This window comes from Archocentrus centrarchus, chromosome 17 (assembly GCF_007364275.1).
Source record: "Archocentrus centrarchus isolate MPI-CPG fArcCen1 chromosome 17, fArcCen1, whole genome shotgun sequence".
Taxonomy (NCBI): Eukaryota; Metazoa; Chordata; class Actinopteri; order Cichliformes; family Cichlidae; genus Archocentrus; species Archocentrus centrarchus.
In genome coordinates, this window is record NC_044362.1 from 12311270 (window position 1) to 12383358 (window position 72089).

The 72089-nt window shown below is 41.4% G+C and overlaps 1 protein-coding gene across 2 annotated transcripts; it reads right to left on the reverse strand.

Moving 5' to 3' along the window:
- Positions 1 to 1145: 1145 nt before the first annotated feature.
- On the reverse strand, positions 1146 to 58850 carry kcnn1a (potassium intermediate/small conductance calcium-activated channel, subfamily N, member 1a). Of its 2 annotated transcripts, none has more exons than XM_030752929.1 (9): positions 57558 to 58850; positions 32911 to 33384; positions 29560 to 29655; positions 22344 to 22762; positions 11515 to 11656; positions 10919 to 11029; positions 9336 to 9463; positions 6487 to 6556; positions 1146 to 3282 (listed from the first exon to the last, which is right to left on the reverse strand). In XM_030752929.1, exons 1-9 carry the CDS (start codon positions 58848 to 58850, stop codon positions 2977 to 2979), a joined length of 3039 nt encoding a protein of 1012 aa, XP_030608789.1. In that variant the 3' UTR covers positions 1146 to 2976. The 2 variants fall into 2 exon arrangements, with proteins under 2 accessions (XP_030608789.1, XP_030608790.1); XM_030752930.1 differs by lacking the exon at positions 57558 to 58850 and adding an exon at positions 52033 to 52122 and having other exon boundaries at positions 1152 to 3282.
- Between the last annotated feature and the right edge of the window lie 13239 nt (positions 58851 to 72089).

Consider the following 72089-nt stretch of genomic DNA (forward strand, 5'->3'; position numbering starts at 1 on the left):
AACAGCTAGCGGAAACATTCAAGTGGCTTTGGGCTGAACCAGAGTAGGTGCTGGGGCCACAGTCTAAAGGCTCAGTTACACTAAAATACAAACAGGATGGCAACCTCCTTGCCCAGTATTTGCATTGATTTTTTTTTTTTTGTTTTTTTGCTCTAGGAGACTGATTGTAAGTAGTTGCAACAACCAGTTGGTCAAAGATGTTGAGCATGCAATACCTTACAACCTCTTAGTCACCACTTTCAATTGCACAGGATTGGACAGGTTGCACAGGTTGCTTAGTGGGAGGCAACTTGTCTCCAAACAATTGCAGTCTGACTTGGACTGACAGCAATCCCTAGCATACAGATTGGCAAAGGCTTGCAGATAATGTCCATTTAATTTATAAAGTTGGCCAGCATTTTATAAATTATTGACAAACACTATAAATTATCCACACAGACTGAGTCCGTCTGCATCAACGAGTGCAACTCGTCTGTGATGCTTCTCCTTACAATAGGGGACTCGACTCAGCTGGTTGTATTCTTGTTATATCACTATGTAAATGCAAGGTTGCTGAGCATCTATGTCATTTTGGAATTAGATTGCCGTCCTGCAGCAACTATGTCGCTCTTTGTGGAGGAATTTCTGAACTTCTGTTCTAAATCTATGAGATTCAAGTTGGACTCTGAATGTAAGTAGTTAATGTGAATTTCTGTTTATTACATGAATTATTATGTATGGAGATAGCATCAGACTTGGGATTTTTTCCAATTTATCATAGTCAATTGCGGTATCATCATGTAAGTACCAACTTGATAAGCTGTAGTTTGACCAAGTGCAGTTCGTTCTCAGTTTGCACTTTTCAACTGCAAACTATTTTCAGCTGAAAGCCAATAGACTGTCTCCATTTAACTGCAATTTTATCACCATCCTAATGCATCAAAGTGGCTTTGAAGGTGTCATCCGGCTACGAATGGTCGCAGACCTCGATCCCTGTCTTCAAAGCCACTATTTCAAAGGCAACGAGATCACAAGTTCACTGAACAGTCGCAATGTTGGTTATGCTGCAGTCTCCCACCACTGTTCTCCATAGTGTCACTATAGTATAACCAGACTGTTAAGCCAGTCTAAAGCTAATTTCATATTTAAAGTACAGACATGAGGGGTAGCAATAACATACTTCACAAGATAGCAAATAAGTAAATGTTTTTTTTTTTATTATAAAACTATGTTTTATTTACTTGGAGATCAATTCACTGTTCTGTGACCATCAGTTTCTTCAGCATTTTTATTTGTATTGTTGAGGATTTTTTGTGTAATAATGATTTCTTCCTCACCTCATATTTTAAACAGGGAATCCATTACAGAATCAACTTACTGCAATTCCCTCGGCTCTGCAACTCTAAAAAACAAAAGAAAAAACCCCAAAGACTAGGTGTCCTAGCAAAAAATGATATTAGAAAAAAAAAAAACAAATACGGAAGAAAAGCAACCAACAAACCAAAGTTAATCTAATGAAATCAAGTGTGTAAATAATCAGGCCATCCGAGGAAGATTGTGATCGTAACTACTTTCGGACAGAACCATGCAAAAGATCTGGGTTAGTTTTCAGTTCAACCAGTGGTGTGTTTGTGCCCGTATCCCAGCAGACCTCAAGCCGTGCCATTTTCTGAAGACCACAGGAGGCTCTAATTAGTGGTAGTGAACAAGGTAGACCACTACATATTTCATTGTTGTGTGTATGAGTGTGCAGCATTGAGCTAAAAGTGAACTTGTTCTTTGAAGCACACAAATATTCTCTCACTATCAGTTTCCCTCTGTACCTTTTCATTTGTCACTGTGTTAGAAATAGAAAAAAAGGTTTTCAAAACATTTAGAGTTGCGCTGTAATGGAGGCAATGTTATGCATTACATTAAGACATTTTCTTTAAAGTTTTGGAGAGGAATGTATCTGAAAAAGGAATGCAATGCTGTATTCAGACTGTTAACATCGTAAAAAAGCTCTGAAATTAGTAATTAAATAACCCTCTACTATTTATACATTCAGGCACTGAAAAATCACATGTCAATATGTAACTAAAAAAGATAGTCGCTCTCATTTTTTTCCTTGATAAGAACAAGGAAGCTGATACCTTGAAGTTGGCAATTGTGTTAATTTTTCCTACCCAGTAGTAATGCCATTTGCATCCCCTTTGCTATTTCTCCGTGTAACAGTTTCTCCTCCCCCTTAAGTGCATTTTCAATCACTGACCTGAAGTCAGAGCTTTCGTAGCCTCTCCTAAAGCTTTCACCCTGAACTATGGGAAAGAATCCATGACACTAGTCGTTTGAAAGGGAAGTCCAATGGTTTGTCTCGCTCTCCTCACCGGACAAACAGGTAGACAGACAGATGGGTGGACAGATGTCCTCCATGGCCTCAGAGGGCCAGCAGGTGAGCCAAGGCCCTCAGCTCCACAGACCAACTTCCCCCCTCGTTGTTAAGGACTCTCCGGTGTGATAGCCAGCTCTCACCTCAGCGACCCTGATCTCAGTCATTTTTTTAACTATACAAGGGCTTTTACAAAAAAAGCTAACTTGGACAGCCATACAATGGCTAAAACATAAACCATATCTCTACTTTATCTCAGTTTTTAATTATTTTTTTTTCTATTTTTCTTTTTTGGATGCATTTGTTTTTTTCTTGATTTAAGTCTTCGCTTGCCTTTCTTTGTTCTTTTCGAGTAGCTCTAATCAGGCCTGTGCTGAGAGGCTCAGTCACAGAGAAACTGGTTTTTTGGATTTTTTTTTTTTTTTTTAGTTGGGTGGAGAGGAAGGAAAGAGGGAATGAGTAGGAGGGAAAGGACAAGGATCAGGTCACGGACCAAGATATGGGTTCATTATTAGTCCAGACATGGACTTGCCAGCAGATATAGGACAAAATTGGATGGGACAAAATGAGGTGACACGTTGGTTTGGGAAAGGTGGGGCTCAAAGGTGATTACAGAAGATTTGTCAAGGTTATCCACTATCAGAGGAGGTGTGTGGTGCTGTGGAGGGAGAGCGCCGCCTACGGGCGGTGGAAGTCCAGGATCGCTCGGAGCGTTCAGAACGCTCAGAGGCTAGCGAAGCGGGTCGAAAGCGGTGAACAAAGCCGTCCAGGAAGTCCTGCTGCTGCTGGGTTATGGCTTGCGAGATGAGGCAGGGCAGTGCCTGCAGGCTGCCCGTCACTGAGTCAAGCTTGTCCTCCAATGTGCCGATGCGCTTATCCAGCTCTTCGCTGCGTTCCTGCAGCTCTGACACCAGGTCATACATCACATTCTGGGTCTAATGAAGGAGAGAAAGTAAATGTGTTTCAGAACAAGAAAAAACAGCAGGACAGAGAGAGGAGGAACAAGGGAGGAAGAGGTAAGATGGAAACATTAAAAAGTTGTTTTTAGTTGCAATAACTAAAATTAGAAGAAGATATACAATAGTGTGCATATAGTAGGAAAAAAAAAACTTGAATGTAACAGTAATAATAAATTTCCATGAGTGGACTATCTACAGTAAATATATTTCAGTAGAGAAGGAAATAATTTAAGGGGGAGTTGTAAAGTTTCAGCAAGTCAGCATAGATTTTATCTTCCCATAGATTTAACAACCAGCTTCTCCAATGCATTTATAGCTCCTGAAGGTCCTTAATGCGTTTATGTGTTTGCTTGACACAACTCATTTATATAATGAAAAGCATCTCTAGTATTTAGGTACTTATGGTTCAGCAGCGATGTAGTAGCGGCTGGCTCAGCATGTGGCTTCTACAAGTAAAACTAAGCAATTTTCCATATTGCAAAGTGAGTTATATTCAGCATACTGCATTCTTTACTACAACAGGATATAGTAAAGAATAGTCATCTGCAGAGTTCATAAAATACTCAGGTAGGGTCTCCAGGCATATGCGCACCTCAGAAATCAAATATAAAATTCAGATGTGAAAGGTTTATATCTGTATGGGGCTTAAAAAGGGAGCTGAACCACAGCAGGGTGTATGCAGATTGATCTGACCACTGAGCACAGTAAGGTGCAAGTAAACACACATTAAAGGGATTGGCCTTGGAACCTTTTAAACTACACACTAGAGTGCAAATGCCATCCACATCAAATGAAGTCAATGCAGTCATGAACCTCCCTTTGAACCCCCTCTCTGCTCTGGTGGCTCAGCTGACATCTGTACAGCAGGACAGAAGCTACTGAAGCATTTCTGTATTCAGCCTCTTATGGACAGATACTGTTTACAGTGTGTCATCAGGTTCAGGTCCTTCAAACTGAGCAGGCAGTCTCACATTAGGGTTCATTCTCCGTAGCGTTAGCTTAGATGCTACCAAAGCAGTCTTTTAGGCAATGCAGGCTCTGTTTGATTCGATGTGATGCACAGACTACATTATTATATTATCATTACATTAAATTTAAAGTGCCATGATAACTTTATTGACAATAACCACGATATTTAAAAAGGAAATAGATAGTGTCAATAATGTGGATATGATTATTAAATAATTATATGTTAGTTATTGTATAGTGTAGGTTATTTTGTACAGTAGTGGGTACAGAACTTCATCACTTCAATGCATTTTTAGTTTGAGTTTAATTTGCCAAAAAAAAGCCATTTTTTTCTCAAACCTTCTATAGAAAATATAATGAATTTTAAGCAGTCCTGAAAAGTTTTGTTCAAGAATGAAACTGATGATCTGCACTGAACGTTATAATGACCTAATATAGTTGTTTAATGCCCAAAACAGATCCAAGGTCTGAAATTATTTCAGTTACCTAAAATACCAAAGCAACGTACTTTGCATTGATTGACTCAGTTCGGATCATTTCTTGAAAAAGTACCTTGTGGAGTTTCGCTTAGTGGCCAAAACTTTGTTTGACAATGTTTTTGAGCGTCTCAGTTTTGTGACTATTTTTTACATGCACACAATAAATGGTCATGTTAACTGTTCCGGTGGAAACTCACTGTCAAGAGATGTACCCACAAAGGCAAAAGAAAAAAAAAAAAAAAAAAAAAGAGAGAAGAGATTAATACTGTTTGCAAAAAACACTCAGTAAGGAAAAAAATCTTTTTGACATTTTTTATTAGGCCTCAAGAACACAATCTAGTGAAGGTAAACATTAAAACAAAGTAAACATTTTACGAACTACAAGCTCATAGCTTGAAAGCAGCATTTATAAGTGTTAAAAAAAAGGGCATTTTCTGTGCTTCTTTTCAATGAGCCTCTTTTCCAATGAGTGTGGCATTGATGACACGCTGCTTAATTTGAAGTGTGAACCTACTGAAACAAGGTGCCAGGAGTAGCATTACAGTGCAATAGTAGTGACACAGCATTATATCCAGTGACACAGCATAAGTCAAATATAAGTGCTAAAGTAGCCTTGGTAGTGTTTTCAAGGTAAATTTTAAGTATAATATAACTTTAGTTTAACAATAACTAAAGGAACTCTTTGGCAGTTGCACATTATTGTCATCTTAGGCCGAGCGATTTAACCAGTTGCTTAAAACCCTGCCTTTCCACCATGTGACCGCATCAGCAATTTCTGTCATATGGAGTGTAAATTGGCGAGTGCTCCAGCAAAGCTTGCTAAACTTATTTGTTTACATTTGGGTCTGACATCAACAGCTGCTAGGATCTCCCCCTTTGTAGGTCCTTTGTACTCAACACCCTGTTTTTGCTTTAACAACAACTTTGTTTTTTTCACCTTTAGTGAGAACAGTTTTTATGCGTATTTTGCTAAGCATTTTGTTTTGTTGGAGGTTGTTGAAGTAGCTCCTTTTTTAGGTACTAAATCGGAGTTGGAGGCTGATACGCAACCCTTGCCATCAGACATGCCTGGGATTCTCTCGTTGTACGTGCTAAGGAGCATAAACACACACATACTGTAAAAGTTTATACCGGTATTATTGCGGACAATATGATATGACTAATATGGTTTTTAATTTTGATGACTTTTCAACAAGAATGTCCTGGATCTCTAGCTGGATGCAATGCCAGATTAACTCAGCTATCAGCATACCAATTCAGTTTGATTTTGTTTATATAGCACCAAATAATGATGATAATGATAATGATGATACTTTATTGATCCCACAATGGGGAAATTACAGTTAACAGAATACCCATCCAAGAAGACAAACAGAACAGTTATATCAAGGCACTTAACTGTAAGGTGAAGGCCCTACAATATTCAAGAGAAAACTGAGACGATCACATATTCCCCTATGAGGAAGCACTAGGCGATGGTGGGAAGGAAAAACTCCCTTTTAACAGGAAGAAACCCCCGGCAGAATCAGAATTACCTCATAGTTTATGTCTCTCAGAAAGAGCCTGCCTGGGCCCTTCCTGATAAAAAAAGAGTATCCATTCATTCAGTTTAAATAAAGGCAACTAATAGCTATGGCTAAAAGTCACAGCTGACAGTTTAATCCTCATCATGCCACAAATTATATCAAAACCTTCAAAAGATAAAGTTGCATTTTTAACTTGGAAAACTTACCTTTGCCAGGTCCACCAAGGTGTTAGCCTGATCATTGAGCTTCCTTTGCTCCATCTTAACACTGCGCAGTCTGAGTGGGTGCACAAGGAGGTGTGAACATGAAAAAGAGGGAAGGAGAATGCGGACAAAGGAAAGAGATGACAGCAAGGAAAAGAGGAGAGCAGAGTGAATGGGGGGGTGGGTGGGGGGGGGGGGGGGCGGTAGAGGGCAGAAGGAGTAGAGCATAGAGAAACAGATTTTTGAGGGTCATGAGGGGCAGAGAGGGCCAACAGAAAAGGAAGGAGGAGGAGGAACAACAAATGTTTTATCAGGACTGTTCTCTCATTGATGACATTGAAATGAAAAAACATGCGTTGTAAATATGTCCTTTACAAATCTATATTTATACACATATATAGAAATTTATGTATATAAATATACTTAAAAGCATTCCTGGTCTTTGGTCAATACAATACCAACCAAAACATGCAAAATTACAGAAGCATACTACACTCATTTTGAAAAAAAAAAATAGACTGTTTATCATGTATCTTTTTCGTTATAACAAGATCTTTTTCACAATGGTGCAATCCTCTAAAGTAGCAGCCGGCAGCAAGTACTGTGTTTTTGTTGTAATGAGAAATGGTCTTAATACTGAGTGGTGATCTTGTTACAAGCCAAAAAAAGAATCAGTTCTTGAGCAAGTGGGAAAAAAGAGCTCAAAACATTGTGAAAAAAGCGTATTATTATTATTATTATTATAATTAGGAGAAAACAATGCCTTTCTGAGCAAGAATGCAATATGCTTCCATACAAGAAAATCCCAAAACCTGTTTGAAATCAAAACATTCCCATCTCTTTCCAAAACTAAGACATTAAAAAAAGGAAAAAGATGGCATGCCCTTTGTCAGTGCTACACACAGCTCAGTGGTAGGACTTCAGATATACACACTGGTCATTCAGTAAGCGTGCAGTGACCATGACTGACTTTGTGCACAATGGAACGAGTTGAGTATTTTCAGTGCTGGATATCGTGAGTGTGTTTGTGCATATATGAGCTGATGTGTGTATGTGTGTGGATGCCACAGATAAAGGATGAAACTTGCCAGAAATAAACTGTCTAATGACACTGCTGAACATACGGCAACATCGACATTTCAAACATTTTAAATGAAATGTTGCACAATGATACATTGGACATGTTTTGTGATGCCTTCAACAAAGCGCCTCCTTATCTCTAATCAAATGCATTATGGCTCTGTAAGAACTGTTAACGCTGATGTGAATAATATGCCATTGTTAGCAGTGGCATCACACAGCCATCATCTGAATGTGCGAGGGGAAGAATTTCCCTGTTCGGCAAATTATGAGACAGGATGACATTCAAGGGCATTTATTCATGTGCAAATCAGTATATCAGAGCAGAGTGAGACTGCTCGCTTATGGCTCTATCTCTGTGGGAAACTGCTTCAGCTCGTATATGTCTGTTTGCTCGGCTTTGTTATCCCTTACAGCTGTCGAAGAATTGGGACTAAAAGCTAAAAGCTCTACTTATTAGTGTAACACATTTTGAGTACAATTTTGTTCTACAAAACCCCAATGTACATGTTGCGCTGTGCCTTTTGTGCTGTCCCATTAATGTCACATACAAGCCTTGTTGTTTGATCTCATATTAGAAAGGGAAAAACAGCATAAATCAAGACTAAATCATCAGCAAGCATTTGATCCTCATTAGAACTTCAGTATATAACACTGTGCTTATTTATGTCATCACAAAACCTTCAGGAGTGTAGGATGAGTTCTGTTGATGCAGGTTAATATAGCCCCAGAGCAGCTATATTAATCATGGGCAACATTATACACTACATCAATGATTATGAACTGTTGGCCAAGCCAACGAAGCTCCAAGCTCATTCTGTGCAAGATGCTTTTTCTTTCACACGTTCTCTCCAGACAACCCTCCACTATCGACAATGTTGATGCTTTTCTTTCATTCAAGTCAGGGGGGAATGAGAGGGAGAGGGAAGTAAATGGAACACTGAAGTAAAGAAAAACCAAAAACAGCAATTCAGCATCCAGCCTTTTTTTTTTTTTTTTTTTTTTTGGTAACAAGTAACAAACTTTTTTTTTTTCTGTCTGTTTTTTTTTTAACATGCATGTCAAACGCAGACATGGAGCGAGGAGGAGGAGGAGGATGTTGAAGAAACAGTAGGAAGAGGATACATAGAAGACTCAACTTACTTCTGAGCTCTGCAGTGATAGAGCAAAACAAAGACAGAACACAGTACAGAGTTTTAACCCCACGACATTCACGAAACGAGTGAAAACTATTACACTTCTCACTGTAAGCACAGGGTAAAAGAGGGTCGCAGGGAGAGGGGGGCGGGGAGGGGAACAGGAAGGACCATTACACTAGATTGCAGAGTGTTTGTGTGTGTGAGTGTGTGTTTGTTCTGTATGTGTGCATTTGTGAGAGCTTACATGTGTGTATGACAATCAAAGGAAATGGTCTTCTGGGAGAGGACAATGTGGGAAAACACCGTTGTTGATACTATCAGATGTACACAACTATGTCGCATTACAGCTGATAATGCTGCTTAAATATTTTCAAGCAAACAACATTAAGGAATGAACACTTTTTTTTTTTTTTTTTTTACAACTTAACAGTAAGAGTTACATTTTATCAGATTAACTATTCAAATGAAAATGTAACCTACATAGTTTTAATCACAAGTAACACATTAAGGATTGAACATTATTTCTCCAATAGTTCTGGGTTTTTGGCCATGCTGAAAGTCTCCTTAGGTAGGTGGTGATGAACATCTGTCATATTTAGATTACATTAAGCAGTTACAGTGCAGTGAACTTACTGGTGAATGGCTTGGAGAAACTTGCGCTGGTGTTTCCGCACCTTGGCGTGATCTATCTTCTTGACCAATTTGGTGTGTTTGTAAATGAGCCATGTTTCCCTGAGTACATTGGCAGCTGTGTTCTTAACCTGTGAAACAAGGTTGAGAAACTTACATAATGCAGAATAACCTGCACTGGTCACTAACTGAAGCCATCCATCTGTGAATATTATTAACGTTGGACCCATACATACACTCACCAGCCACTTTATTAGTTACACCTTGCTAGTACTGCATTGAGAGCTTACATATGCGTGAGTATCCAAAATACATTAATTCTTCATTGCAGCCATTCATCAAAGTGCTGGAAACAGTCCTCAGAGATTTTGGTCTGCATTGACATGATAGCATCACACAGCTGCTGCAGGTTTGCCAGCTGCACATCCATGATGCTAATTTCCACCACATCCCAAAGGTACTTGGTACTTTGCTGGATTGCGATCTGGTGACTGTGGAGCTCACATGAGTACAGTGAACTCACTGTCATGTTCAAGAAACCAGTTTGAGATGATCTAAGCTTTATGGCATGGTGTGTTTTCCTGCTGAAAGCAGTCATTACAAGATGGGCCCACTGTGGTCATAAAGGGATGGACATGGGCAGTAACAATACTCAGGTAGGCTGTGGCGTTTAAACGATGCTCAGCTGGTAATAAGGGGCTCAAAGTGTGTCAAGAAAATGTCCCCAACACCATTACACCACCAGCAGCCTGAACCATTTCATGTTGTTTACACTGAAATCTGGCTCTGCCATCTGAATGTTGCGGCATAAATTGAGACTCATCAAACCAGGCAATGTTTTTTCCAGTCTTCTACTGTCCTGTTTTGGTGATCCCATTTTTAGCTGACAGGCACCCAGCATGCTCTTCTGCTGCTGTAGCCCATTTGCTTCAAGGTTTGGCATATTTTGCATTCACAGATGCTCTTCTGCATACCTTGGTTGTAACAAGTGGTTATTTAAGTTACTGTTGCCTTTCTCTCAGTTCAAAGCAGTCTGGCTATTCTCCACTGACCTCTGACATCAACAGAGCATTTCTGCCCAATGAACTGCTGCTCACTGGATATTTTCTCTTTTTCTGTTTTACTCTCTGTAAATCCTAGAGATGGTCATGTGGGAAACATCCCAGGTGATCAGACCAGCCCGTGTGGCACCACCAACCACACCACATTCAGAGTCACTAAATTCACCTTTCCTCCCCATTCTGATGCTTGACTTGAACTTCAGCAGGTCGTCTTGACCGTGTCTACATGCCTAAATGCAGTGATTTGCTGCCATGTGATTGGCTGATTAGATATTTGCAAGCTATTAAAGAGTTGTACCAAATAAAGTGGTTGGTGAGCGTATTGCACGCAGCTATTGTTTATTTTACAGTCTCAGTTTGATATTAAGAGTCTGAAAGGAGGAAAATCACACACTGTTTAAGCTGAAAATTGTTGAGGGTATACCCAACTTAGCTCTAAGGGATTATAAATCAAAACATCTGGAAATCACTGTTATAAACACAAGAGCATATTATAAGTTTACTATCACAGTTTCTGTGACTCACTCGTTTGCAGAGTTGTGTGTCCATCATGAAGTTGTGGACATGCTTCTCAGCCTTGGTCAGCTCCAGCTTCCTGGCTACCACTGCAACTACCAACGCAGTGCAACCAGCTCCCTGTTGCACAAAGACAGCAACTGTTCTTTCTTATATGGACACTAAGTTGCGTGAGGCTGGTGTGGCTTAAATCTCTATATAAACAGGCACATTTCAGGTTCTTTTAAATAGCTAGCTCTACAGCGAGCTCTACAGAAGGACAATGTTCTGGTATGTAAAAATAGAGGAAGAGGGAATGAGACATTAATATATATGGAAGAATTAAGTTAAAATGTGATGTTCAGTTTCTATTTGAATCTTTATTTGCAAGACTGTTGCAATCAACCGACAGATGTAGCTGAGCAGACGTACTAAAATTTTTACATTTCAGTGATTTCTGTGTTTTCTGCTGCACTAGCACAACTCTGTTCAAAGTATTTAAAATTATAGTTCTTTTTGCAGTATTTTCACTCAGAATGGGGCTTGATGTTTAGTTCTATCTGGTCATGGTTGCCTTGTGTTTGCTATGTTATATATTTATGTTATTGAAGACATGAAGAACCTACCATGATCCCTGTAAGCAGACACACGCCTTTCCCACAGTACGTGTGTGGTACCATGTCCCCATAGCCAATGGAGAGGAAGGTAATCGAGATGAGCCACATGGCTCCCAGGAAGTTACTGGTCACTTCCTGTTTGTCATGATACCTAAAGCAATGAAGATAAGCAGAAGTGGGAAACACGCAGTCAGGAAAACTGGAACTCAATTTCTTGAATGTGAGCATGCTGAAGAATGACATGGTGCTGTGTGAACCAAACAGGGGTTGTGAGCGGAGGTGGTGGAGGTGGTGAGGACCAAGGAGTAGGAAGAAATCATGATGCAAGGTGAGACACCTGCTTTATAAAGCCAGTGTGGCAAAGTCTAAAAAAAAATGCAGCATATTCTAGCCAGAATCTAACAAAAAAAAAGACATCTATTCAGTACATGTGCAAAAGAAGGCAGAATTCCTTTCTGTTGTTCTTTGCCTTTGAGGCAGTTTTAAATGGAGAGACTCGGACTAATGCGAAGGCAGGAAAAACGGCCTTATTGAAATAAACTGATTTGAAACTGAAACCACGGTGGGTTTCATGTTCTATGTCTGTCAGTATGAAAATGAAGCATTTAATGAGATCAATGATGGGAAATTCAGAAACTGAGGCCAAATCACACCATCCTCATTTAAAATAACAAAGAAATTACAATTATAGTAAACATGTTTCAAATGACAGCGAGAGAGACCATGTTGCTCAGAATAAAGTACCAGGGGGTCAAACTTATTTTCACTAATGCAACCCAAGAATGCATATCAGTGCATGTAAAAATGCATATACTGCTTCTTTGAATCAAACTAACGATTATTGGTCGAGGTTTTCTGCAAATCTTCCTTCTTTGTAGAGTTTACGCGGTCTCGAGAGAAGTTTTGGCAATGCAAATCATCACTTCAAACATGTTTGCTGAAAACAGCTGTCAGCCATGCTTGAAAATGTCAGTCCAAAGGCCCATAGTGCATATACAAAGATACCTGTGTAAAAAACACAACGCACACAAAGCTGGATTGTGGATGGCATTCCCATACCTTCAACAGCATGGCAAAAGTCAATCACAGAGGCAACTCTGCCTCATTCACCCACCCTCATTCAGCTCGCCTGATTATTCCCAATGGGCTGTCTAGGAGGAGATCAGATAAGATTTAATTTTGTAGTCAAAATCAAATATTCATTAAGCACGTTCTGACAACATCTCACTAACATCCTTACGACAAGGCTATCTAGATTGAGTCTAATTTCTTGGGATTCTGCTAACAATTTCATAAAGAGGATTCTAACTGGGCCAATCATGAATTTCCAATGAGTTTAAAATATCCAGCAGCGTCCAAGCCCATGAACTCCAAATGACCAGCACAATCATCTCTAATTAGCACACAAGTACATATCAGAACAGTTGGGGTCAGTCTGTGAATTTCAGAAGTATTTCTTTTCACCAGGAGGGAAAAAAAAAAAAAAAGATTCAAAGTTTCATAGAAATACCATTTTCTCTTTCTCCTCCAAGACAGTTCATTGTTATCAAACACCATAAATGAACTAATCATGCCTTCCGCACTTCTTAAAACTCCCACTCTCAAGTTTTCTATTCATGCTCAAAGTCCGGGGGAAAAATAGCTGAGCATTTTTGTCCCACAGAATGTCAAAAAAGTGTGTGGTCTATGGGATTCAAGCTTTTTAAATAACATGCAGAGAAGCAGTACAATACCATGCAGGAATAAAAATGATGTCTGCATCCTGCATGCTTCAAAGCCAGTATATTGAGAGCTGGGGAACAACGGGAAAACCAAGGTCCATTAAGAGATGAATACCACCCATGACAAATACTACAGTATTACCATATGGAAGAGGGATTGTACATCTTCTCAGTACTGTTCATTTGTAAACAGTGGGGTAAGGACTGGATGAGTAACAAAGGAAGAAGTTGATTGAATTTGACACCCCTGTCTCTTTTACCTGTATCCCAGCACTTCACCAGCTGCCCTTTGATAACTGCCAGGGGGATAAACTTGATCAGCTGGCTAAATATTGTAATTACAAGTGACTACAATGTTAGTGACTAGTATGTTAATTTCATTCATTTTGTCATCAAGGCATGCAGAGAGTGAGTCACATCTCCAAGGCAGGCAGGAATGTGCTCCACCTTTCAGCACAGTGAACAATGTACTACAGTGCAATAGGTTGGCCTCTCTGTTGTAAATATGACCCATAAATATGTTTGGCAAAATGCAAAAAGGCACTGTTGCTTCCTCTTTTATCGTCTGTTTTTCTATTGGTGGAGATTTCAGTGCACATATTTCAGCTCTCTGAAAAAGAGCAGAAGACAGCAATACTGGAACAGAGACAGAGGCTGAATGGGGAGCAAATCAATAGCATTTTAAGGCTCTCAATATACTGTGTCGAGTTTTGGAATAGCATGGAGAAGAGCTGGCACCACTTTCAACCTATTCCAGGACAGGAGGTATATCATGTCCAGAGCAGATCGTTGTAACCCCCCCCCCTACCCCCCGGTTAAATTCTCCTTGACAGACACTAACAGCAAATACATTATTCTTGGATCAATTACCCAAACGTTTCACACATTACATTATTTATCCAGCATCATACACAGCAACACTGACATTTACATCCAAAACAGCGCTGAGGCTTTTCTTCTGTGGTGGGTTAGAGGACAGAATGTGATGACCACAACATCAGACGGGTAAGGCGAGGTCTCCAAGTTTTAGTCTCATAACTAAGCTGGCCTGCAGCAACATAAACAATTGCTTGTGAATGACTACATCGGCCTGTTCAAATCATCATCAGTGCAGTCTAATCAGCTTTTCCCCACAACATGGGAAACTATGCTTCCTGATTATGTGTACAAATGGAATCACTTCATTTTTTAGCTGCTGTTGACTGTAGATGAGCTTCTGATGCTGACAACACAACCTCTATAAATAGAACAGTAATAATGATCACATGTGAATGAGCCACACTTAACTTTGCCAACACACATGCACGCACGCACGCACACACACACACACACACACACACACACACACACACACACACACACACACACACACCCTACCAGGCATATGTGAAATGGCTAAGTATTAATGTACCACTTCAGTTTAAATATTTTTCAATGAAATTTCTTCTTTTCTTGACAGCAGTTCAAATTACTGGTAAGGTGTCAGCCCTAAATATTACCTTTTTATCTGGACTGCCTCACATACATGAAATATTTGGAACTGATAGATTTATTTGGAAGAAGAGAGCTGTTTGAGGTATCACTCACATAGATGTTAATAGTGTGCTTTGTGTGCCTAAAATCCACAAATGAGTGCAAAATACTTCCAAAACCTTCTTTGCTCAGCTGGCACAGCAAAGCAAAGAGCAAAGCAAAGAGCAAAGCAAAGAGCAAAGGGCTTCGTCCACACTGAAAAGCTTGTGCTTTGCATTCTGAAGCTATCACCTTCATATTGTAACAGCACGTCTCCACCTTTGTCCATATTTCCATTCATGGGAAACCAAATTACAAGTATTCACATTGACAGAAAGGAGTCTGAGTACTGACAGATTACTTTGGGACATTTATGTTGGGATCCTTGGTGCGTTCACTGCAGTAAACATGAGCAGATTAAGCTCAAAGTAATGACGGTCTAATTGAAAAACTGCAAACTTAACAGTGTTTTTACAGCACAGCTAATATGCGAAGTAGACAGCAAGCCACCCAGCAAACTAAAAAAAAATGTAATATGTATGTTTGCTAACATGGTTCCATATTTTTTTTTATTAAATTCTACTCTAAATCTAAATGTGTTATGTTTGCAGTGTTATAATTGCATCTTTTTTTTTTTTTTTAAGAGCTATGTAGAAGTAATCCCAGTGAGCCAAAATCTCAGACTTTTGGCTCACTGGGATTACTTGTAGGCTTGGTTCACTAAGAGTTTTTCTACTCTTAGTGCTTTATGATGTCACAGAAAGAGAGGGGATACCCTTTATATGGTCATGTCAGTTACACAGCTCTGGTTGTAGCACAGTAGCCTCACCCACAAACAACACTGTTTGCAAGTGGAAACCAATCAGAAGACACTATCCTAAGGAAGGGTGGCCTCAGGATAATTTTCTTCTGAGCAAGAGGAGTTAAAGCAACTTCTTTCAGACAGAGGCTGACCTCAAGGGCTGCACTAAGTCCCAGTATATGCTATATATGGATTATTTTGAATAGAACTATGCAAAGCTACTCCAAGAATCCAAGAATATATGGGGTGGGGAATGAGCCAATAGGTCCACTTTAAAAATAGTTATCACAGTTACTGTACTCAGAGGGTGAAGCCCAATGACTTTGTTGATCCCCTGACTCTTCCTGTGGCACTAACGTGAGATTCATTTGTGTTTTTTGATTGAAATGTAAAATAAATAAATAATGATACATTTCTATGAAGTTTACAACATGAAGTTTTCACTTTTTCTTCCAGTGCCATCATCAGGTCAAAAATTCCATTGCTCTTGTCTTTGAATTCAGTCATGGAATAAATATATGAAAGACTGAATGAAACTTCCATCTGTGTCAGCTGTAAATGTTAGAATGCCACCAAACTATCATAAAGTGATGAACATGGAAAACATTTTACTTGAAAAATATGTGAAAAATTTGCAGGTTTTCCTCTGCCATTCATCTCTCTATATACACCCATGACAGTGTAAGTGCTATGCCACAGCAATTTTACAAAAAAGCAGAAAAAAAAATAGTGAAGCACATTATTATTTTTTTGATTAAGCCAAATTACACTTACAGTCGCCTTCCTGGACAGAAAAATTAGTTTTAGTGGTTGAATGTTATGTTTTATTAATTTCTAGTTTAAAAAAAGAGACATATTTCCCTGTAATGTGTACGCTGAAAAAGCTTACATATACTGTAGTATATCAAAGTATACGCCATGTGATTCAAACATAAAATTAAATCATGTCGAGGAATCTGAAGCCATCTTCAGCTCTTGGCTTTGTGCCCAAATTCAACTCTGTTCAGTGAATTCTTAAACACACTTGAGCAGTCAAGGGGCTCAATGTCAAAGTGACCTGTCATCAGGAAATCAAACACAGAGGAGTGGCGGTCTCACAAGATCTGCTGTAATTGTGCTTCGGCCAATTAACATGACATATAAACCACATGGAGGCTTGCCACGATGCAGAAAGTGGATATTAGCTTTCGGTACCTGTTAGACCTCCTCTTTATATGTTGCAGGTAACAAAATGATTTTTGCAGCACCAGTGAAAGATGATTGCACTTTAAAAAAGAACCAACCTTAATGTGCTGTGCTACTGTCAACCAACTACGATGTGATTTTTAAACTGAAGGCCTGCTTGGATTTGCTGACTCTGGACCTCTGCTGCCAGAAATGTTCGAGAGCATGTTCATGAAGCTCATCTGCATTTTTACAGGGGCTACAGTGGTGCAACTGCAGAGATTTTCTGCAAGTCCTTAAATTATGGATAAAGAGGTAAATAATGTCAGCTGACCTAAGCCCTTGGCAGTCTTGTGTGTGCAGCCTTGCAAACTTTCATATTTAGCCTTTCCATCAGTCTTTTCTTTCAGAAAATCAGGCCTCTCTGTGCCATCCTGGGACTGTCCTTAATCTACAAGGCCACCAGACAAGAAACTCCATTCACGACACCCTTAATCTTAATGTTTCACTGCTGGAGTGCGTGCTTATGTCTGAGGTTATCAAATTGACAGTAATCCATCACAGATGTTTCACTGAATTGAGCTGCAGACACCTCTAGAAAAGCTCTTTAGTAAGCTTCCAACTCCAGTAACGCACTTCAGACATTGTAAACTCAAACTACTGTTGTTGTACTTAATTAAGTAACTTAAACAAGTTCAAAATTGTTTCCATCCAATTGTTTAAAAGGGATTTTTTTTTTTCTCCAAGAAATAACTTGTTCATCCTCTGATGCACACTCTGGGTATTAAACCATCAGGGGACACATGCAAGCACCGAAACACTACCACTCCACCTCCACTGCCAGCTCAGTACACCTAAACATTTTCTTTCATGTTTCCAGTCTTCTCAGTACACTCAGCCCTCTAACACAATATGTGGTGTATTTCTAAGTCTTACAACACTAAGTCTGTCTTTAACATTGTACCGAATGATTTTGAGGTTTTCAAGGTTTTGAAGTCCTTCATATCAAGTCATTATTTCATTTTTGTCCCTTTTTTGCAACTGTAAAAAACTTGGACATTCTCAGGATACACCCACGTAAATTTTGCTTATTAATCCATTTGTTTGCCTCGCGTGAGAGCCACAGAGCACAAGGCTCAGCAGTAAGCCTACTCCTTCTGTGAGACATTAATAGGAGGAGTCAGTAGAGATGACTGATTTCCTGTAATCAGACTCTCCTTTTTCCCTTTCTAAGAGTAGACTGGAACAAACAATCTGGTGACAGAGAGGACTTCCTAGACCAGGGATCCTCAAACCAGGTTTTAGATGTGTCCCTGATCTAACACACCTGATTCAAATGGCTGAATTACCTCCTCAGTATGCAGTCAACTTCTCCAGAGTCCTGCTAATGACTTCTATATTTGACTCAGGTGTGTTGGATCAGGGACACATCTAAAACCTGCAGGACACCGGCCCTCGAGGCCTGGATTTGAGGATCCCTGTCCTAGACCATACACTGAAGACAGCAATTGCATGTGTTCAAATAGTCTTAAACAGGCAAAAGCGAAGCCACTGCTTGTTTTGTCTTTTGGAAAATAATTTCTAATCTCATGTGATCCTATTAAAAACGGCATAAAGAAACTGCTGATGTAACTTTATTTTATGTTGCTAGCTGTCTGTCTTCTACCTGTCCCTGTCGCTGATCATACTTGGATGATTATCACATATTATGCAAATTTACTTTGTGGGCGTCTTTGCGCTCATAGGCTGCAATCGATACTAGTCCTGCAGAACGAGCATACTGTCACATCAGGTCAAACCATGAAGAATCTAACTGCCCCTGGTGAATTACATATTGGCCTTCACACACACACACACACACACACACATATAGTTCAGTCCAAGTGTCACATTTGTCTTCAATTTGTAATGAGGAGCATTTGTTCTGCAATGTCCATCAAATTTACTGATATCTGTAGACAGAAATACTAAAATCCTTGAAATTTTCTTCATCTCTTTAGGAAAAGAGGCCTCCTTACACTGCCCACGTTGCAGCATCAAACTATACATGTAACTCTACTGTAATAAACTTAAAGCTTTGCATCTGTTTGTTGCAGGTCTGTGTGGTTGACCTCGCAGCCTGGAAACTGTAAAGCTGGAAAGCCTGCTTGAATATTTCATGTAAACCTGTGGTTGGTGTGAGAAAGTTCAAGTTGCACTGGTATGCATTTCTCCAGTTAAACATTCGGACAGCCTGTTCTTGGCTGGCGCTGTTTGTATCTTGTGGCTAAGCGATGACACAATCTGGATGTCAGGCCTTGGGTGTAGGTGTATCTGAATAGTAACTCGAGCCTGATAATCTGGCGCTATGCTCTGAGGGAAAGTCAGCTAAACTTTCTTGTCTTTTACGTAGCCTACAGGCCCTCACTGGAGTATGTGAGGTGAGAAACAGCAGTCTTGCATCGCCTCGAAATAGAGCATTTTGTTTCAGATAACAAAGTTAGAACAGGAGTGGAAGAGAATTAGATAACAGTTAAAGAGAAAAAGGAGTGAGAAACCAGGGAGGCAGGCAAGGCATGCATGCAAGTGTGTAACTGAGTTCGGGCTGGATTAGGCCTGCTTGTTATGGATAAGGAAAGGCAAAGGGACAAGGAATCAGTAGTGAGGAGAGATGAGGAGAAACTGCAAAGCATGCCACGTTAGATGGGTACAGTAGGAGATCTGCAAAGGATCAGTCAGGAGTAAGAGAGAGGGAGGGAGTTTTTCGGTAGTGAGGGAGAAGCCAAAAGAGCTTAGTTAAGGAGCTTAGTTGAGGTAGGTTAGCTCTGAGGATGGGCTGCATCAAGAAAGAAGGGAAGGGGGGGCAGTGTTAAATCCATCTACTGTAACATTAGCATTTCTCCCATCTCCACCCTCTCTCCCCACCCCTCCACCTCTCTCAGTCCCTCTGGTTGTGTGTCTTTCATTCCCCCCATCTAGGCATTTTCCAGGTAGACTCCGTGTTCGTCCAATCTCACACCGTACTGCCCTTTGATTTATTTCGCAGCGTGGTCAATGTGACAGTGTTACGGCGCATTTAACAGAAGATACAAGTCACATACAGCACTTTGGGAAACAAGCGCCTCTTTTTTTCCACTTTTGATTCATGTGAAATGATGGGATTGATGAGTAAACATGAAATCTCGCATGCTGTTTCAGTGTTTACTAAAAGAGGGGAGGAAGAGGAATGACATTCGGTTCATGAAAGCAAAATAAAAACTGAAGATGCCGCATTCGGGAGAGACCAAACTTTTATTTTAAAGACGTCTCAATTTACATGTGTGGCAATGGAAAGCGATGCTCTCATTTACCTTCTAACTGTGTTACACTACTCGTATATCTCGCAGTCAGAATCATGCTGTGCTAATAGTGACTTAGCATTTGTTCTCTTCTTGCACACTCAGGCCTTGTTTTGATAACAGAGGACAAAGTGTCTTCATCTCTACAATCTTTTAGGCAAAGCAACAAAAGTCTGTGGAAAACTGTAACACTGTTCAATTAATTTTGTGAGGGGAGACACATAATGAGATGGTAATGTGTGAACACAAAGAACAGAAAGGCCTTTGCTCCTCAAAAATCTTTGGAGTCGCCACTAAGAAGACATTTTTTTGCAGTATGGATCTATAACAATTGCATAAGGAGAGAAAGAGAGAAAAAATGAGAAGACAAATTGCCCTCTGGCAGACTGGTGAAGGTGACTTGAAGGAGTTGCTCCAATTCTGTTCAAACTTCCTCCTCCTCCACCTCCTCCTCTAGCTCCTACCAGCCTAATGCACAACAGTTAGCAAAGAGACGCTTGCTTCAAAGTGCTGCTCACACTGTAGGTCTCTGCTGTGCTCCTACAGCCACTAAAATTGTGCCACTTCCATGCCATCTAGAAGGTATTCCTAATTCTCCTTTTGGCTTTCTGGTTTTGGAAAGGATCATCGGTCAATTTGTTTCAAAGGAGCTGCCCCTTCTCTCCACAACTACCCCCCCTCCCACCCTCCAACCCTACTCAGGGCAGCAGTGGCGCCAGCTCGGTGAAAAAATGATAAGTTGGTTTTTCCACGGCTAGAGAACGAGGACTCACATGGTATCCCTATGGAGCAGCATAGTGGGGAAATAGAAAGTACACCAAAACATTATACAAACACACACGCATGCACGCACGCACGCACACATACACACACACACACACACACACACACACACACACCTTTATGTGCATGCTCGCACCATCCATAGTAACAGACGTAAACATACATACACAAATCTGCCCATCTGAACATGTTATTCTGAAACTAAAGGACTAAAAGCATGCCCTGCTCATGTGTCTGTGCATTAATAAACCAATCCACACTGTAGAGATTCTGTGCCTCTCACCTCCTCATTCGTTTAAGTCCAGAATTCCAAACTGACCTCATCATATGTAGAGTTAGGAAGTGTAGGATACCCATTCTTGTAGGTTTTTTTTCCTGCTGCTAGCCTTTGAATCTAATGAGATTACGCTCTCCTATATTGAGGTGCTAAAGACCAAAAAAATGTCAATTTACAGCCAAATTAGGCCATATTATAGTTCAATCTAAGGTTGGGGATAAGAAAGAGAGATAGAGACCATTGTGCGCAATTTAACTCATTATCATATTCAAACTCAGTTGTTTTTTTTTTTTTAACCAATGCCAACATTATGTTAAGATGATCTCATGCCTATGACACCTCACTGGCCTCCCTCTGTGCTCCAGAGGAGCTGGTGTCAAGGTCTTTTTGGTGTCATCAAAGTTTTAAATCCATCAGCCAAAAGGATCCAAGGTAAGGGTAAGGGGGAAGGTTAGTGGCAGGTTAACATGTGGGTAGTTAAGGGCAGGTGTAGAGGAAGGAGAAGGGAGATACTTAGTAAAAGCAGGCAAGGTGAGCTGCAGCAATAAAAGAAAATCCTTCCTCTGAGGGGACGCTTTAGCCTTTGCGGCGTAGCACGTGTAGACTTAAAATATTGAGTCTGACAAGAACTGCTGCTATAGATTTTTCCGCTCTCCCCCCATCCAACTCCAGTCCCCCTTCCACACCATCTACGCAAAAAATGAATTTAAAACATCAAAGCTGGCATTAATGTCTCATTTCCCAATGCAAATGCAAAACGAGAAGGGGAAAGAAAGCGTCTCATTTCTCCCTGCCTCTTTCATTTTCAGTGAGAATCATTGCTGCCCCCTTGAGACGAAGCCCGTTGCGCAGTTTTGGTGAGAAAACGGGTTAGGGGATCCTGGGGGCTGCTCTGCATTATCAAAACAAACCATTCAGCAAACAAACAATTAAACACTCATGAATTATGGACAAGTCATCTAAAATAGCAATAAAAACAAGGAGTGGGAAGTCATGGAGCAAGTGCTGAGCTAATGAAACGTGTGCAAGGCAGCGGTGTGGTATGTGGGTATATTAGCGTATGCCTTCCTGCACACTTGTACAGTAATTTTATGTAACCTATTCTGATGATTCCACATATTTCTGGGCAACGATAGAAAGCACGGAAAAGCGTGGGACAAAACAAGGAAGAAAAGATGTCTAATAATTCACAAAGTGCAATTGTGCATCAGCCATTTTAGTTTGTACCCAGCAACATCCATTATTCACAGCCCCATGTTTACCTCTCACAGACACGCACAGTCCATGCAGCAATGATCCAGGAGGATATACTGAACACCAGCAGAACAGTTCCTGGACAGATGGTCATGAGGGTCTTCATGACAAAGCGTGTGTTGAAGTTAATCTTGTTGAGGGCGCCAATGCTGCGGGACGAAGCGTCCGTGAACAGCTTGCTGTGGAGTAACATGACCCTGCCGATTAGGTAGAGTCTCAGGAACATGGGGATGGAGAGGATGATGTCCACATCAGCGTCGGCCACCGACGGCGTGTAGGTAAAAGCCAGCCGCGCTGTCCAAGTGAAGACATACTGTCCCGGGATGGGATGAATGGCACACACCAGTAGTTCCAGCACGATGAAGAAGATTCGCTCATATGTCATGGCTATCCTCCAATCATCTGCACCATTGTCCACCATAAACAGCTGAAGAAAAATATAGACCAAGGACAGTATGGTTAAATTTAGAATTTAATTTCCTTCCATATTTAACTTTTTTCTTCTACACGTCTTTAATACATCTTCAACCACACAAGGCCGTCAGAGTAATGCTGTGTTCATAAAATGATACATAAGGCATCTTTGCTGTTATTCACTTCATTTCTCAGTGGTTTTAATGTTGTGGCTGATCTTTGTAAATCAAGCAAGCAGACAGGAGTAGCATGGATGTCCTTTGTAGCATTTGATAAACACCACATCTCTGAAAGTGTAAGAGGAGTAAGGCAAAAAGATCCATAGAGAAATTCACAGAAACTCAGATACAATTAACAAAAAAAAAGAATGAAACCCTCATACATTCATCAAGGCTGTTGCTTGCAAATAAATTGTGTTTTTTTTTTGACAACTTAATAATCATACTTTTAACAGATAAAGGTGGTATTTAGGAAATGTGCTGAGCTTTCTTGTTTAACAGTGTCCTGAATGCTGTTTCTATAACACCACATTCATGGGATATATGGATAAAACATTGTTTTAAAATCTTCATTTAAACTTGTCATTTATTCAGCAGCTGAACATACTCGTGGGTTTCTCTCCACAATAGAAAAATTCACACTAACTGTTGCAGAAGTTCTTATGAATGTGCTGCACATGTAGGTTGCTTTGCTTTGCTTCTGGCCAGCTTTGCATTGTTTTGGGTCATCTTCTTTCTTCAGGAAGACAAACTAGTCTATTCCCAGTTGTCACCTGTTGCCTTTGTCACACCATTGTCACCATCCATCCATCCATCCATCCATCCATTCTCTTCCGCTTATCCGGGGCCGGGTCACGGGGGCAGGAGCCTAAGCAGAGAAGCCCAGGCTTTCCTCTCCCCAGCCACCTCCTCCAGCTCATCCGGAGGGACCCCAAGGCGTTCCCAGGCCAGCCGAGAGATATAATCTCTCCAGCATGTCCTGGGTCTACCACGGGGCCTCCTCCCGGTGGGACATGCCCGGAACACCTCACCCAAGAGGCGGCCAGGAGGCATCCTAATCAGATGCCCGAGCCACTTCAACTGGCTCCTTTCGATGTGGAGGAGCAGCGGCTCTACTCTGAGCCCCTCCCGGATGGCCGCACTCCTCACCTTATCTCTAAGGGAGAGGCCAGCCACCCTGCGAAGGAAACTCATTTCTGCCGCTTGTATTCGCGATCTTATTCTTTCGGTCACTACCCAAAGCTCGTGACCATAGGTGAGGGTAGGAACGTAGATCGACCGGTAAATCGAGAGCTTCGCTTTTACACTAAGCTCCCTCTTCACCACGACAGACCGGTGCAGCGTCTGCATCACTGCAGAAGCAGCCCCGATCCATCTGTCGATCTCCCGCTCCCTTCTCCCGTCACTCGTGAACAAGACCCCGAGATACTTGAACTCCTCCACTTGGGGCAAGAACTCGTTCCTGAGAAGGAGAGGGCACTCCACCCTTTTCCGGCTGAGGACCATGGCCTCAAACTTAGAGGTGCTGATTCTCATGCCGGCCACTTCACACTCAGCTGCGAACCATTCCACTGCGAGCTGGAGGCCACCCCCTGATGAAGCCAACAGGACCGCATCATCTGCAAAAAGCAGAGATGAGACTCTGAGGCCACCAAGGAAGAAGCCCTCCGCCACCTGGCTACACCTAGAAATTCTGTCCATAAAAATTATGAACAGAATCGGTGACAAAGGGCAGCCCTGACGGAGTCCAACACCCACAGGAAACGAATCCGACTTATTACCGGCTATACGGACCAAGCTCTCACTGTGGTTGTACAAAGACTGAATGGCCCGCAACAATGGGCCAGACACTCCATACTCCCGCAGGACCTCCCAAAGGATACCTCAAGGGACACGGTCGAATGCCTTCTCCAAGTCCACAAAGCACATGTAGACTGGTTGGGCAAACTCCCATGCACACTCGAATATCCTTGAACGGATAAAGAGCTGGTCCAGCATTCCGCGACCAGGACGAAAACCTCATTGTTCCTCCTGGATCAGAGGTTCGACTAACGGACGGACCCTCCTTTCCAGCACCCTGACATAGACCTTACCGGGCAGGCTGAGGAGTGTGATCCCCCGAAAGTTGGAGCACACCCTCCGGTCTCCCTTCTTAAAGATGGGGACCACGACCCTGGTCTGCCAATCCAATGGTACTGCCCCAGATCTCCACGCGATGTTGCAGAGGCGTGTCAACCAAGACAGCCCTACAACATCCAGAGCCTTCAGGAACTCAGGGCGAATCTCATCCACCCCAGGGGCCTTGCCACCAAAAAGTTGTTTAACTGCCTCAGTGACCTCACCCCCAGTGATGGTCAAGTCATCTCCCTCGTACCCAGACTCTGCTTCCACTACAGAAGGTGTGTCAGTGGAATTAAGGAGGTCCTCGAAGTATTCCTTCCACCGTCCGACTATAGCCTCAGTTGAAGTCAGCAGCACCCCACCCACACTATAAACCCTGTGAGTGGAGCACTGCTTTCCCCTCCTGAGTCGCCTGACGGTTTGCCAGAATCGCTTCGATGCCGTCCGAAAGTCTTTTTCCATAGCCTCACCGAACTCCTCCCACACCCGAGTTTTTGCTTCGGCCACTGCCCGAGCTGCATTCCGCTTGCCCTGCCGATACCTGTCAGCTGCCTCCGGAGTCCCACAGGCTAACCAAGCCCGATAGGACTCTTTCTTCAGCTTTATGGCTCCCTTCACCTCCGGTGACCACCATCTGGTTCTGGGGCTACCACCATGACAGGCACAAACCACCTTGCAGCCACAGCTCTAAGCAGCAGCCTCAACAATGGAGGTGCGGAACATGGTCCATTCGGACTCAATGTCCTCAGCCTCCCTCGGAATGCTGTCGAAGTTCTGCCGGAGGTGGGAGTTGAAGATCTCCTGGACTGGGGCTTCTGCCAGGCGTTCCCAGCGCACCCTCACAATAAGTTTAGGTGCGCCAGGTCTGTCCAGCATCTTCCCCTGCCACCTGATCCAACTCACCACCAGGTGGTGATCAGTTGACAGCTCAGTTCCTCTCTTCACCCGAGTGTCCAGAGCATACGGCTGCAGATCTGATGATACGATTACAAAATCAATCATCGACCTGTGACCTAGGGTGTCCTGGTGCCATGTGCACTTATGGACATCGTTATGTTCGAACATGGTGTTCTGTGCAAACTGTGGTTTGCACAGAAGTCCAATAACAAAACACCATTCGGGTTCAGTTCGGGCAGGCCGTTCCTCCCAATCACGCCCCTCCAGGTCTCACTGTCATTGTCCACGTGAGCGTTGAAGTCTCCCAGCAAGACTATGGAGTCACCAGATGGAGCACTCTCCAGCACCCTGCCCAGCGACTCCAAAAAGGGTGGGTACTCTGAACTGTCATTTGGCGCATAAGCGCAAACAACAGTCTGGACCTGTTCCCCAGCCCGAAGGCGCAGGGAAACTACCCTCTTGTCCACCGGTGAAAACTCTGACGTACAGGCAGCAAGCCGGGGGGATACAAGAATACCCACCCCAGCTCGCCGCCTCTCTCCGAGGGCAACTCCAGACTGGAACAGAGTCCAGCCCTTCTCCAGGAGACTGATTCCAGAGCCCAGGCCATGCGTTGAGGTAAGCCCAACTATATCTAGCTGGTATCTCTCAACCTCACGCACTAGCTCAGGCTCCTTCCCCACCAGAGAGGTGACATTCCATGTCGCAATAGCCAGTCTCGATAGCCGGGGATCAGTCCGCCAGGGCCTCCGCCCTCGGCCACCGCCCAACACACACTGCACCTGACCCCTACGACGCCTCCTGCGGGTGGTGGGCCTACAGGAGGGCGGGCCCATGTAACGTCTTCGGGCTGCGCCCGGCCGAGCACCACAGGCTAATGGCCGGCCATCAGACACTCTCCCTCGAGCTCCCTTCCCAGGCCTGGCTCCAGGGTGGGGCCCCGGTAACCCTATCCCAGGCAGGGTAAACTGTTCCCTTGCTGTTATGAACATAGTGGTCTTCTGAACCGCTCTTTGTCTGGACTCTCACCCAGGACCAGTTTGCCATGGGAGACCCTACCAGGGGGACAAGCCCCCGGACAACATAGCTCCTGGGATCACTGGGACATACAAACCCCTCCACCACGATAAGGTGGCGATTCACCATTGTCACATTAATATAAAATACAAATTTTTGCAGTACAGTATTGCAATAATAATGCATCATAGGTACAGTGACATAGTATTCGTACACTTTCTTTGTACAGAAAACGGGCTTGTAAGTGATCAAAAGTTGGTACACCTGTAAGAATTTTTAGCATGATCTTTCAATATTTAGTTTACTTTTATTACTGCGGGAACAATCTAAGTTAACCAATATCTTAATTTAAAACAATAGCACTGCTGAGCAGGTGCCAACGCTTGGCTGTTTAGGATTCGTAACAGGGGGAAAGGGGAGGGGTGGGGAGAGGGCAGTTGAAGCGTAAGAAAATGGGTGAAAAGCACAAAAGCAAGGGTGCAATTTTTTTTTCTGCACAAATAAAAACACTGTACAATCACATTCATGTAAAAAACAAAACAAAACAAAAAAAACAGGATATGCCCAAAACATAGAATTAGGCAAAATATGTCTCCTACAAAATAAAAGAATGTTTATTGTTCAAAATGGAAGTTAAATTATGACAGTAGACAGCAATTGTGCAGTGCAGTGTTTGTTTAACTTATCAAACTATGTACATACTCGCATACTCACAATAACAGGAATTGCTAAAATGAACTGAGGTAATACATTCCACATGCAGGACATAAAAGTGCAATGTATTCAGGATACTAAGGATAAATATGGAAGATTTTTAAGGTCAAGGTTATTTCATGGTTAAGGTCATGAGTAAGTACCTCAATTGAGAGGTCTTACTGTAAGGCTGAATGCTGAGTGTGTGTAAGAAACAATGTGGTTAAGTAACAAAAAAGTACGGGCCAATGTTAATGTCTCTGGAGTCACTAACAAATATAAAATATTTTAATATAAAGTATTACATTTGTTGATGTGGTATTGTCTCTTTTGATACAATACAATAAAGTACTGTGCAAAACTCTTCATCAACCAATCATATCTTTATATTTTGTTAGGAAAATGGAAAAGGGCGCGGCAATTTATTGAAACGTGTAAACATACATGAAAATACAGCATACAAGGCAAAAAATAGAGTTTGTACTGTTCCAACAAGCTTGAAGGTCAATATTTGGTGTGACCACCTTTATTCTTCAGCACAGCCTGAACTCTCTGAGGCAACTTTCTGTCATTTCTTTCGGTAGTCTTCAGGAATAGTTCTCCAGGCTTCTTGAAGGACATCCAAAGCTCTTCTTTGGATGTTGCTGCATTTTGTTCTGTTCTCTGTCAGAATGATCCCACACTGCTTCAATAATGTTGAGGTCCAGGCTCTGGGGAGGCCAATCCATGACTGATTGCGTTCCACTGTGTGTTTATCCAGGTACGCTTTTACTGCACTGGCAGTATGTTTCAGTGCCAGTGCAGTAAAAGCCATTCAGATGCTTTCCTGCTGGTACGGCAGGGTGGATCAGAATTTGATGGTACCTTTCTGCCTTCATAATTCCATTAATTTTGACAGGATCTCCGACACCACTGGCCGAAATGCAGCTCCAAACTATGACAGAAGCTTCACAGACACCTGTAGACACTCCCTGTTGTACCTCTCTCCTGACCTCAGCTGTGCATATTGATTGCAGTTTGAACCAGAAATTTCAAATGTGGATTTTTTCCTGTGGCTAAAGGTCATAACTTTCAGATACAGTTCATCTACTGTAGACAGTTTTTAGGCCTGGTACTTCTTCTGTCCTCGACTTGTCTAATTTCCTCACATTTTTTTTTACAAATGCACACCATGTTGAGCTATGCCAGGATAGTTAACACCTCACTGTGAATCAACTTGTTGGTGCAAAAATACTATTTTATGCACCAACAAGTTGATTCACAGTGAGGTGTTAACTGTGAATCAACTTGTTGGTGCAAAAATACTATTTTATGCCCGCCAAACTGTTATCTTTGGCACTTTTTGTAGATTCAACTGAAGTGGCTTAACAATGAAATAAAAAACATTCCTGGTCAGGTGTAAGGACTGGACTGAAAATGAATGAAAAAGCAGCAAGTGTCCAAAGGAAAGTGTTGGAAGACCTTCGGAAACCCTGGAGAACTATTGCTCAAGACCACTTTTTAAAGAAAGTCTGGCTCCTTGGAAGCAAAACATAAACAAATGAAGGGTGGTGCAAGACTTTTGCACAGTGCTGTAATTCAAAAAACTCTATTTTTTACACAAACTAATTACAGAAATGAACGATCAGTAAACAGTTTATAATTTTATTCTTAAAAGGAAAAAAGGAAAATTTCCTAACATTTGTCTATCAATTTACAATCCATTACTGATGGTTACAATTAAGCACCAACATTTTTTGTCAGCATTTTTCAAGCTTTAGAAGTTTATCTTTGTATCATTTATGTTACACACTGGACTGACTGCTTCAATTTCAGTTTAACTGAAAAATGGGAGTTTTGCTTTGTAGTTATATTTTTTATCATTAGGAATTCAATTTATAGAAGTCTTTTTTTCTTTTTTTTTTAAATAACAACAAGTATTTTAAAGTTTTTAAATCATGTTTTATAATAGTTAACTTCTTTCATTTGGGGTCAGCTGCCACATCAGAAAACCTCGTCTGGCCAATTGTCTTATCGCTACTGCCACACTGATCCCAAAAGTAAAATGAATAAAACAAGGTTGCTTTTTCTGCAGTACACTCACCTGGATTTCCCGGGCATGGTACATTATTATAAGACCAAGCAATATAACAGTGGAAAGGCTGATAAGGCATTTCAGTGCAAATGAGTATGAAGATTCCTAGGGTGAGAAAAAAAGAAATGAAAGACAATATTAGAAATAGCCACATAAATTAAAACAGTTTTATTAACAGGTGCATACATCACACAGCATCATATAGAGAGGAGTACAGCTTAGCAATACGGTCAAATGAAGTGGTTTAATGAAATAAGAACTGTTAAAGTAAAATTTTTTACCATAACACAACTCATATTTTCCAGGTTTAAAAGAAGATGCATGTCATTCTAAAGTCATCTACTGTGTTACATATATACAGATGACACTATACAACTGCACCCAAACATAAGACTCTCAGACATAGACTAACACACACGTTACTTATTAGCTTAAGCCCAACCGGAAACCAGATAATGGGGTTTCACAAACAGTGCAGTCAGGATGTTCCCTAACAATGCAGCTGCAGGTGGAGGTGCAGCCTGATATTATCTATGGACACCATTTCCCACCATCTAAACTACCAATTAATCAAAGCCCAGCACTAACAGGGGGACTTTCCACTTAATGGTAGGTGCAGAAAAGGCAGGGATGGTATTAGCAGGGGGGCCACCACAATGAGCACTGCTGGTGATAAATAGGCCAGCTGGATGCTCAAACAGGAAAGCTGTTTGTGTGAGTCTATGCGCGTGTGCGTGTGTGTGTGCGTGTGTGTGTGTGCGTGTGTGTATACATGGGTGCCGTAGATCTAGGAAATGAGAACTGTACTACTCAAATCCCCCCACCCTCTATGTTGGTAAAATACCAGCTGATAAATCAATTTAACAACCATGGTGTAAAAATGCTGCTCTGCAGCAGGCTAATGATCATAGTGTTGTTATTGCAATAACAACACTGATGACAAACGATTAAAAAAAAGTGAAAACATTATTCATAATTGTCAGTGAAATGATAGTCCTTGCTACTCAATATATATTGTCCTTTGGTGGTCCATATTACAGAATTATTTTTAGCTATCAACTAGATTGCTTTGCCCCTCAGGTTGGCGACACATTCTCAAGACATTCTAATGTCTGAAATTGTTTTGAAAGTCCCAGATGAAATAATACTGAGTAAACCAATTAATCCACGTGCCAGAGGTTCAAGTATTTTTAAGTCCCAGTGCTCACTGCCTCTTTACATGTTCCCTCCTTCAGGGCTCAGAAAACCTTCGCTGAGCCGCAAGCGTCTGATCCGTGATGGGACGTGAGCTGGAAAATGGACCAGCCACAGCACATGCTACCTGTCTGACGTGGGAAGGCTGCGGTGCTGCTCAGAGACATTAGGTCATTTCCATTTCAGCTGAGGTCAGTATGATGAATGGACTGAACAAAACTCAGTAACAGTCACAGACAAATCCATTGACTTTCTTAAAACCCCATAAATCATCCTATAGATTACCCCACCAACTTACTATATCTTATAGACACACATGCCCTACCTCACACACATATGTAAGCAAGAACAATTAAAATGCACATACAGACACAAATGGGCAAAAAAAAATAACAATTAAAAAAAATCTATCCCTTGTGAAAGAAAACTACATGTGGTTTTGTCTGTTAGAGCCTATTATCTACAGAGGCACTTCCCACTGATGTTACTATAATTGTATACAAAATTCATGCTTTTGAATGAATCTCAGTATCTCGTTCACAAACACTCAAAATATTCAGAGATGTATAATTGTTATAATGGCTATCATAACAGTTAACACACTCCAATCCAACATACATAAAATAAAAAAAAACACCCATTAAGACAAGTGCAACCTATGTATAATTAATTATTCATTATGAATTTTCAGCTGTACAAACACTGCCTTCCTTTCTTTTTGCTGACAGTGATAAAAGTTTTGTTTGGAGTTTATTTATGACGGGCTGTGAAAGATCAACATAGCCTCTGCATTTAAACAGCAAACCCAATGAGATGGGGCAGTTATGCTTAAGTGTATACTGTAGTGGCTTACACATTTCCTTGGCATGTGAAAAGTCAATAGTTCAATCCCAGCCAGAGAAACCAATCCCCTTTGAGGTTGCATCTGGTGTATAAATCAAACACGTGGAGCTACCTGCTGTGGTGACCCCTTGTGATAAGAGAGCAGCTAAAAGTAGCTTTATGTTTAAGTACATGGCATAATCTCCTTTTTTTTTTTGATATAGTATCAAACTGGGTATTGAGAATCATATAATTCTACTGGCATTGGTACCAACTACTAAATTTCTGATATCTTGAATCCCTATGTCAGATTCTCAGTAAGATCCACCCCTCGCTTGTGACAAGATAGCGATGGCCAAAATGCCCAACTCCTCGATTAAGAACAAGTGTCCACAAACCAGTCGGTTATAGCGCTGTGGCTGTTTCCATCTTTCCTTTTAAAGTCTGTGGTTTTGACCCCAAAGTGATCAGCACTCTTTGTGATTAATGTGCTTAAACTTGCAATCCACTTCTACCCTAGGTCTTCTATCCTACTTAGTTTTTACCTGCTCCAGAGAAGACAGCAAACAGCTCTGTCACCTATCATATTGCTGCAGTGTCAGCTCCACAGTAAACAGCCGGATAAATAACGTTGTGGGACTAAGTGCACTAAGTGAATGATATTCCCCCTTCAAATATGACATGCTAGGACTGACTGTTTGACACTGATGGACAATGATGGGCCAAGAGGTGGTGGCTTGGTCACAGTGACCCTGAAAACAAACTGCGTTGCTAATGTCCTTGCTCAAGAGTCTCAAGACTCCCTCTTGTCTCTAGAGTGAGCTGCGTCATCTGCACTTATTAACTGATGCAGTCTGAAACATCTGGAACTTCATTCCTGTCTTTTATTCTCACTGACCGACCTCTTCGTATCTATGCGTCTTCATCTCTCTTTGTCCGCTTTACGCCACTATAGCACTCTCCTTCTCCCACAGTGGCAACAGCAATGAAATCAGACCTTTGGCTATGTACCAATCTGATGCCAATAACTAAAACTTTTAAGTAGTGACAAAAATAGACCTACCGGCAAACAGAAAAAGAACAAAAAAACAAACCCCAAAAGACAATCAGACTTTTAATAGAATAAATAGTCTATTAGTCATTGCGCAGATCACATGACACTCCTTTTTATTTCTATTGGAGCAATACTCCCAGTTGCTTTGTTGCATACTGTACGTCAGTGTCTGTGCTAATAATCACTCTTCATAAAACTGACAGCTGCCAACCCCACACAACTCAAACATAACAATAGCAATGACAACACACAGGGCTCCCACTCATGCATCACACACATGCACAACCTACCTTAGTGTAAACCCCCCATGACAGTTCCGTCTCTGTCACCATGACAACAATCCCAAACATCCCAAAGATGAGAGCGTAATCGCTTAGCCGCTTCCGCTTCTCAAACAACGCCCTCCGGTGGCCGAGCTTGTAGCCAATGTCCCTGTTCTTCTTCTGGGGAGCCCTGCCGCCACCCCGCCCGCTCCCCTCCCTGACCAAGCTCTCGTTGGACGCCTTGCTGGGGTCTTCGCCGCCGTTGCCCTTGGACACCACCACCTCCAGGCCGGAGCTGTGCAGCGTCTGCAGGGGTTGCGTCTCCGAGTCGAGCTCCGCGAGGTTGCGGCGCGACGAGGACGCCAGGCTGCCCACTAGTGGTCTCACCACTCCGCCATTGTACTTGCAGGTGTTCATGGCTATCTGAGGGAGTCGGCCACAGCTCTCAGAGAGGGAGGGCTTGGATCCAGCATGGCTCAGCTTCTTCTGCTCAGTAGTGGCCTGTGAACAGGAAGCGAAGGAATAAATACAATACTATCACAACAAAAAAGGTGTAAAAACCGACAGCAGGTTGAAGAAACACACAGGTTTAGACTTTAAATAGAGCATTGATGTAGGAGTTATATCACTCTAGCTCTGGAGAGGGCACGGAGACGAAAGGATCTTGCAAAAACAATATTGGTTATAAAAGGAGACAAATTTAGTGCTTAGCAGGACATGTGTCCAAGCGTGCAGTGTGAATCAAAATAGCAATACTTCTTGTTTGAAAGTCTCAAATCTGGAGGCTTTTTCTCGAGCAACAACCCAGTAAATTCTAATCAAGATACAGCTGTTCATTAAAAATAGTAGGAAAAGCCTGTTTTTATGAGTAATAAAAACTGATTTACCAGTTAAATATCTGGTGGCCCTCTTTTGTGTAGTTTTTTTTTTTTATTTAATTTTTTTATACATATTAGCTTCCTTTCAAGAAATGGTATCAAAACTGCATGGCTCAAAATAAATAAATAATGAATGGGGGGGGGGGGGGGGGGGGGGGGGGGGTGATGTATAAATAAAACCATATAACCAATATTGGACCCTACAAAGTGCAGAAAATTGAATCTTTGCGCAGCACAAATTTAGATATAAATGATTAATGCTCAGCATGGCCCTGTTTCCTGTCAGACAAACATTTTCCCCCTGCCGAGATGAGCAGCTAGCTGCCCAAAAGAGAGAAGAAGAAAACGCGGACCACCTTAAATCAAGCATCCCAGCTTCTCACTGATTTTAAAAAACAAAAAAACAAAAACAGTATAGTGTTTAAGGTATCTCATGTCTGCTGAGGCCAGCTTACAGGCAAGTTGAAGAACAAAGGGTGATACAAGCATATAAATATTAAGTTTCCACCACTGAAAACAGTATTTTCCTCATTGTAAGGGAAATGGAGAAAATATTTTTAAGTTATTTTTTTTTCTCTTGCTTTCAAATCACCTTCGAACCCAATGCTGTGAGATATGCCTCTGCTTTCACTGGGTCCTATATCACTTCTGCTGTTCTTGGTAGATAGGAATGAGTTTGTGCCTGGGCAACGCAGGCAGAAAATGTTCTATCCATGCAGAGACTATAGAGCAGTCACCCCAGAAGCATCTATCTGCCTGTCTATCCCTTGCCCTTCAGAGACTTGGGCCGATTATCATAATGGGTTATGAAAACTTCACATGGAACAGTGCTTTTTCCGAAACAAGTCGGGGGTGTGCGATAGCACTGCTGGCCCTTTTTTTATCAGCCTTGACAAAGCATGCCTAATGCCTTTAAATGTGCTGGTGGGAATACAGAAGGGCAGCCCTAATGGAAATTTACTAACTCTGGTCCTGTGATGCTATCGTCTTGCACATATTGTGGCTCCATGAGAACAGGACTAAAGGTTACGGATAAGTGCAGCCCATAGTGTTTCTAATCCCCTTTTCTGTATTAAATTGCTTTTTAATCTGTGCCATTAGGACCCCTCTACACGAAGACTGAAGTAAGTGAACTTTAGATTTGAATGACAGGAAAGACTGTAGAAATAGATGCTGATATGGCAGTCCTACCCAAGATGATGGAAGAGGATATAATTAGAACAGGAGGCTGAATTTTCCTAATTTAATTTTCCCTGCAGACGCTACTTGGATAAAAGAGTCTTGTGACTGACGTTAAATTAATTCTAACAGTTTACATCTTATTGACATCAAGGATTAGAATCCATACATATTTATTCATTTCAGTTGTTTCAGTTTGGAAAGACTTCCTGCAAATTATGTCCTCCTTGGTGATTCTCTGCTTCAGAAAACCCTCGGAGCTGTCAGTATGACAACTCAATACACTATTGGATTGCAAAAAAAAAAAAAAAAAAATTAGAATTAGAATAGCGTGAGAAAGTTTATTTCTTTTGTAAAAGGCCCAAGCCAGACAGTGGATTCAAACCCAGGAGCTCCCTGCTATGAGACACAAGTGCAAACCACTGCTCCACTCTGCCATGAGCCATACCATTTGAAAATCAAGGTCCTAGAGTCTGGTGCAAGAGTGGACAAGCACAGTTTCCAGGGTGTCTGAAGTCCAGTGTGAAGTTAATGGAGTCTGTGATGATTTAGTGGGGTATGTAATCTGCTGGCGTTGGTGGTGGTTGTGGTCCGCTGTGTTTCATCCAGTCCAACGTCAACACAGCCACCAGCCAAGAGATTCTTCATGCTTCCATGTGCTGACCAGCTTCATGGAGATGCAAAAAGGGATTTTTTTTTCCACAATATTCTAAATTTTTAAGCTGCAAATGTCATAAATATCACCAATCGTGGACTACAGATATATTCTGACTGTGTCAGAAGACTAAAAGCAGTGCTAAATCATCCTGCAAAATATGACTGGATCGATTCTAACGACCATAAGCAATCTGTATCCTTTTAGAAAGTCATTTTATTAAGTTCTGATAAATATTTCAGAAGATGCACAGCAGAAAAGCCTGTCAGTCCTTTAAATGATCATCACAGTAACTGGCGAGCAACTACAAAGTATCCTTACTCCTTTGCTTTTAGACGTTAGAACATGATGTCACTCATTCTCAAGAGATAATTTCCAACTTTTGTGCGGGAGGTAAATAACTCTGAAGTTTCGCTTCTTGTTGAACTCACGTTATTTTAGTCTCAGTCAAACTTCCTGAGATGCTTGATATGCAAATATAGACCCTGAACTATAAAAGTTGACAAAATATTACAGAGACTCACAGAGGACCACTATCTCAAACATCGCTTGTGGATGTTTGTGTGAATGTACAGGAAAAGGGTGTCCAAAACAAAAGTATTAGAAACTACTTCAGAGTTTCACTGTGATATTTATTTATTGAATGCGTTCATCCTAAAGGTATAGTTCTGGCTAATTTTTATTTTAAGATACTTGACAAAGCCCTTGTTTTCAAAGGTGGCTTTTTTCCTGACAACCCCCCCCCCCCCCCCCCCCCCCCCCCCCCCCCCCCCCAATGTTTTGAGTGCATTTAGCGTGTGCTAATGTGTGCATTACAACAGACTAAAACAGTAAACCAGCCTTGTATGTATGTATGACACACTTGGTGATGTCACCCATTTAAAGAAAAAATGCCATGATCTACATGTTTTGTTCATATACTGCATACATAAACAAAATGTGTATTCTTAGAGTACACTCTGAGATACTGCGACTGTTTTACAGATGATTTTTTTTTTTCCCTAAAGAGATTTTTACATGAGGTCTTGCATTTAAAAACACACGAAAACTTCTGGTTTGTCCAGTTTTCACATTAGAGTGGAGCATTGTTACTTATAAAAATATATACAAGCATTTTTCCATAGATGCACAGATTTTTAGAAAAGGAGCCAAAATGTATTTATTTTTAAACGGTACATCTCACTAGATTAGAGTATTAAAATTATGTTTTGAAAGTCACAGGGCAAAACAACTGTGTGGGCACTCAGTGTTCTTGGGTCCTCAAACAGATCCACAACTGTGTGTGTGTGTGTGTGTGTGTGTTGTGTGTGTGTGTGTGTGTGCGCACACGCACTTCAGTCAGATCTCAGGGAGGGATTTTGCTGTGCTGAAAAATAAACCAGGGTGTGAAAATAAAATTGGAAGATATGCACAATAAAAATAATACAACTTAAACATACTAAAATCTAGGCCAGGATTCCTCTCTGTATAACTAAAGAGTCCTTTACAGACTTTACAGCAAGAATCCTCACACTGCTTTCCAAAATCTCACAGCACGCAATCAATTCCATACTCTCACCCACTTAGCCAGCTACCCTGGCTCCTTTGCGTTTCACATTTTCCCCTTCAACCAGACTAAACAGCAGAAGGGCATGATGGACCAGCATGCCATTGCTGTCCCCTGATGCCCCCACAGAGGAGGCATGGGTGAGGGCTGCCTGTCCAGCCAACCAACAGCTCAATTTTAGTCTGAATAGCACGCAGCATCCAGGCTCTTTGAAATGGAGACTTATAATCAAATTGAAAAGCCTCAGTGCAGAACAGTTTAAATGACGACAACCCTCTGTCTCTCTTTTCTCTCTGTCTCACTCTCCGTCCAGCTCAAATCAAATAGAAACCCTTTCACTCTCCAGTGCTGTATGTAGTTTTGAAAGCTTATATACTCTAAAAATGAAGTATGGATTATAATATTCACTGGGTGTGTTTGTAAGTTTGAGCATGTGGGTGTCAGTCTGTTTAATTATGTGTGTGCATGTATGTGGGGGGGGGGGGGGGGGGGGGGGGGGGGGTCTGTGTGCTAGAAGTACACGCTGAGCCTCGGCCAGGCTCTGGATTAGGTCGGATATCGATGCAGACAGCGTGCAGCAACGAAACAAGCTTGAGGAGAAACTGTTTGAGAAGATGCATGTGTTTGTGTAAAATCTGTGAACAGACGACAGATGCTGACAAGTCCGATATGAAAGGAAGGTCACAAATGAGAGAGACACGGGGAAAAGCGACAAAGTGAGGCAGAGCTCTAGAAACCGAGGAAACATAAAAGGGTGAAAACAGAAAGAGATAAATGAAAGAGAGGAAAGACAGCTCCCTATGGGCGTCTCTGCCGGCCCCTGGAGTGATTGAGAGCTGCAGGCTACACTCTCCAGTTTGTCCCCGCACACTAGACGCTGTCACATTTCTCTGACAGGCCAGCAGGAAACAGGGCTCCTCCATCCATCCCCAACCAGCATGTGGATCATTACTCAGCACTAGCAAAGACAGGGGATAACCAGTAGCTGCAGCACCACACTCTCACACCACACACTCCTACTCTATCACAGCTATCTGTGTGCTGAGCTGATGGAAACAAACATTATATATTTAATTAATAAAGCTGGAACATCCATTGTTTAAAGGTGAATAGTGTGTTCTTTAGACACATGTCTGAGGAATAACAATATGATTTAAAAACTTATCTTGCAGCAGTGGAAAAGGTGAGACTCTTTGTGTTCAGTCTTATCACCCTATACTTCATGCCCTCATATCTCTGTAGGGGTGTCTGTCTCTGGGATAAGCTACAGCTATTCTGAGTGTTTCATGAAGACATGGCAGTTCTAGGGAGTAAGGAGAAAGCAGATGTTGAAAGTTCTCACAGAATTCCCTGAAATGTAAAGTCACACCGACTTTACGTCTGGTACAATCGGTAATATATGAACAACTTGATGTGCACCGAAGTGAGCAGCTCACGTATGTCTGGGACAAGGCTGGAATATGTGTTGAAATACATGAAAAGCCAAGTGTGTTTCAGCCTCATACATTTATTCAAACATTTCTACTCCCCTGTCTATGCATGTCTGGTTGTGTATATATGGTATATTGTGTGCACTTCCTCTCACTAGCTGTTTATTAGGTACACCTCTTGAACTGCTCGTTAAGGCAAATATCTAATCAGCCAATCACAGGGCAGCAACTCAGTGCATTTATTCATGTAGACATGGTCAAGATGACCTACTGAAACAAGCATCAGAATGGGGCAGAAAGCAACTTTGAACGTGGCATGGTTGTTGGTGCCAGACCGTCTGAGTATTTCAGAACCTGTTGAGCTGCTGGGATTTTCCCACACAACCTCCTCTAGGGTTTACAGAGAATGGTCTGAAAAAGAGAAAATCCCAATGTTGATGGAAGACAACCAAGGTATTCAGGGGAGCATCTCTAAACGCATTAAACTTTGAAGCAGATGAGCTACAACAGCAGAGGAGCACACCGGATGCCAATCCTGTCAGCTTAGTCAGGAAACAGGAAACTGAGGCTACACTTCATATGAGATCACCAAAATTGCATAATAGTAGATTGGAAAAATGTTGCCTGGTCTCGATTTCTGCTGCCACATTCTGACAGTAGGGTTAGAATTTGATGTAAATGACATGAAAGCATGGATCCATCCTGCCTTATATTAATGGTTACGCTCACTGGTGGTGGTGTAATATTGTGGGGATATTTTCTTGGCACACTTTGGGGCCCTTAGTACCAGCTGAGCAGCATTTAAGCACCATCCCTTTATGACTGCAGTGTGCCCATCTTCTGATGGCTGCTTCCAGCATGATAACGTACAATGTCAAAGCTCAAATGATCTCAAACTGGTTTCTTGAACATGACAGTAACTGTCCTCCCCTTTGTATTTATAATAGCTTGTTCCCCTTGTTTATAAATTAAGTTGGCTCTCTTTGGATTAGGTCAGGTTGTTGGGAGAAACTCGTGGTTTTATAAGCAGCATCTTTGAGTAGCATTGTCTTTAGCTGACCTCTTTCATGGGCCTACCTACTTCCTAAAATAAGCAGGCCCATATTTTCATTACTTTTTATTTTTCATATCATTTTTGGGTAGAGTAAAACCCACTTTTTGAACAGTGCACCTGCTTCTGTACGTTTAGCACTGGGGCCGCCTCAGGGCTGTTTTAACCTTTACTGAGAAAAAGAACTAGACTTAAAATATGGGACAGTAGCATAAACTTTTGAGCAGAAAATCAGATCAGACATTTTCACTGTTTGGTTCAGTGTTGATGATTTAAACACCATCACAATGGTAGAAATAGTGAATACAGTAAGAAAGATATTATTATTATTATAAATATAACAAGTATGTGTGATATGAAAAGGAAAAATGTCTGGAAATTCACTCTCTGCACATTCTGCAATTAAAATTGATGGTCTGTTTGATAACAGAGACAATTATTAGCTTCTTGTTAAGCTCAGCCTCCCTCTTGCCCTCTTTCACTCTGTATTTAGAGATGAAAGAAAAAGTAGCCAAAAACAAGACAAAGCCTTCACGGAAGGAAGGACACAGGTACATGCCTGTGGGAATGTGATATTGTTAGGACTAATAATGCACTGTGTTCAACTGAGACACAACGCTGTTATAATTAGGACCCAACAAGGTTATTTCATGTGTGAGTGTGTGCTTTGTAATCTAGGTCCTGGGGAGATTGGGGTTAGAACTAATGGGAGGAGGGGTATTTTTCCCATGGGACAGCCATTGCCTCATTAGAGACCATTTTAATTTTCAGCAAATTAAAGGACAGGGTTGTTAGAAACCTCATCTGCAGAACAGACCATAATGGGTGAACTGAGAATGATAATATATAGTAAAAAAAAAAAAAGGGAAGTTGAATTTGGTTATGTGTGTGTGGAACCATCCTTAAATGCTGCAAGGCTGGGAAGTAAATATATTACATCTACTGTAATCAAGTACTGCATGTAACTACAGTTTTTTCTTTTAGCTAATCAACAGTATTGCCCCATTCACCTTCAGAGACTCCCATTATGCCTGATTGCTTGATTGATTCCAGATTTGTGCCAATAACCTATTTAGGAGGCGAGAACAGGTGTTTAACGAACTGCACGAGAGAAGTTTTAGGCCAGAAATGGTACTTTCTCTCACACGCTTACATTCATACTTTTCTTTAATTCTATTACATTAACTAACAAAAACTTTGGCACTATAAAATAAAATTGAACTGAATTCAATAGGTGTAATGTAAGAGGGCAGGGAGGTGTGTGGAAATTAATGCAACATTAATTTATTAGTTACATACATGCATATATTAACTAAGAAAGTTAGGGTTAAATGTGTTACTCAAGGATGAAGTCAGAAACAGCGTCTTCCCATCCAGTCAAACAGCCAATCCTGAGCACACACACATTACAGCTTCTACAGCTGATTAGGAAAGATAGAAATGATTTCTGCAAGTATTGGTTTCATGTGCTGTACAATAGCTTGCATAGGCTAGGTATGATTTTGAAGTAATGGTTCCTAAATAATTTTATCTGCACTGTCAAAACGTTTTAACGGATTGACCTCCGCCATCCTTTTTGGGACATGTTCATAGTGAACACTGACGAAAAGGTAAATATTTCCATTAGAATTTCCATTAAAATGCATAGTCAATTATTTTTTGTGTAGTAAGTATGATCAAGGGTTTAGGCATAATGAACAGGTACAGCATTAATATTCAGGGCCCTGACCTTGTATCTCCAAGCTCAACTCAGTTGCGAGAGGGAAACAGCAATATTACCTGCCTCCCAAAGGGGAAACCATGCTCATTTCTCAGCAAGTCTGTGCTGGGGTGGCACTGATTAAACGTTTTCAGTAGTTGTGGGATGGCTTTTAGTTTAGTGATGTAAGCAAGCATTTAGATGAGCTACCATTGTTGCGACATGATGACATAACCTGGTTGTCGATTTCTTGATGTGATCATCTGCTACAAGCATAGCACCCCACAATCTACATGAGTAAGTGCAAATGATGGTGTGCGCCATTTGAAGTCGCCCCCTCAAGTTGGACTTCCAAATCAGAAAGTTAGAGCAATCCCACTAACCTCGACTTAATGATCCAAGATGGCAGCAGTGGATGTAAACATTAGTAAAACTGTAAGAAGAGGCTATGTTTAGTTGCTCCCTTGTCACAACAGGTTGCAACAAGCAGGTAGCACTGCATGTTTGATTTGGCAGAGTTTTGCTTCCTGATGCAACCTTTGTGTCTCTGGCTGGTAGAATCACCAAACTTTTGCATACCAAGCAAATATGCAAACCACTACATTATGCAGTACCAAATGTGTAAAACTCATGATCTGTGCTGCCATTGCTAAATAAGCTAAATGCAGAGCACTAACCAGGCTCTGGCTGTGAACGTGCTGCAGAGTTTTTTTTTTTCTTTAAGTGCAAAAAAATAAATAAATGAAAACATACAGTGCCTTGTGAAAGTATTCGGCCCCCTTGAACTTTTCAACCTTTTGCCACATTTCAGGCTTCAAACATAAAGATATAAAATTTTAATTTTTTGTGAAGAATCAACAACAAGTGGGACACAATCGTGAAGTGGAATGAAATTTATTTTTAACAAATAAAAAACTGAAAAGTGGGGCGTGCAATATTATTCGGCCCCTTTACTTTCAGTGCAGCAAACTCACTCCAGAAGTTCAGTGAGGATCTCTGAATGATCCAATGTTGTCCCAAATGACTGATGATGATAAACAGAAACCACCTGTGTGTAATCAAGTCTGTATAAAGTTCAAAGCCGGATTTGGATACAAAAAGATTTCCCAAGCTTTAAACATCTCAAGGAGCAGCAAGCAATCATATTGAAATGGAAGGAGTATCAGACCACTGCAAATCTACCAAGACCCGGCCGTCCCTCTAAACTTTCATCTCAAACAAGGAGAAGACTGATCAGAGATGCAGCCAAGAGGCCCATGATCACTCTGGATAAACTGCAGAGATCTACAGCTGAGGTGGGAGAGTCTGTCCATAGGACAACAATCAGTCGTACACTGCACAAATCTGGCCTTTATGGAAGAGTGGCAAGAAGAAAGCCATTTCTCAAAGATATCCATAAAAAGTCTCGTTTAAAGTTTGCAACAAGCCACCTGGGAGACACACCAAACGTGTGGAAGAAGGTGCTCTGGTCAGATGAAACCAAAATCGAACTGTTTGGCCACAATGCAAAACGATATGTTTGGCGTAAAAGCAACACAGCTCATCACCCTGAACACACCATCCCCACTGTCAAACATGGTGGTGGCAGCATCATGGTTTGGGCCTGCTTTTCGTCAACAGGGACAGGGAAGATGGTCAAAATTGATGGGAAGATGGATGGGGCCAAATACAGGACCATTCTGGAAAAAAAACCTGTTGGAGTCTGCAAGAGACCTGAGACTGGGACGGAGATTTATCTTCCAACAAGACAATGATCCAAAACATAAAGCCAAATCTACAATGGAATGGTTCACAAATAAACGTATCCAGGTGTTGGAATGGCCAAGTCAAAGTCCAGACCTGAATCCAATCGAGAATCTGTGGAAAGAGCTGAAGACTGCTGTTCACAAACGCTCTCCATCCAACCTCACTGAGCTCGAGCTGTTTTGCAAGGAAGAATGGGCAAGAATTTCAGTCCCTAGATGTGCAAAACTGATAGAGACATACCCCAAGCGACTTGCAGCTGTAATTGCAGCAAAAGGTGGCGCTACAAAGTATAATGCAAGGGAGCCGAATAATATTGCACGCCCCACTTTTCAGTTTTTTATTTGTTAAAAAAGTTTGACACATCCAATAAATTTCATCCCACTTCACGATTGTGTCCCACTTGTTGTTGATTGTTCACAAAAAATTAAAATTTTATATCTTTATGTTTGAAGCCTGAAATGTGGCAAAACGTTGAAAAGTTCAAGGGGGCCGAATACTTTCGCAAGGTACTGTAGCACTGCATTGCTAGTGATGCGTGAATGGCTCTGCCTTGTTAAGAAGCAAAACAAATCCTGTTTTTTCTCGCTTTTCTGGCTACTTTTCTTTTTTTTTCTTTTTTTTTTTTTTGGAACATGTGCACTTTATTTGGATTGTTTAGTCAATGTACAGGTTGGCCCCACTGCTCTGGCACCCCGTGTTACCCCCATAATTTCGAGACCCTCTTGCCCCACGACCCCGGGGATGAAACCTCCAATGGGGGAAGAAGAGGTCATGATCGGGTTTTGCATAACAAAAACAAAAGAAAATTAAACAGGACCAAGATTTTCTTTTTAAGGCTGAAAGTACAAAATACTCAGACATAACTTACATACAAGCAATACTACAACCATGTTTAAGTACGTGTCTGAACAATGCAGTTTTCATTTGGAATCATGTGTCTGAGCAATGCAGTTAACAAACATTTGGAATGACTTAACGAAAAAACAAAACAAAAAACAAAATGTACATTTTTTCAAACCCCAGATGAAACTGCAGAACCCTGGAGTACCTTTTTAAACCTAGCCAAAAACATTACTGTCTCCTTCATTGTTCCAGTTTTTTTTTAACTATTTTTCTGACTACTGCTAGAATGCAGTGAACTCTGAAGTGACATCACTCCGAGCTCTGACACCTGACTTTCGCAGCATAAGTGAAGCCCCTAGGCAGGTTTACGTAAGTTAACCAATCAGAAGAGAACTAGCATATGCAGGAGTATTAGTATTATTTTTTCTCCAAATCAAATCTTTTCATGGTCATATTTCACCTTGTAGCTGGTTGTCTTGGGTCACAGCTTAAAACTCTTTATCTAAACATTTTCTGAAATGTCAGAGTAGGAAATGAATGGGAATTTTACTTCCAGAGCCAGAGCTATTAAAAATTTGGGCAGTCACTCTATAGCCAGGGCACGTTGTCATTCATATGGTGGGTGTGTGTCCCGCATAGTAAAAAATGCTCTCTTAAGTAGAAAAGTACCAGTAAATTTACCATATACAGTTATCTTCTCATACTATGTCTCATATGCATGTATACTTTCTCCAAGCAATGCTTATAGAATATCATTTGGTTTCTCTGGCCTCTGGCCTTATCAAAATAAATTGAATTTGAATTTAATTGAATAGTGTTTTGCTGGAGATCAATAGTGCAAATAGTTGTAGTTTGCAATTACATGTGTAAGAATGTATGTAGGAATGTATGGAGCATTATGTTTTGTATGATTTATGACCTGAATAGTTTCTCATGCCATTGAACTTTTGTCCCATTAATCAACATGCTCAGTAATGCATGTGGTCAGGGACACAAGACTCACAAACACACCCAACCACAAGAGCTTGAAATATGGCCAGTGTACGTGTTCCCAGTAGACTACACCAACCTCATTAAGTGGCTATTCCCTGAGTGGCTATTTGACATCCCAACAGCACAGTGCTGGGATGTGTTCCACAGTGGCATTATCACCCTTAAATGCCCCATAATCCACGTTACAATCCCACAATCTTGGACTCTTATAAAGCTGCATTCACTACTGCGAGACTTAACAACAGTATCAACGCATAAACGGCATCGCCTGACAATTTCTATTTTCATTGTGAGGTGATTGTAAGTCATTTGAAAACTGGCCCCGGGTAAATTCAGGCTGAGGCAGTTTCCTTCTTTCCCCGAGGCAAAAAACATCAATAGCGGAGAGAGAAGCCAGGACAACCTATAGCACAGGACAGATCGATAGCGCAACAAACTCAGTAAAGATTGACTGGAGAGTTGCCTGGAAACATCCTGCTTGAGATTTATGATGGAGGAGGACACAAGCCAAGAGAAGAAGCTAGAGGACAAGAGAGGGAGAGAAAGACACACTTACGGCGAATCAGAGGAATTTTTTTTTTTTTTAGGATCTCAGAGCCAAACTGAATCATCAAAAATGTCTGACTGACAATATATCAATTATAAATATACCAGTGAATACAATAAATATGTTTTCTCCTTAACACTATGTGCATTTTTCTATGAAGAATAAAGACCAATGAAAAAAAAAAAACTAAACAAGATTAATCAAAAACTGTGCAAATTTGAAAACCCCACACCTACATTCCCCCATTTTCTAGCCATCTTCTGTGTGATCTTCCTATTGAGAAAAGAGGAAAAATGATATCTACTCAAGCAGACAGTATATGCCTGACATTCCAGTGGGAAAATTACTGAAACAGTGACAAGATGAAATGAGAAGATATCAAGTTTCATTCCTTCTCTATTCTAACAGAGAGCCCTTACCATATGTCACCCGGCTCCAGCGTGCTCTGACTGGTGCAGCAGTCTTTCATAGACTCAAACTAATTGAATATCCTTATCTGGCAATGAACTACCCCCCCCCCCCCCCCCCCCCCTTTTTTTTCTCTGGTGAAGTGAAACAGAGGCCAGTTGGAAAAGCAGTACATTTGAATTCATCCAGAGACACTTCCAGAAAAAAATTCAATGCACTACTGTACTTTCTCTCACAATCATAATCTTGTTTTCAGGTACATGAACCATAACCAGGCCCCACACCATACCATACTAAAGCAAGATAAAAGATCTGGGAATTGTGCTAACGGCCCTAAGCTACAGCAGCTTCCCTGTGTGATTTTTTTTTTTTTTAAGTTATGCAATTAAGTGCTGCAGTTTCTAATACCCCCTGGGCTCCTTAGTATAAATTGATTCTATTTAAAAGGGTTTTTTTTCTGTGTGACAGAGAATAAGAGGTGGCTGGGGAGCAGAAACAAATGATTGAAAATGGACTCTCAAAGAAAGAGACAGGAGACAGCTGGGAAGCAGCTTTGTTCATGAAAGGGTTAAAGAGGAAACGGTAGAGACAAAAAGGGGAACTGCACAGACCGCCAGACCTTTAACGGGTTAATAGTTGAAAGGAGGCTGATAATAGAGGCTGAAGCAGTTGCAAAGGAACTCCACATAAACACTATCATAAACCAGGGAAAAGCAGGGAAGAAAATGCTGCATTTCTCTTATATCGCCACATTGACATCGTTTTAAAACTAGAGCCCAACCAATGCTGTATTTTTGAAGCAGATCCTGCTGTTTAGGAAGCAGAAAAACTTCCAGTGTTGATTTACCCAATGATACTGGTATATTCATACAGCGCTATATTAAAAGAAAATAATGGGGTAGGTGTTTATTAGCTTTTTAACTTAACTTTAAAAACTTAACATCATAACACTGCTTGACTCTGCAGCATCTCCTGCTCCGTTGCGATGCTACTACTGAGAGTATCATCCACTGTTTGCACTTCCTGTCATATAGAGTGCAAGTGATGCACTCCATATGATCTAGCCATGATAACATTGTAAAGACGAGTCACGTGTTTACATCACCAGTTGCTGGTATCGCCTGCTTCATAGCCTGGTTGTACTCGATGGTGTCTTTTTGCCTCAAGTTTCTACCTTTAGCAGGAACAGGTTTCCTGCATATTTTGCAAAATACTGAAAATTGTTGTTGAAGTACCTTCGTTTTTAGGTACTAAATTGTGACTGCAGACTGACATGTGGCTATTGTTTTCAGACATGTCCGTACCTGTGTTACGTTGTGCACAGTAGGGAATGTTTATGCATGGTGTTGCTATATCATTAATTTCAAGATATGACACTTTTTATCAGATAAAATTTTATACCATATATTTATACCATATACCAAGTTTATACCAGTATTATCATGGAGGGTATGATATGGCACAACCCTAAATGGAAACAGTGTTGGGTGTAACACATCACTACGTGCAGTTCTAGGTACAGCACGGCTGGAAAGTGCTCTTTGGGCTGGTTTTGAACTTTGCTGTTGGCTTTGTGTTAGTTCTTAAACAGCAAAAAAAGGGGTTTGTGTCAGTGTGGGCTTGCAACTGGTAATTATGTGACAATGCACAATGCCTCTCAGGCCATGTGACAGAATAACGCAAAAGTAATGTAACAAATTACTTTGTCCCGAGAATTAGTCAAAAAAGTGATGAGTAATATTTAATACATTACAACATTGGTTGTAAATAATGAAGTAGGAGTCTCTGCTGGACAAACTGTGTGATGACACAATTTCTAGATGACTTTTCTGCATTAGGCTCACCGATTAAAAAAAAAAAAAAAAATCATATATGAAGTAGGGTTAACTGATTTGAAATCAGAATTGCAGTTTGATACTATGCAGTTAGCCTACACTTTACAGAGCACACCTGATCCATGCTTAAAACATGCAGTTTATGGTTTTACATTCATTCCCTCTTTCTTGTATGAAAGTCACACTCACCAATCAGAAGAGACCCAAGATGACCGCATATACACCCAACAACAACATGTACATTTAACTCAGGGAAAATGTAACATGTCTTCCATAATAGCAGCACGCGTAAGCTAGGCTAAGCTAACCTAACTGCTGGGCTAACCCAAAGACTTAAAACAGTATTACAGCTTCCTGGATAACTTCAGTTTGTCTTAACATTAAAAAATACTGACAAATTGAACATTTATGTTCATATCTCCATCTTTTGATGTCATCTCCTGTGATAATGCTCCATCTCATGTTATAAATCTATTACACTCTGAATGTTGAACTGGACTGGAATCACAGTTGCAATATCATTCAGAAAAATTACAAATTAGACTTTTTTTTGTTATCCCCCAAATCATTCAGCCCTAATATCAAGTAAGGTTATATTTCTGATAAAGCAATAATGAAGCTGAAAATTCAAAACTAGATTTGAATCGCCTTGAGGCAACTGTTTGTTATGATTTGGCGCTATATAAAAAATATTGAATTACTTGAATAGATTTGATAAATAAAAGCATAGGAATGTTTTTTGTTTGTTAAGCCACTTAACAGTGACCTGCAGTATGAATCATTCAAGAATAAAAAAGGCACCAAATTCAAAGGATGAACCAGTGTTGTGCCTACACATTGCGGACAACTTAGCAAAGAACCAATTTTAAATTGTATCTTTGGGCAAATAAAAACACATAATTTGATCCCATTTCTTTGGTTGAATCTGCAAAAAATGCCAAAGATAACACAGTTGGACTTGGAAAAAAAAATTGTATTTTTGCACCAACAAGGTGAATCCCAAAGAGCTGTTAGCCAAAAACTTGGCATAGCTCAGCATGATGTGCAGTGTGTCCTTGAAAAACATTGAGGAAATTGGGCAAGTGGAGGACAAAAGAAGTAACAGGCCTAAAAAAAACACTATCTACAGCCGATGAACGGCAGATGAACGTCATGTCCTTAAGAAATTGGAAAAAATCCAGCAAAGACCTGACATAGGACCTGAGAGCTACAGCTGTCAAGATGCTGTCATTCTTAAGGAAGGGAAACAGGGAGAAAAGGTTGAGGTATGCCACATTACACAAGAACTGGCTGAAAAATCAGTGGCAACAGGTCTGATGGAGTGATGAATCCACATTTGAAATTTCTGGTTCAGTGGTGCTGGGGATCTTGTCAAAACTGATGAAATAAAATGAACACATAAAAAATATTGTCAGAATTTGATCCACCATGAAATACTATCTAGGAAGCATCTGATTGGAAACAGCTTCATTTTTCAGCACGACAGTTATCCCAGACACACTGCCAGTAAAAGCATAGAAAAACACGATAGCAAAACACAGTGGAACACTATCAGCCATGGATTGGCCTCCGCAGAGCCCAGACCTCAACATAACATCATGCTGACAGAGAACAGAACAAAATGCAGCCAACATCCAAAGAAGAGCTCTGAATGTCCTTCAAGACTATTCCTGACGACTACTCAAAGAAATGACAAGAAAACTGCCTCAAAGAGTTCAAACTATACTGAAGAATAAAGGTGGCCATACCAAATATTGATTTTCAAGCTTCTTAGAAATGTGCAGACTCTGTTTTTGCCTTATATACTGTATTTCCATTTATGTTTGCACATTTCAATAAATCGCAGCACCTATTTCCCATTTTCCCAGCAAAATATAAATAAATGAGGGGTGCCTCAAGACTTTTGCACAGTACTGTATTTGCTAATTCAACAGCAAAAGTAATGTAACCCAAATCCAAAAGCCATTAACACATCCTCCTTCTAAAGACTACTGCAGATGCATAATTAAGCAAGCTATGACTCAAACAAGAAAGCATTTCTGGCTAAGACTACAGTGCAGTGATACAGTGGAGGATTCCTGGATAATATGCTATTCTTCATGACAAGAAGCTGGAAAAGAATTAATGTCACCTTTTCCAGTTAAGGCAATGACTGTGGTACGCACATGATAATGATAAACTAAAGCTATCCTCCCACTCATTCGCACACTCTCTTCCCCTTAATACTTAAACCAAGCACAAACACAGAACATGCAGCAGAGCATGCACACATATACCAGAGAAATGCCCAGTGGAGAAGCTGTTTCTCTGCAGCTTGTGTTATCTATGACAGCTATTTCATATTCTCCAGCTAGGTGATTTGAGGTAACAAAGGAAAGCAGCTTCATTCAGCTTGTATTCTCTTTCAATTTGTAAAGCTTGCATGTTGGAGAAGAGCCACTAAAGCTGGAAATAGTAAAGCATGCACGCACACACACACACACACACACACACACACGTAGTCAGTAATTTGTGTGTATTACACACATGCGCACACAGTATAGTACACACAAACACACAGAGGCTTCCTGATTAGATGCTTGCATCATTTTTTTTATTCCCAAAGGAACATCCTTGTTTGCATAAAGGTAACAAATAGTACTCACATTATCTATAAACGGCTAACTGCAGGGTGCAGCTGACTAGTTGCAGATCTGCTTTTTTGTCTTCACTGCATATTTATCAGTGGCCAGAGGAGGCTGTGAATGAATAGTGCAGGGAAATGGGTTGTGTATCATGTTCTGTAAATTAAGTAGTGTAGCTCAAGGGGTCGACAGTCAAACTCTGACCTGGGGGCAAAAAGACCTGATGAGAAGGAGAAAAAAGCGTATTGTCACCCTCTCAAAATAATGGCCTAAGTTATTTTTTAACAAAAGTCTTATTTTTTTACCTGAATCATCATATTTTCAATGTTTGGTTCAGTTTTTTTTTTGTCTTTTCCGAAAAAAAAAAAAAAGAGTTAGGCCATTATTTTACGAGGGTGACGATACTGAGTGAGAGCGGCGGAGCGGTATTCACATGCACCAGGAGAGCGCACACACTGACATGCAAAGCAAACATCATGCAGATTTTCACAATGGCGAGAGAAGCTTTCCAAACTTGAATTTTCAAGGGCAGGTTGTGAGCAAAGCGTTAGTGGATTGTGCGAGCAAAGCATGATGAAATCACACATCTTTCACATCTCATTATTGCACTCTGCACTCCTTCCAAACACTGTGTTTAACAAACATTTGAAAACAGCCAGCAGGCAATATTGAAATGACTCAGTGAGCTTACATTTCAACACTATTCAAAGATATGTAGAGGGACGCATGTGCACACACCTGCGGCCGTGCACACATACAGTATAAACCATCACTGTACATCTGCATCTTTGCAGCATTGTAATGAATGACAAATAACTGCTCAGGGCTGCATTACTCATACTTTAATACTCTTTTGTGTTGTGATCATGGCCTAATGCAGGACCAGCCTGAGATCAATAACCTAATTAGCCATAAAACATATGCATTGCAGTGATACATTATATGCCTGGCATCACTTGGCTAGCATCTCACAGGAATTACCATATAAATTAACTGCGGTCATTTATTAAGCAAAGAGCCATGGTGGGGGCTTGGCACGTGACAGAGTTTTAGAAAATTAATTTTTAAGCTACAGCAACCATTAGAAAAAGAAAGCATCACGAAAGGTCGAACAGCCGAGCTGCAAACTGCACTGGCGGCTGACAGAGTGAAAACATGCCGAGGCTCTACTCGTGGTAAGAAGTGAGGCGACTGAGGAAACCCCCAACACGCTTTCTTTCCACTCTTTGTGTTCAACTGGACCACAAGTAATTCAATACACCTCTCCTTGTGCAGGCTCACTCAAATGAAATGCGAATGAACTATATCAAGTGGAGCACTATTTGAGCACCTCTTACAGTAATGTCAGTGTTTGTGTGGGCTATGCTACAGTGTAAATGTGTGTGTGTGTCTGTGTGTACATGCATTTGCGTGTGTCTGGGTGTCATGTGCAAACAATGCTGTACGTGTGTGTTGCGTGTAGTAAAGACAAGTGTGAAATGACTTGTAAATCTAAAAGACAGTCTTGTTCTGCACATGATTCCTTGACCAAACCCAGTAACCCGGAGAGAATCTGCTACACAATACTAGGCTGATCTCTCCATAGCAACACACATGGTAACACAAATCTATTTCAGAGCAGGAGTGCAGCACAGCACTTAAACACAGCATACAAAAAAAAAAAAAATAAGGAAAACAACAATCAATTATTAAAAGAGCTTCATGTTCATACTTACTGCCTGTGTATTTTGCCAGCTGCAGCCAAAACTAAGAGGCTTCCACTGCTCCACAACTACCACACTTCATACAGTTTTATCAGAGATATACAGCAGTGCCACTCCTTCAGATGCGAGTTAGGATCTGCTCCTTCTCTGGCATTTAATTGTTCTGCGGGGTGTGTTTACTTTGAAGGTGTTGGCTAGCCCTCTAACGCAGAAGCCAGTGGAAACATGTTCCCCTAATGAGAGCAAAACAAACGGAGGCCCTGTAACAACAGCGGGGAGATGACCGATAGAGAAAGTTTAAATCAACATAATGTTTCTCCTGGCATAAGCCTGCCAGTAAATCATAATGCTGTAAGCAGATCTGTCTACATCAATTGTTTCGAGTTCCAGCAGACAGCGTTACCTCAGCGTTATTACGGAGCCAACACAAACACACGCACACGCACACAATGATAAGGTAAACTAGTTTTTTGTTGTTGTTTTTTTTTTAAAGAGAGCCAGAAGCTGAATTACTGCAACATTTCCTTAATTTAGACAGCTCAAGAGCACAAGTGGTAGGGTTCAATAAGAAATAAACAATCTCAGTTCCAAGAAAAATTGAAGGCCTGGAAAGGAGAAAAATTAGATGTTGAACAAGAAGCTTCAAATGGAGAAAAGCACCGTCGAGAGAATCAAATGTTTTCTCGCCTTCTCTTAAGGAAACAATCATTCACGTGCTACTGTTCAAAGCTTTTACAAACACAGCCATGGTAAATCCTCCAGACAGCATCAACGAGACACTAAGTTGGTTGCAAGTGGCACTTTGATATATACTGTGTTGACCTAGATCATATAGAGTGATTATAACCATGTTGGACCGCCGTTTGGCAGGAGCTGCACAAAAGGTTTTACGGTAATAGCTTTCCTCCTCTTTCAAGCCATCCATTCTGCAGTGACACATACAACCTTATGTTCTCCTGAAACGTGGGCTGCCACTCGCCTGACACACACATATACACACACAACTACAGTACAGCAGAGCAGGCCTGTTGCATCCAGCAAACGTGTGATGCGACAGGTCAAAGAGAGAAAAATGGCACCAGGCTATCAATATTTTTTATTTCTTCTTCTTTTAACCCTAGATCTACTTATTATTATTACTGGCTTCTTTTTTTTTAATTCAGTCTTAAACTGATCGTGGGCTGTCGGGTAGGCTGAGGTAGGCTGAGTAGGACGTGACTTAGCGTTTGACTGCTGATCAGCTGTTAAACATTCAGATTAGGTCCTCGAAAATTAGAGCCCAACCGAGTTTAGTTATTTGCTGATGTATTGTTATCAGTATTTATAATGAACAATAAATGAAATTTTAAAAAAGTAAAGAAGAAACAGGAGAAACACCCTTCGACCGTGTTATGGTTGTTGATGTTGCATAATTTGTCCACTCTGCAACTTCGCTATTGGGATCAGGCATTTAGAATGCCAGGAAGAAGACCAGCTGATCCAAGCAGAGTCAAGCAGAGCATAAGCAAAATAAATAACTACACATAACAGATATTAGCGAAATTTATTTATGTTTTGTGTATCAGCTGATGTATCGGAATATCGGATTCTTGAATCACCAAATTGTTGGCCAAATATTGGCTGAAAAAAATCCTATATCGATCAGACTGCCTTGGAAACTGTAGGTTTGTGTCTGTTTTCATTAAAACCCGTACAATTAGTCAAGCCATAAAATTAGGCAGTGAAAAATAAATTGGTAAAATAATAAGACAGCATACCTTCACTAGTCTGAAAATTCCCTCCACTCCATGCATCAATTGAGTCCTTGAATCCAGAAAGATACTTGGATCTGGATGGTCTTTTCTTGCGAACATCAAAACTGTATCTCACAATTTTTTCTTATTTCAATCTGATTTGAGCTGGAAGCTGTTTGTGATGACACGCCATGAAATGTTTAATTCTGTCCTATCTTGCAATCATAAAAAAATCCTTTCAAAGAAATCTTGGATCAAGTTCCAGACTCAGATTGGCTTCAAAAATTCATCTTTTAAGTTTCACTTCTTGTAAAAAATTTACACAAAGCCTGCTAACAAACAGTCAAAGAAACAAAGATTCAAACAATGATGTTATGCTATATATATATATATATATATATATATATATATATATATATATATATATATATATATATATATATATATATATATATATATATATATATATATATATATATATATACATTTTTTTTTTTACAAGTAATATTATTTTTAAAAGGTATAAATTAACTGTGCAGTAATCTACAAACTGGCGATAACAGTTCTAGATGCTGTACTAAAATGCTTTATGACTGTGCCAGGAAGGATTCCCCCGGCTTGTGCTCCCACATATCACCTACGGTGTTCCAACAAGAGACAGAAGCCATATTAATATAATAAAAAAAAATGTGCAAAAAAAAAGGAAGCCCACTTCTTTTTTTGATGCATTTCTTTGCCACTGCATGTAAAGCCTTGCATGTATTTTTATTACATTTTAGATTTCAGATTTTACTTTCTGGCTCTGGATGGCACCAAATCTGATAGACTGTAACCTGATTAATCACAGGTGTCAGCTAAAGACAGTGTCTGTTTATACTCAAAAAAAAAAAAAAAACTTGTCAAAAAAAAGCAAATCCCCTGGTGTTTATGTGCTACGATTTCCCTGCAGGGAATATCACCATAGCAGTAAGTGGCAGGCATTAGAGTACTTACACAGCCCAGCACAATAGAAGCAGCAATGCAGCTTTCAAAGCACAATGTTATTGAGGCAGGACACAATATCGTACTACCCGCCATCAGTTCAGTGGGATGGCTATTGAGTTTCAGGGTGTGCTGTGGGATACTGTAATCGTATACACTTTATCAGGCTTGTTCTGTCACAAGTGTTTTGTTTAAGGGATTTCAAATGGGTGAGGGGGGGTACGGGCCTTCTCATTAAGGGTGAGTCAATAAGATGTAACCACGATCCCACAAACATCTGTGGATAGATAAGCATTTCTCGCTGTACCAAAATACTTGGCATGGTCAGCCTGAGCAAGTGGAAAAGGTTGTTACTTAAGCAGTCTGTCATAGATAGCAGCACTTCAACGACTTTTTCTTTTTTTTTTTTCTTTTTTTTTTTGGTCCTCATTTGCATTTTCATGATTGAAACGGGATTGTTTAATAGTTGTGTGATAATAAATGTCTTGTTCACAGTGCCAATTACATGCTGGAAAGCTGCATACAAATGGGGATAATTACAATGCATAATGGCATTTTGATTATTTTTGAGAGTGCACAAAGTTTATCGCATTCATCTTCCTTCCAGTTCTGAGACTTCTGCAGTCATGACTGGTGTCCTACTATGTGCAGACACCTCAGACCATTTTAAAGCTTTTGATTCCTCTGTGGCCATCGAAATCATTCAATATCACGTTGGCAAAGGATTTTAAAGACAGAACATTCTCAGAGCTTATTCAAATCCCAGATTCTTTACACAGTAATGAGCATGCACTTGGACTATTGTTCATTTAATCTTTATAATGAGTTTTTACACTATATGGGCTCATTTACTATTATACTGAGATAATGTTTCACAACATTCTTATATTCTTCACAAACGTTGTGTTTTCCATTCTTGCTTACTTGTTTGTGATTCACATTAATGTTTAACTAACTAACCAAAGACAACTGATACCTGGTGAACAATGTGTCCACCTGTAACTTCATCTATGATGCAGTGAAGCCATCAGCAGCACTGGAGTCAACCATCATACTTCTCATCATACTTCTCATCATACTTCTCATCATACTTCTCCTAATTTAGGGATTTGGAGATCAAAGCAGGCTCTATAGTACGTACATAGACATACAAACAACTGTAATATTATGCAACTAAAAGAGTTAGCTATGCTATTCTTGACTTTCCCTACTTTTTTCTTCTTAGCAGCATACTTTGAAGTTTTTAACTTCAAGGAAAAAAGTTTACTTTCCTGCAGCCACTTGGTCATTTTTGGACGTTTTGCTGACGCTCCAAAATCGAGCCAAGTTCAGAACAGTCATGTCAAGGTGGTTCGATATAACACCTTTTGCAACTGGTGCCAGCTCAGCCCCAGAAAACAGCTGTGGCATTTTAAAAAGGAGTCTGTTGGTGATATTTAGATGCTGGTGCACCCTCATCAGTGCCTCCTGTTCTTTTTTCTTCCCTGTCTTGTAAAAACTTCACCTTGACAGCAATGGGAAGGAATGCTGAAGGAGGGGAAGCAACAGCAAAGGTGGTAACTAACTTAAAAATAATTTTAAAACAGCAAAAAAAAAACCAAAAAAACTCAAAGGTCCATCACCACGATCAGCCTTTTTTCAACAAATGCATTTTTCAGTGAGTATTATCGTGGCACTTTTAAAAGAGCACTCAGTGTGCTGTGGGGGAACATCATCAGCAATCATTATCATCAACAATCCATTTTAACACTTTCCACTTTTTTTTATCTTTTTCTGACTTCTTTTCTTTATGACCCAAATTATACTAAAACTATTTGCTCTCCAGCTTTGAGTAGCCTAAAGAACACCGAGTCACCGTTTTATCAGGAACTTTTGTACAAATGTACATGACATGCTCAAGGCTCACTGGATCAAGAAATATTCATAGTGCTTTAAATTTCCCCATACCTTTTTTTTTTTCCTTCTCATTTCACACATACATGCTAACATACATTCTGCTTGTTTTCACCTTCACTTCTGATGTCATTTTGTTTGGGGATGTTTTAACTCACTTTTACTTTCAGTGATGTCCCTTATATGTTTTTTTTTCCTTACCCAATCATCATATCCGACCGCTAGATTTGTCATCTGTTGTCAGATGCAATAACTGACTTTTTTTTTAAATCAAAAATACTACATATTTAGTCCTTTTACTGTCGTTGCGTTGTGGTTATTAAGAGAGGCATCTCTGCAAGCAGAACATGCAGCAATCTATGAAGTGAGTGTGCGCACAGTGCCAGGTACGGGCCTAATAAAATTAAGCTGAGCTCTTGAGTCTAGTGTCTGAGAACCAAAATATGAAAATGTCCCCGCGTTCTGTGGAAACCACAAACCCTCTGCTTCTGATTCAGCTGCCGGGCAGCGCCATTTGAATATTTCTAGTCTCCTACCTAAAACAACGTTGCAACATGGAACAGGTGTGTGTGCGCGCGAGTGTGCGTTCCCCCATCGCGGTTTTGTGTACGTGCATGCGGATGCTTGTGTGACCAAACGAAAGAAATAGGCTACGAAAGCTAAGCTAAGAAACATACAGTTGGTTACATGTGCGGTAGTTACATGTGTTCTGGTAAAGCTGCCTAATAGGAGACTGAATGACGATTCAGATGCCCCCCTACCTTGCATACACACATAATATGTGTGCGCGCACCATACACGTAGGTTACTGTTTTCTATCAAAATCATATCACAGGCGTGGTCATTCAATGAAAACATTAAGAGCAGTTTGGTTTGTCATTTGAAGCTGTCTCCGAAATCGCATAATAAAATGTGAAGAAAACAATCTACCTTGTGGAGGTCTATGCGTATCCTCTCCTCTCCTTTATGTGGGCTCTCGGGCCACAGGTGATAGCTCGAGCCGTAGTTGGGGCTGTCTTTGCTGCTGTTGCTGCCGGTTGCGGACGAGTTCCCCGCGTATGCCTGTTGTGTTACCGGGGGGGTTACTCGGGAGTCGCGGTTATGTGGTTGCGCCTGATCTCCTTGCGCGGTGATCCTCCCAGACTTATTGCGGTCTTGTTCACAGTGCTGCGGACGCTGGGGACAGAGCCCCAGTGCGCCTTGCTGCCGCTGCTGCCGCTGCTGCTGCTCTTGCTTTTGCAGCAGTGGAGCCTGGTGAGTCCTACATAGCTCTCCTGAGTCGCTGGCGCAGTAGTTGATAGGCAAGCTGCTCCCCACCAGTAGCTGTTGCTGCGCTCGTAATTGTGGGATCTGTTGCTGCTGCTGCTGTTGTTGCTGCTGCTGCTGCAGGTCCTGAGTCTGAAACTCGAATGCTCTCCTAGCCTCGGTTGACTCGCATACATTTAAAGAGCGCCCTTTCTGTGAGTTTGCACGGATTTCTTCAGGGGAGGGGTCCTTCTGTTGGAGTCTTAAATGACAGTGCTGTTGCTGCTGTTGCTGCTGCTGCTGCTGTTGCTGCAACAACTGCCTGTGGTCTCGGTGCCCTCCTGCTCCTCCTCCTCCTCCCCTGCAGCGTTCCACGATGCTTGCCTGTTGGTAATTACTGGCACTCCTTCGGAGACGATCCCCCCTTTTAGATTCCCGGGAAAAGAGAAGAGAGGAAGAGGACGACGTTGGTGGCGGCGGAATAGGCGGCGGAATAGGTGGGGAGGGATGCGGTGGGAGAGGTTGGAAAGGATGGGGTTGATTTTGAGAAAAGCTCGCCTCCTGCTCTGAAAAACTGCAGTGGCAGCTTGGAAAAACGGGCTGCTTCTCCGACTGCGGCGGCGGAGGCTGCTGCAGCTGAGAGCCGGTCGGGGCCCAGGGATCCTGGTGCAGGTGTGCCGGCTGCCCGGTGCTAGGTTCACTGCCTTGGTGTGAAGGTCGCTGGGTGGTGTCGTAGCTCGCCAGAGGTAGAGGGTCGCCGCTGTGAACAGGTCTCCGAGAGGGCTGGCTCAGACAGGGGAGTTCCTGGAGGCTCTGGCGATGAGCGGCGGTGGTCGAAGTGCGGTCTCGGTGGTGAGAAGAGGGCGGGGGCGGCAGGCTGAAAACAGGCGCGACTTGGTCTCGGCTCTGCTTGCTGTTTCCTTGGTTTTCGTCGGGGATTTGGTGCTGATGGACAGCTCCCGCGTACCGATGCCGCATCCCCTTGATCGCCTCGTCTCGCTGTGGTTGCTCCTTTGCCGTGCAGAGCTCCGACACCCGTTCATTGCGATCAGTCCCAGCAGAATAGGACCGACTTGTATCATTGGTAGGTTTGACCAAGACCTGCCTTAAAACGTCACTATACAGCCAAAACACCGCCTTCGACTCGATATCGGTTCATTCCCTGCCATGCGCACAGGTTGCAGCAGATCGATCACTCCTTGGTGTTAAAGATTGGCCTATTACAAGAATGGGACTATGCAGAAAGGTGTTTAAATCCTGCACACTGACGGGTCGATCATGTTAAGCCACTGCGGACCTAATACATCGAGTTTGTCAATGTTGCAATAACCGCCTCGTTTAATCAGAAATCACTTTTTACTGCTACGTCACCCATATCCAACACGATGCTTTGTCCACATATATCCTGAACGTCACTATAATTTATGACCAACTCTAAATGATTACCTTCCCTCACTGTTGGTTGTCCATAAAGTATCAGCATCTCAAAAATCACGAGGGAAACCATTTTTTTTTCTGTTTGCAAAACACATTTCCACTTGTTGGTCCATGAAAAAAAAAAAAAAAAAACGTAAAATCAACAGGCGTGTAGCCGATTACCTCATGCTATACAGCACAAGCCTTGCGGTATGGAATTTAATAATTTATATACCCGGTTTTTGTATTACCAGGCAGAAATGTTAAGAATGGGTGCTGCATTCAGAGCCCGCAGTCACCTCGCAGGCTGCTGTGTGTGACGCGCTGCTCGCAGCTGTTGCTTGCGCTCACTAAAACATTGTAAAGGCTTCACTGTCACAGCTGTGAGGGAATCGGCTAGATGAAGACAGTGAGGGGCTGGGCGCAGACGGCACTGGTGCTGGAGGAGTTAGGACACGCATTACTAAAATAGCCCATACTTGTTGGGGTGTCAAGTGGCCAGAGGACTGTCCATCAAATGTCTGTTGGTGTCGTGCAGCTGTGAGGATTATTCATCCAGTAATAGAAAACTTGAAATAAATGATAAGTTCAGTTTTTTTTTTAAGTCTGTCTATTAAAAATAGGCCATATGCAGACTTAAAAAGTATTCCACGTGTCAGTACTTGTAAAACGTTGTAGGGTAAACGGCAAACATCTCTCTGTATTTCTATGCAGTGCTCCTGGCTGAGCTGTGAAGGAGGGAGAGTAACACAAAGAGAGAATTTCATTCTAAAAAAGACCAACGTTGGGAAATACCCCTTTGATTTACTAAGACCTTTAAAATTTGTTCCTCTGGTTCAAATTTACAATAGAACTAGTGGTTTTCTAAGTAAGTAAGTACAGTAACAGTCAAAAGTTTGAACACACTTACCCAGAATGGGTGAGTGTGTTGAACTTCTTAACATTTGATGGACACACATCAGAAGTCTTGGTGCACAATAGGAATAATAAATAATAGATCAAAAACTGAAACTGTTCTAGTAGATCTGGTGAGGCCATTTACAGGACTTTGATCCTATACTGTGTAATAATGTATCAATAAAATGTGTTTTTTATTTTCTCAGGTATACAACTGTTTGAGTAGTAACTGAGTAGTAAATCTGGGATTCTACGAAGGCAGAAAGATGTTTTTCTTTTTTGTTTATCTTGCCATATACACTTAACAGCCACTTTGTTAGGTACACCTGTTCAAGTGCTTGTTAATACAAATATCTAATGAGCCAGTCACATGGCAGCAATTCACCGCATTTAGGCATGTAGACATGTAGACATGTCCAAAGCTGCTGAAGTTCAAAGTGAATGTCAGAATGGGGCAGAAAGGTGATTTAAGTGACTTTGAATGTGGCATTATTGTTAGTGCCAGACGGGACACACACACACACACACACACACACACACACACACACACACACACACACACACACACACACACACACACACACACACACACACACACACATCAAACTTTGAAGCAGATGGGCTACAGCAGCAGAAGACCACACCAGGTGCGACTCATGTCAACAGGATACTGAGGCTATAATTCACATGGACTCACCCAAACTGGGCAGATAAAGATTGGAAAAATGTTGCCTGCTCTGATTAGTCTTGATTTCTGCTGCCATGTTTGGATGGTAGCATCACAGTTAAATAAAACCAACATGAAATGGTTCATGCTGATGGTAGTGGTGTGATGGTGCACAGGATATTTTCTTAGACATCACAGCCTACCTGAGTATTGTTGCTGACCATGTCCATTGCTTTATGGCTATAATGTACCCATCTTCTGATGCCTGCTTCCAGCAGGATAACGCACCATGTCACAAAGCTCAAATCTTCTCAAACTGTTTCTTTGTATATCACAGCAAGTTCACTGTACTCAAATGACCTCAATAGAGCACCTTTGGGATGTGATGGAATGAGAAATTAGCATCATGGTTGTGCAGGTGACAAACCTGCAGCAACTGTGTGATGCTATCATGTCAATATGGACAGGAATGCACCTTGTTGACTCTATGACACAAAGAATTATGGCAGTTCTGAAGGCAAAAGGGGGTCCAGCCTCATACCAAGAAAGTGTGCCTAAAAAAGTGACCAGTGAGTGAATATTGAATTTTTTATTTTATTTTTTTCATTGATTCAGGACTGTGGACTTTGTCCACTTCACAGTCATTATGCAAAGGGTAAGTGAATAACCTTTTCACCATGTAGACATGTGAGCCTTGGACTGAAAAAAACTTTTGCATCCTTTTTAGTTTCATGCTCTGTTGGATAGTATGTGAAAGCGTAGGCACAAACAACTCAAACAGAGCATTTTAGCCAAGAGAGAGAGAAGCCGAGACTGAGCCAAGGAGACAGGAGAGGATAGAGATGAAGAGGGAGCCAACTTTTACATCATACATTAGCCATTCTTAATAAGTAATAATCCTTCCCTTAAAGCTGGCTCAGCCATTTGGAGGTTTGATGGGTCCAAAGACTGCAGAGGTGGCACACTTTGCCTAACCACTGGAAGAAAGCTGTGGTACACTCTGTTTTATAGCTATATGAAGTACAGCAGGAATTTGGAGTAGAGCTCTGGCCAAGGCTGCATTAGAAACCTGAGCATTTTCATTAAGTAATTGGCCGCTGTGACCTGTGTGAGTTCCTAGGCAAGATGGAGTTTCATTTGCTAGTTTGGAAAGCAATGTTACTGCTTCCACATGAATAATTAAAGCAAACTTTACAACTGCTGGACACACACAAACACCCATCCACTAACCAGCCACATATGCCAAAACCCACATTTTATATCTCATTTACCCCCCCTTGGTCAGTCCAGACATGTTAAATAGCATATTGTGTGTCTTCATCTCTGTTGGCTGCTGTAGGGAGAAGCAGCATATCTGTGACACTAAAATGGTAGAGGAGGAAACATGGAGAAGGCCAGTGGCTGCAGCATGTAACACAGGAAGTAGACAAGAAACCTGTAATTACAGAGAAAGAGAAAACCAACAAGGGTGAGGCAGAGAGATGTGTAAGAATTTGTGTGTGAGAGAAAGACAGGAAGAAACAGATAGTGTGTGCACTTGTGTGTGTGTCTGTGTGTGCATATGTGAGAGGGACTGGACGGAGAGAGGGATATCTAAAAAGAGCAGGTGCACCATCACAGAACAGATCAAAAGAGTTCGATTGAAAAGAAGAGGAAAACAGAAAATGTGTTGTACTGTGAGGTAAACCAAAAAATGATTACACACAGGTACTGAGATCAGCCTATTGTCTAAACACAGAAATCATCCACACTGAAAGATAAGTCGTACCTGTTCAATAATTTCTGCAGAGAGTTGAATGATTTAGTTTGATATTTTAATGTTCTTTGCATCTTGCAATAGTTTGTGTAATATATCCACCAGCGTTTATTTAATAATGATGTGACCAGTTTTACCTTTACAGGATTAAGTACACTGATGTGACTTAGACTGACTTGCTGGGGGCTTGGCATGACTTGCTCAGGGACACTTTAACTGACCACATGTGGGGTTTCAAACTGGAGTCCTTCTCCTTGTACCAGCTGCGACACTATATCAGGGATTGTTTTCAGCTTGTGTGTCTGCATTTGGTGCATGTGTGTTTGTGTCATCACTGCAAAATCTGGTGCTGGTGACACGTATTGTAACATAAATGGAACCAAAGGTGGTTTTAACCAGTATATCACTAAGGGCTCCATTATATTTTACCATTATATATTAAGTTGACATCAAATCCCCTGTGACAAGCCACCATTTCTGCCCGTCATGTACTTCTCAATTTTTGTTACCTGGTATGTTGTGCTGCTGCTGCCACAGCCGCGGGTTAAAGACACAATTGTACAATCGTGTTAGTTTTACTGCCATTTTAAAGATCGGTACAGAAGCTCAGAGATTCACAGGTTAAACAGAGGAAGATGTTGCAACAGTCTGAAAAGATAAGAGTTTGTGGGAAAAATTGTTTCTTTGCTTCCAGTTTTGGCTTTTTCTCCTCTTATATCAGCACTGATGTGGAGGTTTTGCCTGAGTGGTGACACCTATCATTCAGGAGAATACCGCAGCCACTACGTGCACCATAACAGCCAGCATAAATGGATGTGGCTGTGTGAGGGTGTCACCTGCGGTGCACAAAGCAACCAACTCGGCAGGTATAATGGGACCATAAGTCTGTGGACACGTGATCCCCATAGACTTCCATATAAAATGGCCAACTCCGGAGCAAAAATGAACATGTTTACAGATCAGTATAAAAAGAGGAGTGATTCTTTGCATGTCTCACAACCAATTTGAATTGTACAAAGCTTAAATTTATGTATTTTTCAACATTTGGTTCTACTTAAAGTCTCTGTAAAGTCCCAGTTACACAGTCCTAAAGAGAAGTTTGCAGCCCCCCTGACAACCACCAGCTGCTATGAGGGGAAAAAAGGTGTATTCCCTGAGACTGGCCACCTATGAATTTCAGTCATTTACCAGTTGCTGGAGGTCACACGGGCCCTGTGAGACTGGGGCTTAAGGAGCCAACTGTACGGGCTTGTAAATGTAACTGGCTAGCACAAGATGATAACTCCCCAGATCAACCCTCCTCTGAAAATGGCGTGACCATTTTCAGAGGAGGGTTAAAAAAAAACTAGATGGCAACGAAGAAAATGCCAAAACAGTGAGTGGCTTTGTACCACGTTGTTTTATAGGCCATTGCAAGCCCCAAATGAAAAGTTTGTTTTTGTTTGCAGTTTTTTATTTATAAACAATAAGTGTCATCATAGAATTGCCTGAATAAATCAGTTGGGTGACTGAACATTAATTTTAAAAAAATAGCGGAGGCTCTCTGATGCCAGTTTCACCCCTTGCAAATAACGCAAAATGATTTAGTCCATCCCACATGTGGACTTGTTTTTACAGGACAGCTTATTTATTCCGTCTAGGTGACTGCTAATGTGCACCCTATCAAAAAGGCAAAGAAAGAAGAGGGAGAGAAAGCAAAGTGAGGAAAGACCGTTGTTGGTGGAGTTCTTTCAAAATAAAGGTGAGCAGTGCACAACTAACAGGTTAAGAGTGGGTTAGCTAAGCAGAGTTATTAAAGACAGTGAGCCAGTGTTTCTATCAAAGTTTCCCAGCACCCAACAGTAGGTCCCTCTTCAAATAACGAACACTAACATCAAGTAGCATTAAGCTTTATTGTGTATTGAGCCAATGGTCCAATATAAACCACAATACTGCTTATGTGTAGGGCACAGAGTTCTGTATGGGTGTGACCTACAAGTAGTGAGTAAATTGTAGTGGAATTAATGGACCAAAAAGGGTTATTGGCTTCTAGAGTTTACGCCCTTGTTCCAGTCTTTTAATTCCCCATATGGTATCACTTTCAGCTGCTCCCTTATTTCCCAAGGGGTCACCGCAGCTGATGGATCAACATGTTTGATTTGACATTGATTTTACAACAGATGCTCTTCCTGACAGAACCCTCCCATTTTATCCAGGCTTGGGAGATGCACTGGGAGTATGCTAGCTCATGACACCCTGAGGCTGGGTTTGTGTCTCCTCCCAGTCTTAAAATGAGAATCTTTCATGTGTAGAGCAAATTCCCCATATGAAGTATCTTTAGCTCATGTACTGACATAATTTAAAGATAGTTAACATCCACAGCCCTCCTTGTCATCCTGAACTGGATAAGTGGTTAAGAAAATGGTAACAAAGCTGTAACTCCAACACTGATTTTTACAAAAAACATTCAATCCAATTTCATTTTTACAGCACCAAATCACAACAAAAGTCACCTCACGGCACTTTATATGGTAAGGTAAAGTCCCTACAATAATAGAGAGAAAATTCCAAGAATCAGACGACCATCTATGAGAAAGCACTTGGTGACAGTGGGAAGGAAAAAATCCCTTTTAACAGGAGAAAACCTCCTCCACCATCTGCCTCCACCAGCTGGGGGTGAGGGGAGGGCAACAGGACAAAAGACACACTGTGGAAGAGCAGGGTTCTAGCCAGCGGTTGATTGCACAGCACTGCACTGGGCTGACAATTTTACCTGTTTGCTTTTACCACAATTAGCAAGCCCCCACCCACCCCACGGGCCGTCTGATCCTCTGATACCGCTGGGCTGTGAATTTTTGCTGGCTAGCTCCCTGAAGAGAGCCAGAGATTAATAATAACTAATGATTAAATGCAGAATGATGTATAAACAAAGTGAAAAGCGGTGAGTGGGAAAGAAACACTCAGTGGGTTGTGGGAACCCCCCAGCAGTATAACTAAGGGAGGGTTCAAGGTCACCTGATCCAGCTCTAACTATAAGCTTGATCAAGGAGGAAAGTTTTAAGCCTAATCTTAAAAATAGAGACGGATTCTGTTTCCCGAATCCAGCCTGGGAGCGGATTCCACTGAAGTGGGGCCTGAAAGCTGAAGGCTCTGCCTCCCATTCTACTCTTAATTATCCTAGGAACCACAAGTAAACCAGCCATCTGAGAGCAAAGTGCTCTATTGGGGTGATACGGTACTATGAGGTCTTTAAGATAAGATGGGACTTAATTATTAAAGACCTTGTAAAAAGAAATCAAAATCTTATTTGAGCATGCATACCTTATAATGGAGAGCAATACTGTGATAACGAGGCTTTATTTATTTTAGTCTTAACCCTTACATTCTTTAAATGTTTTTCTTCTACTAACACAAATCTTGGATCACACAGCTGGCAACATTTCAGAGAGTAGTGTCAGCCATCACAAAAATATATGTTTGCCATTTATGAAATAATGACAGAAGGTGATGGGTCTAAGAAAAATGTGTGTTCATTGTTGTTTCACAGTGTAGTTTGATACATTTCATGTTGCTGCGGCCTTATTCTGCACACAGCCCTTGCCACCCATCCAAATCCAAATTAGTCAGTGAAGTCATTGCTGACAAATGTTATTGCAGCAAGCTTTGTCAGTGGTCTGATTTTGAAAACAAAAACAAATTCTGCCTCCTAAATAGCCAAAACGCATCAAACCTCTGCAATAATAAAGAAAATTCTGTAACAAGCCACAGTGTTACGTCAATTAGCCAAACAGACACACACAGCTCTGTAGAAACCTGGTCTAGGTAATGTAAGGAAAACACCAACTTTTATAACACTGAAATAAAATGAGTGCATGAACTATAGCAGCTTCCTGACTACCAAAGTTATGCATTGAAAGACTAAAATAAAGTTATACTTTAACTTCATGGCTTTTAGAGTGTAGTTGGTCTTTCGTTAGAATGAAAGCCCTTTTTTTTCTTCTTTTTATATTACAAATAGAAATCATTAATCACTGTACAAGCACACTAAAGGCTGTTATAAAGACAAAGCTTGCAGTAAATTTAATATGTAAATAGCGGTGTGATGTAAATCGGAGGTTTCTAAATTTTGTTACGTTGTTACTCTTTGCCATCATGTTTGATTGCTGAGTGTATGGGAGCCATCTTGATATTCTCTGCAAGTTATTTCTATATCTGTCATCTCACTCAAAAATTACTTATTGGAGTAATGCTTCTAAGCCAGAGTTTGGTGCAACAGAAAAAAAAAAAAAAAGCAGGCCTTTATACAGTGACCACTGAATAGACACATATTCTGTTGACAGATGCAGCTAGCCTGTGTTAATGTTGATATGCTCCACACATGATGAACTACCTGGGATCCCAGAGATTTAAAAAAAAGCGAGTCGTGACTCAGTTCAGGCTGCAGCTTCAACACGCCTTTGGTGCAGTTAGCGTGAGATGATACCAAGGGGCGGGTTCGACACAGCACATCTGGGAGATACAGGCTGCCAGCCGCGGCAGTGGCGGTGGCAGGGTCCTGTGCCTAGTGGTGGAATTTATCTCTGACAGCTAAGATCATTAGTTAGATTTGCTCCAGTACTCAAATGACTAAGCCGCATCGCCATCATTCAGGAGGAGGCAGGTACCAGAAGAGTCATTGTTAAATATCAGCTGACATGTTTGCATCCCACTGTCCCATAAATGAGTGGAGAGTCCTGCAAGGCGGACAACTGTGATGAAGTGTTTTCTATTACTGCCACAGAAAGGGCCAAGGCACAAGGAAAGATGAAGTGGCCCATGCAGGCAGCAGCTGGAATGCACAGACATGCCAGGTAACATCCGAGATGAGATGGGATCCCATTTAAGGAACTGAATAAGGGAATACTGCATCGGGGTTGTGGGGCAGAAGAGTGAGTGTTTTCTTCCACCTCAGAATATAACCAGACAGCAATTATTCCCCTTGAGCCGCACACACACAAAAAAAACAAATAAAACAACAACACACATGCACAGTTATTACCACCTTGTTATGCTGGTTTCCTTACATTTAGAGTAATATTAGATTTGTTTTAGTGTTTAATGTTGAGATTATGAATGCCAGTGAAAAAAATATATTTTGTCAGGTACCAATTATAGAATAACTAAAATATTTCAGCTAGAAGACAACTGGAAAGAGTAAACTCCTCACATAAATGTGGCAGTTACTGCCCTTTAGCTTGTTTATCTGCATGTGAGACGTTATCTCATTTGCTTTAAAGTGCTGTACGTCATACACTTTTTACATCTGATTAACGTGTGGCAGTGTTAATGCAGCAATGACAGAAGTGTCTCCAGATTTTATCTGATGCCGGTTCAACATGACGTCCTCTCAGTTCACAAACACCAAACACCTGCCTTGTGTTCTCTCGCTTGGCCTTTGCAGGAGCACTGAGCCATCACCCTCTTTTCACAGAGCACAACATTGCCACTGCATTAAATGGAGCCGTTGATGATGAGGGGAAGTGAAAGAGAACAAAGAGAAAGATAGAAAAACACAGGGCAAGGTCCATTTTTAATGCAGCCTGGTTTGTGTGTGTGTGTGTGTGTGTGTGTGTGTGTGTGTGTGTGTGTGTGTGTGTGTGTGTGTGTGTGTGTGTGTGTGTGTGTGTGTGCCTCTGCATACATGTAAAGCTAGTTATGACATTATAATTAATTGAGTGTGTGTGCTTGTGTGTTCGATACATGTGCCTCGGGGTATGTGTTCGTGCATCAGTGTGCTCTTGTGAGCAGATGTGCACACTGGTGCGCAACTGTGTGGGTGGATGGGACCACCATCTGACGAGAGAGCCTCACTTTGTCCAGTTGTAAAATATGGTGATGAGAGATAGAGAGGCGAAAGCTCATCACTAATGCAAAGGTTCAAAGACTTGGTCCCTGTCTCATCATCAGAGCCACAACAAATACAAAGGAGATGACCAAATGACCCCCCCCCCCCCCCCCCATATTCACCACCAGCAGGAAGAGATGGACTGTGCACTATTCTGTGAAAGGCTCTTCTTATGAAACCTCGTTTAGAAACCATTTCAAGAACACACTTAAATATTTTTAAATTCATCACCTAATATCACCTGCATGAGGACAGAAAACTGTAAATAAGGCACACATGTGCAGCCTTACATTTTCTAATGAAGGCAATAAACCTTTATATCCCACTCTGCACACCAGTGACAAAGAAGCTGTCCATTTCTACTTACTCAGTATAGGTGTGTGGCAGATAAGAAGCTTCATCCCTGCAAAAAAACAAGGGGGGGGGGGGGGGGGGGGGGGGGGGGGGGAAGTCATGCACTACTGCTGCAAGGTGTGAAAATGCAAATAAAGTGAGACCCTGCAATTGGAATTTCATCCTGCAATCTTTTCAAAACCCGTCCTTTTGAACTGATACTGATAGGAAAGGGACTGAGCAGGAAGGCAAAGAAATGAGGAATACCAGGAAAGAAGGAAAGGACGCACCTTTTATCTGATAGAGATTGCACAGGAGCTCTTCTTGGAAGACACATCAACGATGATTATAAATGACAGGAAGAAAATCAATAGTCTCCTACTAAGAATAGGGGCTCTCCCAGTCATTGCAGTCTCCTGTCGCTTGCAGCATGGAATAACGGCGAAAACGCGTTCTGAAATTTTGCAAGCACATACCCAGCTTATTGTTACAGCTACCGGCTGCTCTCGTTTCTTTGCGCCTCTGTATTTTTCTCTCTTCCAACTGTTTGAGCGCTCATAAAACGCGGCTTCTGCTGCGGAAAGTGTCCTTTAAAAAACAATATTTTATTTTACTTTTTGCCTTGAGTGCGCAGAGAAAGCTCATTCCCACCTCCGAGTCACGAAATTAATTATAAGGAGGGGCGTTTAATAGGATTTAGAAGGGATCGATACCGTTTGGACTTTTATCAATTCAGTGTGATAAAATAAAATCTGGCATGATGTGGGTCTCGTGTATAAAAACACCGATGAAAGCTGTGGCAAATCAAGAAAAAGCGCTGGATATGGGGAGGTGCGGTGGGGTATGACCTTGTGTGAGCTGACTTCCCCCCTCCTGCTTCTGAATTGATGCGGGGATTCCTGGTGCTATTTTTAGCCCCTCGGTCGTGGAGAGCCGTGCGTGGGAGGAGGAGAGAGAGAAAAGAGGCAGCGGGAAGAGGAAGAGGAGCAGCGGGGGGATGAGGAAAACGGAGAGACGGAAGAGAGAGAGAGAAGGATGAGAAGAGAGGAGAAAGAGGTGAGAGGGGGAGTGTGGGGGTGGCGGGGGAGGGGGGGGGGGGGGGGATTTGCATGGAGAGGAGGAGGCGGGGAGGGGGGGGGGTTCCCATGCGGACTTGAACTGCAGCAGCAGCAGCAACACAAAGCTCCCCGCTGTGAGGGCTTTGAATCGTGACCAGACAGCCAAGAAAAAACAGAAAAGGGAGCGCCGTGTCATTCTCCCCACGCAGGACGGTATTGCTCTCTTTGATTTAGCATGATTTCTTTTTTTACTATTGTTATATATTTACATTTATGTGTTCTATCATTTATTTACTTGTTTTGGGAACACCAGCCTCAAATTAGACAAGTCTTTTGAAAAAGATGGTGGAAGAGAAACCGTTCAGGGGTGTTTAACGTTAAATTGGAGTGATATGAGAATGCTGATCAGGTACAGTGCACGGCATTAAATGTATAACAGCATTTAATTCATAATAGAAATAAATACAGCCATTAACAGTTAAGCAAGTCTAAATCAAAGTCTAAAATTACTGAATGAGATTAAAGTCACCGTTAGGCTCTATGATATTCTGTCAGGGGCAGGTGTGCGCTTTAATTAAAAATAAAAAAAGGAAAAAAGGCATTTAAACTGAGCAGGCGTGTACATCTGATGCTATTTTCCTATGAGTCTTACTCTAACATTTAAACTTTATCAACCCAATAAGGATTTCTTTCGATTCTTAGATTTATTTCATTTCTATAATTAGAGCTGAACTCAGTGTTTGGCTTTGACGAGAAAATTGTGCGCAATTTTCCTTCCGAAAAGGGGGGAAGCCATTAATGCACACCATTAACAGCCTGAGCTCTTACATTTCTATACAGCATGTACCGAGCAAATGAAGTCATGCAATTAGTCGCACAGACTGAAATCACGAGGAAAGTAGAGGGGCGCTTGGCATATGGAGAGAGGTTTTATTATTTATCACCAGCGTACTATTTTTAGCTCGCGCTGCGCTGTGTTGGCGTCGCGGTGTTTCCGGGCACGTTGTTGGCAGGCTTCCCCGTCACCTGGAAGTCACACGGTGGGGAGACCCATACATGCCATACTGCAGGGTGCGGGTGGGGGCACCGCAAGCGTCATAGAGAGGACTCCTGCGCTGAGTGCGATGTTCAATCAGAGGCGTGCAATTACTGTGAGAAACAAAAGCAGGCAAAACTGTAGCAGAGTGCACCTTCAGTACGATATGTATGTGTTAAGGAAAAGTAAAATGATAAACATGAAGCTATTCTTAGTAAATTGTATTATTTCTAAATGTCCTTTAATAACAGTGTTCAATAAACATTTACTAATATTTAGCAGAACAATAAGCTGCAGGCAAGTTTTCTTCTCTTTGCTTGTTTGGCATATGAGGGAGAATTCAAGTAATTGCTTGACATATTTAGGTTATTTGCTTCAATTTCAATTTTTCTTTAATTTTTAAGGAGTTTTTTTGTAAGCGTTCTATGCTGTATGGAAATGTGTAGAAATAGTTTAACAGATGTGAAAAAGGCATCCATCGAGTTTTCACCACACAGAATTTGCGCCAACATTTATGTGAAAACAGCCGGAAAAAAATGCACTTAATGTTGAACGCATCCTCCTGAACAGGGAAGCGAAGAGGAAGAACGCATGCAGTGAAAAATAAAGTGAATTCTATAAAGCAAAAAGACAAAAATAGAGAATAATGGAGGTAGTAGGGAATAAAAACGGGGTTGCCTGATTGAGGGGGAGACGGTGGAAGGAGCGAGGAGTGAGACAGAGTGCAGTGGAAATGACTGGAGGGGAGGGACAGAGAGAGGGGGTAAATTCAGATGTTCTGGATGATAATTCTGCCTTGTGTCGTGATAAAAAAAAAATCCAGATGCTATCTGGTTGCTGGAAAATGCTGGATCCCCCCCCCTCCCCCGTTTTACCTTGGTGGAGGGTAAAGCCACTTTCTGTGCTCTTGAAGGACCATAACTGGCTAAACACAGTGGGGAATTAGATATAGCTTCTCTTTACTACCAAAGTTGTCCTCAAGGCATGGAGTGGTTGCAGGCCTGTCCTTGCTGCCTGTTGCACTGCCAGCCACCCATCTACTCTGCATGGATGTCTGGATTTCTGCCACCCTGTCTGCCTGAATGTCTTCTTATCCGTCAGTCTCCACTCATCTGTCTGTCACTGTCTGGCCAGCTGTTTGTCCAGCCTGTGTATTATTTGTATTCCGTGTGTATCTTTGTGGTCCAGCTT

Coding starts and splice junctions, on each gene's coding strand:
- kcnn1a (XM_030752929.1), bottom strand. CDS start 58,850: ATGCGGCATCGGTACGCGGGAGCTGTCCATCAGCACCAAATCCCCGAC. Junction 33,385..57,557: donor TACGCATAGACCTCCACAAG/GTAGATTGTTTT, acceptor TCCTGTTCACAG/GCCACTACTGAGCAGAAGAA. Junction 11,657..22,343: donor ACTGTGCGTGTCTGTGAGAG/GTAAACATGGGG, acceptor TCATTGCTTTAG/GTATCATGACAAACAGGAAG.